The following is a 72,089-nucleotide window of genomic DNA, read 5'->3' as shown; positions in this document are numbered from 1 at the left end:
CTAGAATATGTTCCGTGTGCCGTCGAATAAAATTAATAGTCTTTATCGGCTGGGTGTAATAGCCTCCATGTATCCACCAATTGGTGTTCATGTATTATGCGTCTTAGTTTACGAAGGGCTGCTAGAGGATGTGCCGAAGTGGGAGGTGTCCTGGACTGGGTTCAGTGCGATGTTAAAATCTCCCCCTAAAATGAGAGTGCCCTCCATAAAATCCTCTAACGTTTCCAAGAAGTCAGTCAGTGCTGTAATTTGTCCAGTATTTGGAAGATATAGTGAGGCCAGGGTGTATATGTGCGAGGCGATCCTACCCTTTACCAACAGCAACCGTCCTGAGTCATCGCTGCGAGAATTCAAGAACTCCCAGGGAACGGAGCGAGATATAAGGATACTTGTTCCTCGGGACTTCGGGTCGGGGGAGAGGCTATGGTAAACTTCAGGGAACCACCGAGATGACAACTTGAACATCTTGTGTTTGCAAAGATGTGTTTCCTGCAAAAAATCAATTTGAACATGAGACCTTTTCAGCATATTTGTCAAAATGGATCTCTTACCAGGACTATGTAGTCCTTTCACATTTATTGTCCCGCATTTCACCTCAGTGTCTCCCGCCCTATGCATGGCGAACAGCAAGTAAGAGAATGTCCCCCTACTAGTGAAACACGGGTTGGGATAGGAGAGGATGGGGGGGGGGTGGTTGGTGGGTAGGGAATAGAAGAGCTCAGAAGAGAGAAGAATGTAAGTAGAACGCGAGATGAATGAGAAGAGTGAAGTAAAAGGTAAAAGATTAGACCAAAGAAGAAGCAGAGATGAGAAGAAAAGTATGAAAAGAATAAACCAGTTCAAGTAGCTGGTTTATTGACTAAATTGTATAGATTTTTACAGTCTCAACACCTGTTTGAGACTTGGCGCTCTCTAAACGGGAGAGCGTCCCTTGGGGTACGTAGAAAACCAGGGGTCAGAGCTCCCCAAACCCCCAGATATACATGAAAAAAAAAATATACAGTTAACTAGATCCAACACCTCACCCTTCCGCTGTAAGGCATCGGGGTGAGGGGCACTTATCTTAGAATATGTTAGCCAGAGAGATAGAACATCAGGATTAAAAACTTATAGAACATGTATCGCATATAGAACATGTATCGCATACTGCAATAAGGCATTAACTCCGTCGGCAGTAGGGCAGGTGTATCTGATTCGTATTAGAACACCCGCAGGATATCCTCGAGTTCCGAGGAGACATACAAGTCCCTCCCACCTCTCCCTCCACTCCTTTAGGGAGAGTAATACCATAATAAACATAAAAATGTCACTCCTCCGAGTATGACCATCAGTCCGGTGACCCTTGCGCAAGCTCCTCCGCAGGTGTGGGCCCCGTGGGCTCCCCCGTGATCTCTGGGTCATGCGGTTGCCTCCTTTCTTTCTCTGAGGCAGGCCGGGCGGTCTGTCTAATTGTAGCCAATTGGGGACCTCTACTGCATCCGTGCCCAGAAAACCGAAAAGTCCCTCCAACTCCTCCGGACGTTTCAGGAAGAATTGTTCTCCACCATATCTGACAATGAGATGAAAAGGATGGCCCCATCTGTACGTAGCTCCCTTCTCTTTGATCTTCTGCAGCACTGGCATAAGCTGGCGTCTCATGTAGAGGGTCCGGGAGGAGACATCCGGATAGAGCTTTATTTCTGACCCCTCGTGAGAGACAGTCCCATAGGCCCATGCATTTCTCAGAATGTCCTCCTTGTCAGTGTAGTAGTGTAGTCTGCATAAGACATCACGTGGAAAGGCAGCATCTATGGGTCCCTGGCGAAACACCCGGTGAACTCTGTCAATCACATATAGAGTGTCTGTTGTGCCTCCTGAGTAGAGATGAGCGAACCGGTCGCGGTTCGGCTCGAGGTCGGTTCGCCGAACGGGGGTCCCGTTCGAGTTCGGTTCGACGAACGTTCGACGAACCGAACTCGAACCAATAGGCTATAATGGGAGGCAATCACAAACACATAAAAATGCATTATAAATGTACACAAACAGTTAATAAACATTGCCATAACACTTACCGGTCCTCGCGATCCCTTCTGCACTCTGTCTCCTGCCGCTATTCCATCCGATGATCGCTGAATCCTCCCGGTGACGGCACTGCCAGCAGAGATGCAGGACCTATCGTGACGTCAAAATAGCCATGTGACCAGTCACGTGGCTATTATCTCATTGGCTACAGACTGGTCACATGACTATGACGCGTCATGTAGGACCTGCGAGTGCATCTCTCCGGTACACGGTGCACATATGTGTATCGCCGTGTACTGGCGACATGCTCTAGCACACGGTCGACTCCCCGTTCCGTTAGGGACCGGCTGACACAGCCGGTCATTAACGGAGATCACTGTTGCCATAGCAACGCAGTTAGCGGTGACGTCACCGCTAACCGCGGCTCCGAGAGGACCGTTGCTATGGTAACGCGTCTGTCAGCGTTACCGCTGTTACCGCTGACAGCCAGCACTGATCACTCACGGAGTGAAGGCTGCACGCTGCTTCCCGATTGTAGTGAGGACTGTAGTGAGGATGAGGTTCCCCAGCCCATCAAGTGATGGGCTGGTGCACCTCATCCTCACTACAATCGCCACTACTACTTCACTAGAAAGAAAGAAGACAGAAGAGCAGGATCGTGGAGGGCTGACAGGGGGTAATAAAGATGGAGTCTCTAATGTGTCTGTGTATTTATTTCTATTAAAGTATTTTTTCTCTGTGTGGTGTTTTTTTTAACCCTTTATTGGAGATTCTTAATGGCCGAGTCAAACGTGCCTGACATTAAGAATCTCTGGCTTAATACTGGCTAGTAAAACAAAGCCAGTATTAACTCATGATTACCCAACAAGCCACCCGGCTCCAGGGCTGTTGGAAGAGTTGGATACAGCGCCAGATAATGGCGCTTCTATGAGAGCGCCATTTTCTGGGACGGCTGCGGACTGAAATCCGCAGCAGAGGCGCCCAGAAACCTCGGGCTAACCTGTGCTGCGGATTCCAATCCCCAGCTGCCTAGTTGTACCCGGCTGGACACAAAAATGGGGCGAAGCCCACGTCATTTGTTTTTTAATTATTTCATGAAATAAGTGAAATAATTAAAAAAAAACGGGCTTCCCTATATTTTTGGTTCCCAGCCGGGTACAAATAGGCAACTGGGGGTTGGAGGCAGCCCGTGGCTGCCTGCTGTACCTGGCTAGCATACAAAAATATGGCGAAGCCCACGTCATTTTTTTGGTGGGCAAAAAAATTCTGCATACAGTCCTGGATGGAGTATGCTGAGCCTTGTAGTTCTGCAGCTGCTGTCTGCTCTTCTCCATACAGACAGACAGCAGCTGCAGAACTACAAGGCTCAGCATACTCCATCCAGGACTGTATGCAGAAGTTTTTTGCCCCCTGAAAAAATTATGTGGGCTTCGCCATATTTTTGTATGCTAGCCAGGTACAGCAGGCAGGTACGGCTGCCCCCAACCCCCAGTTGCCTATTTGTACCCGGCTGGGAACCAAAAATAAAGGGAAGCCCTTTTTTTTATTATTTCATGAATTTCATGAAATAATTAGAAAACAAATGACGTAGGCTTCGCCCCATTTTTGTGTCCAGCCAGGTACAACTAGGCAGCTGGGGATTGGAATCCGCAGCACAGGTTGGCCTGAGCTTTCTGGGCCCCACTGCTGCGAATTACAGTCTGCAGCCGCCTCAGAAAATGGCATTTTCATAGAAGCGCCATCTTCTGGCGCTGTATCCAACTCTTCCAGCACCTGCCTGCTATACCTGGCTAGCATACAAAAATATGGCGAAGCTCACGTCCTTTTTTTGTAGTTTTTTGGCAAAAAAAATAAAAAATGCTTCCCTGGATTTTCCATTTCCAGTGAAGGTAACACCAAGCAGTGGGGGTTAGCAGCCAGTAGCTGCTTGGATTACCCTTAGCTAGCAATACAAAAAATGCAGCGGGAGCCCATATATATTTTTTTTAATTATTTATTTAAATAACTAAAAATAAAATGGGCTTCCCTGTATTTTGATTGCTGGACATCACAGTGCTGTAAAAATAAATCTTTAAAAAAATGACGTAGCGCTCCGCGGTATTTTTGATTCTCAGCGCAGATAAAGCAGACAGCTATGGGTTGCCACCCCCATCTGCCTGCCGTTACCTTGGTTGGCAATCAAAATACAGGGAAGCCCATTAATTTTTTCTATTTAAAAAATAGTTAAAAAAAAAAAATGACGTTGGGTCCCCCCATTTTTGATAGCCAGCTAGGGTAAAGCAGACGGCTGTAGCCTGAAAACCACAGCTGGCAGCTTTACCGTGGTTGGGGATCCAATGTGGAGGTCCCCTCAGGCTCTTTTTTATAATTATTTTATAAATATTAATAATTACACAATAAAAGTAGGGTCCCCCCCAAATTGGATCACGAGCCAAGGTAAAGCGGACAGCTGTGGTCTGGTATTCTCAGGGTGGGAAGGTCCATAGTTATTGGGCCTTCACAGCCTAAAAATAGCAGGCCGCAGGCACCCCAGACGTGGCGCATCCACTTGATGCGCCAATCCTGGCGCTTCACCCCAGCTCATCCCGTGCCCTGGTGCAGTGGCAAACGGGGTAATAAATCGGGTTGATACTAGCTGTAAAGTAACCTGAGATCAAGCCCAGCAGTTTGTGATGTCATGGCGTCTATTAGATACTCAACATCATAAACTGTCAGTACTAACAAAAAAAAAAAAAAATCGACAAAAGAAATTTATTTGAAAAAACAGTCCCCAAAACATTTCCTCTTTCACCAATTTATTGTAAGAAAAAAAATAAAGGGGTCCCACGACGACTCTAGACCGTCTAGAATATGGGGGGGAGACACTCAGGGAACGTATCCCCCATTTTCTAGGAGTGCGGACCCTTCATGTGAGGAGTGTGGGTGCAATGAATCTGCACTCACTCTTCTCGGGTCCACAGCAGCAGGGTCCATGTCGTAATGGTTGCTACCAAAGCTGCAATGCCCTGCTCATGAGGTAAGGGCATGCCTAATCAGGAGAACTACTGTACAGGAAGCTCTGCTCACTGGTATATAGGTGCTCAGAGGTAATAATAGATAAAATTAGTGAGTAACCTCGGCACTCTAAATCTCCCAGACTAAGTCAGTAAGTCACAACGGATAGTAATGCAAAATCACTCTTTATTGGTCCGTATTAAGAAAAAAAATTTTTTCATAAGCATATATGTTTTTGTCCAAAACAAGTTACAAATGACGTTTCGGCCTGAGCCTTCGTCAGATTGGACTTATCTGCATGTAATCATGAAAAATGACAATAATCAGTATCACATAAGAGTGAGAGAACAATAACATAAACTCGAACAATATAGAGGTACAATTGGGATGCAGCAAAAAAATTGCAACACAGAAAGAAATGAAACACATGATACAAATGTCATAATACAGTACAAGGACAATATAGTAATGACAAATATGGGGTCAGAGTAGACTTAGACAGCTCTGGTACGAAAGAGATGTCAATCATAAAGTAACATGTGCAGTAGGTGTAGAGCTACAGTATGCATGGCAGAGCTAATGGGTAGACCGACCATAGAAAAAGAACGGAGAAAAAGTGGAGAAAAAGTGGAGAAAAAAAGTGGAGAAAAAGTGGAGAAAAAGTGGAGAAAAAGTGGAGAAAAAAATGTAGAAAAAGTGGAGAAAAAGTGGAGGAAAAGTGGAGGAAAAGTGGAGGAAAAGTGGAGAAAAAGTGGAGAAAAAAATGGAGAAAAAGTGGAGAAAAAGTGGAGAATAAGTGGAGAATAAGTGGAGAAAAAATGGAGAAAAAATGGAGAATAAGTGGAGAAAAAAATGGAGAAAAAGTGGACAAAAAGTGGAGAAAAAGTGGAGAATAAGTGAATAAGTGGAGAAAAAGTGGAGAAAAAAATGGAGAAAAAGTGGACAAAAAGTGGAGAAAAAGTGGAGAAAAAGTGAATGAGTGGAGAAAAAGTGGAGAAAAAGTGGAGAAAAAGTGGAGAAAAAAATGGAGAAAAAGTGGAGAAAAAGTGGAGAAAAAAATGGAGAAAAAGTGGAGAAAAAGTGGAGAAAAAGTGGAGAAAAAATGGAGAAACAAGTGGAGAAAAAGTGGAGAAAAAGTGGAGAAAAAAAATGGAGAAAAAGTGGAGAAAAAGTGGAGAATAAGTGGAGAAAAAATGGAGAAAAAGTGGAGAAAAAGTGGAGAAGTGGAGAAAAAGTGGAGCACCCTTTGGTGCCTTTCATGTGGCACTAAGGGGTGCTTAGCTTTGTATTTAGCCAAAAAAATGAAAAAAAAAATGACGTAGGGTTCCCCCTAGTTTTGCAGCCAGCTAGGGTAAAGCAGACGGCTGCAGCCTGCAGACCACAGCTGGCAACCTCACCTTGGCTGGTAATCCAAAACTGAGGGCACCCCACGCTGTTATTTTAAATTAAGTAAATAATTAAAAAAAAAAAAAACACATAGGGGTCCCCCAAAATTGGATCACCAGCCAAGGTAAAGCAGACAGCTGGGGCCTGATATTCTCAGACTAGGGAGGTCCATGGTTATTGGACTCTCCCCAGCCTAAAAATAGCAGGCCGCAGCCGCCCCAGAAGTGGCGCATCCATTAGATGCGCCAATCCTGGTGCTTCGCCCCAGCTCATCCCGCGCCCTGGTGCGGTGGCAAACGGGGTAATATATGGGGTTAATACCAGATGTGTAATGTCACCTGGCATCAAGCCCTGGGGTTGGTGAGGTCAGGCGTCTATCAGATACCCGACATCACCAACCCAGTCAGTAATAAAAAAAAATAGACGACAACCACATTTTTATTTGAAAAAACACTCCCCAAAACATTCCCTCTTTAACCAATTTATTAGAATGAAAAACAAATCCAGGTCTGGTGTAATCCAAGGGGTTGCCATGACGATCCACACTGTCCGAGTCAATGAAGAGCAGGATGTTCCCCATTGGCTGGGAGAGCAGTGCAGTGACCTGAGCTAACATCAATGGGTCAGCCCAGGTCACTGCAGGGCATGACAAGTGCTGCTGTCAGCGAGGTACATTACCTGCGCTGATCTCCAGCACACTGACAGCCCCTGTCACTGAGTTCAATGACCGGCGCCTTCACACCAAGTATCGCGAGAGGCCCGTGACGTCACCGCTAGTCAGTCTCGGGTCGGAAGCGAGAGAAGGTGATGTGACAAGCGGCGGCCATGGAGGACAGTGACAGTGCTGAGGTCAGGATGGCGGGACTTCATCACCGCAGGTAAGCCGAGCGGGACCATGTGTGTGTGTGTGTGTGTGTATGTATGTATGTGTACATGCCGCGGGCAGGAGGGGGCGGAGCGAGCTGAGCGGGGAAGTGTGGGCTTCCTGCACGTAACTAGGATAAACATCGGGTTACTAACCAAAGCGCTTTGGTTGGATACCCGATGTTTATCTTGGTTACCAGCTTCTGGCAGGCTGCCAGCGATGGCTCCTGCACACTGTAGCTGTAAAAAGCCCTGCTTTTTGCTGCTAGAACCGTTCTCGAACGTATCTAGAACTATCGAGCTTTTGCAAAAAGCTCGAGTTCTAGTTCGATCTCGAACAGCCCCCAAAATCACTCGAGCCTAGAACTGGAGAACCTCGAACCGCGCTCAACTCTACTCCTGAGACCTTGTTGAAAATTGCAATCATAGTCTTGGAGAGGGCTGCTGTTGGAATATTTTCTGGTATGCCTTTCAGGCGGACATTATTTCGCCTTCCTCTGTTCTCCTGATCATCTAAGAGAATGGTAATATTTTGCACTTGCATTTTGGATTTGGAGAGATCTTGCTCTAATGCAGTAACCCTTTCAAACAGGGTAGACACATCTTTTTCCACTACAGCAGTGCGAGTGTTAATCATATCAATGTCTCCTCTAACTATAGATAATGCCCTTTCATGTGCAGCCTCCATCCTTGCTACTAGAGAGTCCAGATCATTCCTGGTAGGGAGAGCTGATAATAACTGTAAAATGCGATCTGTCTCTGCTGAGGCCATGATGGGGTTAATGCTCCGCAGGGCCTGCTCCCCTGCCTGTCTCCCACATATCTCTGGGGTCTGTTCCCTCTGTGCTCCCTCCAAGGGTAAGTGATCTTCTAGGGGGAGCATATTACTGGGACCTCCAGAAAGGATTTCTCCTGCATCCGGGCGCCCACTCACCGCACCAGAGAGACACTTCATGTTTTCCTGCACCTGTGGAGACCGGGGTTCCCCGCCGCCATCTTCCTGCATCGCCCGCTCTGCTGTGTATGCTCCTGACTTGTCAGGGCTGGAGTGTATGTTCTGAGTCACGGGTCCCGCTGCAGCAGCGCCCGCTCCCTGTTGCTCCATATCTGCCGCTGGTGTCGCTGCCTTCCCCGCTGCCTTGTCAGGTCCTACACGTGTGGCTTCTGGTGAGGGCCGCGCGGCCGCCGGCGCCATTGCTGTAACAGGCCTGGAAGTCGGGGAAGGCCTCCCGCCTCTGAATAGGCGATCCACCGCTGCACTGCCGCTCTGGGATGCTGGGGGATCCCTCTTCATAGCTGCTGTCCTCCTCCAGTTCATTTAACCTCTGATGAGAAGGATCCAGTAGGTTAATTTAATCTGGGTCTGAGGAGCTCAAAGGAGATGTGTCCTCACACCACCATAGCTAAGCCACGCCCCAGCGATCAGATTATTGATGGGGATCAATAAATGGCGGGAAAAAATGCCACAATTTATTATTTTTCTTTATTAAAACCCATAAAAAATGTAATAAAAATGTATCACTGAGGCCGTGTTCACACGTAGCGTAAATGCTGCATTTTTTCTGCAGGTGTCCGCACCACGAGCGCAATATAACAATCTCCTCTGATTATTTCGTGTATGCGGTATTTTTTATGCATTGTCCCCTTATTTGATGCATGTTTGTTGCTGATGTGAATCCTGAAGCTTATAAAGAAAAAAAGACACTAAAACCGCACAGTTCAGAGGCGTCTTTACACACACTAGGGGTGGAGATTTCATGACGTCTCATCCACTTTGCTTGGACATTTAGTCCGTGTTCACATGTAGTGTAAATGCTGCATTTTTTTCTGCTGTTTTTTGCACATTTATTCTGCTGTGTTTAATTATCCAAACAAAGTGGATGTGATTCCATGAAAAGACGCCGCTGAACTCCGTGGTTTTGGTGCTTTTTTTTCTCTACAGGTTTCTATGTGGAGCTTAAAAAAATGCAGGAAAAAGCTTCTCTGTACAATAAAAACACTTAAAAACGCAGATTCATATCTGAACCAAAAACACATTAAATTATGGAGGAAAGGCAGAAAAATGCAGCAAAAATGGAAAAACCAGAAAAGATAGTTATCATTTAGTTCGTTGCAGACAGCGGCAGAAACAAAAAGAAACAGAATTTATGCAACGTGTGAACACGGCTTTATAGGCACAAATAAGCAACATGTCATATAGTGACACATATAAATATAAAAAAATTATGACTGCTATGACTATGAATGAACAGTCCGGGGCATCTGCTGAATGACGCTTACTCCCAAATGGGTGTGGGTAGGGGCGTGGTCAAAATTTGCCGCAGCGTGCTGTACGGGCCGCATACTTTGTCCCTCTTTACTTTCTTCAAACGTTGGGAGGTATGGGTGGCTAGGGTTTAATGCAGGGGTGGGGAACCTCCGGCCCGCGGGCCGCATGGGGCCCGCCATGACCTTTTGTGCGGCCCCCGGGCAGATTCCCGGGGGCGCAGTACTCCGGCCACCGCCGTGGTTTTACCGGCCGCCGGCCCTTTAAATCTCCACATGTGCTGCTTGAACGCACCAATGAGCTCTTTCGCTGGCAGGTGTCAGCGTGCTCAGAACTCGACTCTGTGGGTGGGTTTAGCGCTCTGCGTGCGCTTCCGTCCCACAGCATTGTGACGCCCCCCTCACCGCCCCTTCTCTGGTACAGTGTGCCCCATCAGTGAAGTGTGCCGCCCGCTCCCCTGCGCCTCCCGCTCACTGGTGCAGCGTGCCCCATCAGTGGAGTGTGCAGCTCTCAGTATGTGTACCGCCCGCTCCCCTGCGCCTCCCGCTCACCGGTGCAGCGTGCCCCATCAGTGGAGTGTGCAGCTCTCAGTATGTGTACCGCCCGCTCCCCTGCGCCTTCCGCTCTCCGGTGTAGCATCGTGCCCCATCAGTGGAGTGTGCAGCTCCCAGTGCTGTCTTCTTTCCAATGCTGTGTACCCCCTAGTGACGTCTGTGCCCCCCAGTCTCCTAGTGATGTCTGTGTGCCCCCACTCAGTGATGTCTGTGTGCCCCCACTTAGTGATGTCTGCGTGTCCCCCACTTAGTGATGTCTGTGTGCCCCCACTTAGTGATGTCTGTGTGCCCCCACTTAGTGATGTCTGTGTGCCCCCACTTAGTGATGTCTGTGTGCCCCCCCACTTAGTGATGTCTGTGTGCCCCCCCCACTTAGTGCTGTCTGTGTGCCCCCCACTTAGTGCTGTCTGTGTGCCCCCCCACTTAGTGATGTTCGTGCTCTCTGTGCTGCCCTAGTGATGTGTGTGCCACCCCAGTGCCGTCTGTGCACCACAGCAATGCTTACGCCTCCCTGTGACCTAGTTATGTCTGTTCCCCAGCCCCTCTTGTCATGGATATGCCCCCAGCATCTCCTGTCATGGATATGCCCCAGCATCTCCTGTTATGTGTATGCCCCAACCCCTCCTGTGATATATACATCACATTGGAGATGCTAGGAGGCATATACATCACACGCTGGGGTATATACATCACATTGGAGATGTTGGGGCTGTACATATCACAGGAGCGTCTGGGCGCATATACCTCACAGGAGCGGCTGGGCGCATATACCTCACAGGAGCGGCTGGGCGCATATACCTCACAGGAGGGGCTGGGGGCATATACCTCACAGGAGGGGCTGGGGGCATATACCTCACAGGAGCGTCTGGGCGCATATACCTCACAGGAGGGGCTGGGCGCATATACCTCACAGGAGCGTCTGGGCGCATATACCTCACAGGAGGGGCTGGGCGCATATACCTCACAGGAGCGTCTGGGCGCATATACCTCACAGGAGCGTCTGGGCGCATATACCTCACAGGAGGGGCTGGGCGCATATACCTCACAGGAGGGGCTGGGCGCATATACCTCACAGGAGGGGCTGGGCGCATATACCTCACAGGAGCGTCTGGGCGCATATACCTCACAGGAGGGGCTGGGCGCATATACCTCACAGGAGCGTCTGGGCGCATATACCTCACAGGAGCGTCTGGGCGCATATACCTCACAGGAGGGGCTGAAAGCATATACCTCACAGGAGGGGCTGGGCGCATATACCTCACAGGAGGGGCTGGGCGCATATACCTCACAGGAGGGGCTGAAAGCATATACCTCACAGGAGGGGCTGGGCGCATATACCTCACAGGAGCGTCTGGGCGCATATACCTCACAGGAGGGGCTGGGCGCATATACCTCACAGGAGGGGCTGGGCGCATATACCTCACAGGAGGGGCTGAAAGCATATACATCATAGAAGGGGGCTGGGGGCATATACATGTGTGATGTAGGTGTCTCCTGTGATGTATATACAGCAGTCCCAGCGTCTCCTATGTGATGTATATCCCAACAGCCCCTTCAGTCATGTATGTGTCTCCTGTGATTTATATACACCAGTCCCTGTGTCTGTTGTGTGATGTATGTAGTCTACCAATATTATTATCACAAAGAGTTGCCTGCGCTCCAGACCGTGACAAACCTGGAAAAGAGAGAAGCAACATAAGTATCACTGAATATCAGAGCCGCACAAATCAGAAGCAGCTCCGGCCATTACAGTAAGGCTATGTGCGCACGTTGCGTAAATACATGCAGTTACGCTGCGCTTTTTAGCGCAGCGTAACTGCATGCGTCCTGCGTCCCCTGCACAGTCTATGGAGATTGTGCAGGGGCCGTGCGCACGTGGCGTTTAAGAGCGCAGCGCTTCGGCTACTGCCCGAAGCGCTGCGTTCTAAGAAGTGACATGTCACTTCTTTCCTGCGCTTTGCCGGCTGCTCCTGCTCTGTCTATGGGAGGAGCTGCAGGCAGAGCGCATGGAATCGGCTTTCACTACGGACATTTCTGCAGCGATTTAAAGCGCACATGTGCTCTTCAGATCGCTGCAGAAATTTCTGCAGTGACTGTACGCAACGTGCGCACATAGCCTAAGGGTGAGTTAATAAACTGTTTGACCAAATATAGTTGGTTCATTTTCACATTGATAATTTTGTGCGGCCCCCGAAGGTTGGCAGAAATTTCCAAATGGCCCCCGGTAGAAAAAAGGTTCCCCACCCCTGGTTTAATGGATATGTGTGATGCTTAAGTGTGGGTTTCTGATGGTAGCAAGGAGGATGTACACTTTTGTGACTACCTAGTTTTGCCAGGGCGTCACATTGGTGGTCAAGCTCTTGTTACAATCCTGCAAGTTGGGAGGGGAATGCTAGGCCTTTAAGACAAGGGAGAGCAGGGAGCCCGTGCCCTAAGCGCTCTCCCGAGAGCCCTCCAGTGCATGCGCAGGAACTGGGAGCCGGAAGATGGAAGAGAAGTTGGGATGAGAGGGGAACCAGAGTGGTAAGAGCATTGGTGTGCAAGGGCGCTGTCGACATATCATGAAGCAGGTCCAGCTTGTATGGATAAGTGCAGCAGTGGGTACAGAAGATGCTGCTTGTACAGATGGGTGCAGCAGAGAGTACAAGTGATACAGCTGGTATGGATAGGTGCAGTTGTGGATACAGCAGATAATGGAACACATGAATATTAGCAATATGGCAATGCTGCAGCAGCACCACAAGGGACCTGACAGCTGGCAATGCATCTTTAAATAATATACCATAATAGGGGTGTGGCCTGGCTATGGAGGAGTGAGGACGCACATCTCTTCAGCTCCCAACCCGGGCCGGCAGAACCACTGAATTCCAGAGCACCATCGCACCCAGAAACACCTTCATGGGTGCAAGAAAGAAGAAGGGAGCACCCTCCAGCGCGACAGGCACCGTGGAGCCCCTGTCTCAAGACATCTCCCGCTTCATGTCGGGAGTGGGCCAGACGGAGCAGCGTGGAACGGGGCCTGCAATGGAGTCGCCGGCAGGCAGCGCTTCTGAAATAAAGGAACCGCCGACAGCCACACTTACCCCTGCAGATGGCAGTGGAGGAGAGCCGGAACCAAGAGAGGGCGAGCAGACACAGACCCACATACAGGTCAGAGGAGGAGGGGGTGGTTCAGGACCCGCACCACGAGGTCAAAATGGCGCCGCGGTGGGAGAGGAAGGAACACCAGAGCCCGCAGCACAGGCAGAGGTGGGGGGGAGACCCTCTGGAGCGATGTGCGGAGATAAGCAGCACCCGAGGTATGCTGTCAGCGGGGTTGCCAGGGAGAATGATTACCCCAGACACCTCTCCAGACAAGCAGGCAGGCGGGCCCAGGCAGGACTCACAGGACTATACAGGCACTGAAAGGCTGGGTCAGCAACCACCCCCCATAGTGGAGCAGATGGAGGATTTCCAGGCTGCTTGTCCCTCATATGCAGAGATAACCTTTGACTCTCACCAAAAAGCCATGTCTCAGAGGACGGGGACCCTGGAGCAGGGGAATGATGCCCAATTCCAGCACATGGGCTCTCCCTGGGGAGATGCTAACACCCCACAAGGAGTCCAGGATCAGATAATGCAGCAGGGAAATGAGGGCCTCCGGTCTCTGAGGAAGACAGCCCTGTCAGATCTTCGGGACTTAAGCAACAGAATCAAAAATATGCCATCAAGGGAGGAAATGGAGCATTATGTTGCCCGATTAGAAACTGCATATAAAGCCGAACTGGCGGCCCTGAGAGATGATGTACAGCACTTGAAGGAGAGAGTGACCACTGCAGAGGCAACCACGACATCTATGTCACAAGCGATGAACACCCACTCCTCCGACCTGTCAATCCAGTCTTACCAGCTGCACTACATGGCTGATCAAATGGACGATGTAGAAAACAGAGGACGGCGAAACAACATAAGGATACGTGGCCTTCCAGAATCCATAGAGCCGGGTGAGCTGGACAAAACAACACGCCATCTATTCAACTCACTCCTGCAGGTCCCCCTGGACACCAACCTTGAGCTAGATCGAGTTCATAGGGCCTTAGGACCTAAATCACTAGATCCAGCGTACCCCAGAGATGTGATCTGCAGAGTCCACCGCTACCAGTTAAAAGACGCCATAATGGCACGGGCCCGTGTAGCTGGAACCATCCGTCACCAAGAAAAACAACTTCAGATACTCCTAGACCTATCAAGATGGACTTTGCAAAAAAGGAAGGCATTGCGACCTCTCTAAGATGTTCTCAGGCGACACAACATGCCATACACGTGGGGCTTTCCTTTTCACCTGAGGGTCTGCCAAGAAGGGAGAGTTCACACCCTCAGCCACCCCAGAGGAATCAACGCCTTTACTAATGCCTTACGTTTGCCACCGGTTGAGGTCACGGACTGGCCCCAGCTGCCCTCAGGCCTTTTGGGAGAAGGACCCCCACAGCCTGCACTCCCTCGTCCTCAGAGAAGGCGGGACCCCAGAAGGAGGGGGGAGGATTGATGAGCTCGGAGACACGCACCGAGGAGCCTTCGCTACCAAAGTCACTATCAGCTTTCGTTACAGAGACACTCCCCCAGAAGTAAACAATGAGACTGTCAAGCCGGAGGCAGAGGATATAGGTGGAGTTGTTAAACACATGACCAAAGATGAGAAGAACATCACAGGGGGCAGTCAAGCCCGCCACCTGGAGGACAGTCTGTTGTCAATTGAAAAAGTCGAGGGGGAGGTGGGGGGGGGCAGGAAAAGTGGGGGGCACTCGCTTCCTAACGCAGGGCACTCGCTAACGCCGGTTAAATACTTCTTTTGATATTTTTCTGACATGTGTTTTGAGTTTCAGATTGTGGTTCTGTCGGTCTGGGGGGAGATCTCCTCGGTGGAAAGCCCACAACCCAAAAAGGGAGTATTACCTTGCTGGACGCGGTATAGTAGGAAAACTACTTTCCCCCTACTCTTTGATCTTAGGGGTTCCCCTCCTCTAGAAGGGACCCCACTATCTTTTATCTCAATACTTTGCTTTTCCTGATTCCTTAAGCACTTTCTGAGCTTTCCTCTCTTACTTCTCTAACAACCCCCCCGCCCCGAATTCTCTATCCCCTCTTTGTCTCCTCCTTATATTTTTTTTTTTTCCCTCTCCCTTTCCCTCCCCACTTATCCTTTTTGCCTCTACCTGTCCTGTCCTCCTTCACCCCTCCGCTTCCTTCCCCCACCCCGTAGTTGCTAGTTCTCGCTAAAAGACACATAAGCTCTATACATTCTAGACCCGACAAAGGCAGGTGAACATGACGTCTCTAAATTTTGGTTTCATTAACATCCGAGGCTTCAACACCCGGCAGAAGCGATCACAGGTACTTTATGGCATGCATAAACAAAAGATTCAGGTACTGATCCTGGAGGAAACACACTTTAAAACGGGGCATGTCCCTAAGATTAAAGATAGGTACTTCACTGAATGGTTCCATAGTTCCAACTCGGAATCGCGCTCCAGAGGGGTCTCCATAGCGATCCATAAAAACCTGCGTGGTTGACTCACTTATAGACCCCAATGGTAGGTTCATTTTGTTAAAAATCAGAATCAATTCCACCCTTTATACGATAGCGGGATGGTACTCGCCGAGTCAGAATCAAACAAAAGCATGCGGTTCTTTCCTGAAGACCTTATCCGGGTTCGCAGAGGGGGTGGTGGTGGTGGGTGGGGACTTTAATCTGACATTGAACCCGAGGGAGGACACCACATCGGGGAGGAGCGCTGTCCCAGAGGGGTCCCTACGGGAGTTGATAAAAGAAATACATAGGCTGTAATTGGTGGACATTTGGAGGATAATGAACCCCCAGGGAAAAGACTATACATTTTTCTCAAACCCCCACAACTCATTTCGTAGAATCGACTTTTTCCTGATAAGTCATCACGCTCTAAAGTGGCAACCCAGCCCCTCCATAGGCAACTTTTTGTGGTCAGACCACACACCAATTTTTCTGAAATTGTCTCCTCCGGATAGACCTGAGCAGACCTGGAGTTGGAGACTTAACGATACATTGCTTAGGGATCCCCTGTGTAGGGCGGACATTGGAGACTCAATTGACTCATTCCTCTCAGTACATGCTTCAGATGAAACACCATACCCCATTAAGTGGGAGGCCCTGAAGTGTGTCCTGAGGGGCATTTTTATAAAGCAGGGATCACGCATCAAAAAGGCTAAAGAGGCTAGGGGGACAGAGCTCATGGCCTAAATTCAAGCACTGGAAACTCAACACAAGAGCACACCATCCACAGAAGCACTGATAGAACTCACTAAATACAGAGACGAACTAAAATCCATTTTAAACCTTAGTTATCTTAGATTCAAAAATCAATTCAAAAAGACCCTATACAACCACTCGGATAAATGTAGCCGCCCATTGTCACGCCTCCTTCACCCCCGTACACAGACCCAATACATCCCCCGAATACAGCACGCAAACGGGACAGAGGAACACAACCCCATAGAAATCTTAGACATCATGAAAACATTATACTCCAACTTATACAATATCAAAGGAAAATTCTCGGACCTGGACCCCCAGGAATTTCAAAGACGAGTAGAAGATTATATAGCAGGCACAGCCCTCCCGGTATTAGGGGATGACGCGTCAGCACAGCTCGAGGAACACTTCACTGAGGCGGAGGTAAAGGAAGCCATTAATAATACTCCCAGCGGTAAGAGCCCTGGGCCGGATGGGTTTCCCCATTATTTTTTTAAAACTTTTAGAGACAAACTGACGCCCTTTATGACAAAGGTATTTCACTCAGTCACATATACCTGCGGGTTCGTCTCACAATCATTAGAGGCTCACATTGTTGTAATACCCAAACCAGAGAAAGATCCCACGATGGTCTCTAACTACCGCCCCATCTCGTTGATTAATGTAGACATCAAAATTTTCGCAAAACTACTAGCCAACAGACTGACACCATTACTCCCGGACATAATACACTCGGACCAAGTGGGATTTGTACAGGGACGTGAGGCGAGGGACAACGTGTGCAAAACCATATTGATAATTGCTAGGGCGGGGGCGTGCCCGGGAGGATTGGGCCTGTTATCAATAGATGCCGAGAAGGCTTTTGACCGCGTACACTGGGGTTTTATGGAGGCGGCCCTAAAACAGATTGGGCTGAGGGGAGGTTTTTTTAGCCAAACTAATGGCCCTTTACACCGGCCCTTCAGCACGGATTAAAGCAAATGGATCCCTCTCAGCCCCATTCCGGATCCACAATGGTACTAGACAGGTATGTCCGCTCTCCTCAATGATTTATGCCATTGTTATGGAATATTTGGCGGTGTCCATCAGAAGGAACCCCAGTGTGCGAGGTCTGAGCGTGGGTGGGAGACAATTCAAAACGGCCCTCTACGCAGATGACCTATTGTTATATATCTCAGAACCCCATATCACCTTCCCCTCACTTATTACGGAATTTGAATGTTACGGAGATCTTAGCAACTTTAAAATTAATTATAAAAAAAACGGAAGCTCTAAATATCTCACTGCCGGAGACCGAAGTCCAAAGATCCCAGAACAACTCCCCATTCAAGTGGCAGACACACTCACTAAAATACCTGGAAATTCAGATACCTTCCGACCTTAGTAAATTATATACATTAAACTACCAAACCCTATTGGACAAGACCCTTAGGGATCTATTCTTAACACATATAGCAAAAAACCTCTATCTTGGTTTGGAAGGATTAACACCTTTAAGATGGACATTCTTCCAAGATTCTTAGACGTGTTTCAGGCTGTCCCCATAAACCCTGCAACGAGCTTTTTCAAAACCATGAAATTTGCTCTTATAAAATTTATTTGGAAACAAGCAAAACCCAGAATAAAATACTTAACCCTTACCAGACACAAACAGGAAGAGGGGGCGGGATTACCAAATCTACGACTCTACCACCAAGCATCGGTGTTGGTCAGACTGTTTGACTGGCACTTCCAGACAGACACAAAACAGTGGGTGGAGCTGGAGCAAAACTGCACACAGACACCTCTGAAGAACCTTCCATGGGTGGGACAACGAGACAAGATACACATTGATTCTGATGGGGTATTGGTAATGGCAACATTGACGCTGTGGGACAGGCTGAGAGCAAACAGTGGACTGACTAAGCCCCTTAGCCCAATGACTCCCATATTTAACAACCCGGAGTTCCCTCCAGCGGTGGGGAGGGAGAGGTTCCTTCGGTGGCACCAAAACTCTGATCTCCGAGTGGCTCACTTATTGCAGGACACTCACATATCCACATGGGAACAGCTGGAGGCAAGGGATCCCCCCATGAAACTATCTTGGTTGCAGTATGGACAGTTGCGGTCCTTTTTGGGGAAATGGAGGTCGGAGGGACATTGCTCCCATCCGGTGCTACCTACACCCTTTGAAAGCTTATTCCTAAGGAATTCACCTCCCCCCCACCTGATTTCAGTGATTTATAAGCACCTTAATGGACAATCAAATCACCCGGACCCGGACTATGTCCAGGCTTGGGAAAAAGAATTGGGAACTACTTTCTCAAAGGGGGATAAACAAAAAGCTTTTCTTTTTACACATAAAATGTCGGTGGCAGGATTTGCTCAGGAAAAGAACTACAAGATTCTGGCTCGATGGTACCTTTGCCCAACCAAAATTCATAAACTATTCCCTACGGCATCAGACAGGTGCTGGCGATGTGGAACTGAAAAAGGGACAATGACCCACATTTGGTGGGAATGTGAAAAAATTAGGCCCTTCTGGGACGCGGTTTTTGGGACTTATTACGGGAACCCAGGTCAGACCTGCCCTCCAGGTGGCGATTCTCTCCATGTTGCCAGGCTCCATAGGGGCACAAAAAAGAGACCTCCTCAGGTTTTGCCTGATTGCAGCTAGATCAGTAATTCCCAGATACTGACGGAGGACGGACACGCCACCTGCCGAGGATTGGTTCAAGGAATTCTCACACATAGCTCTAATGGAAGAACTTTCTGCAATAGCCAATGATACTACAGATACCTACACCCGTACTTGGCAACCTTGGATTATGTTTAAAGAAGCCCAGGAATTCTCACGGATATTGACTCAGTAAAGGGCAGGGGCGCAGAGGCATCACCTCCACTCTTGACCTCACCACCTCTTCCCTTGCCTTGTCCCCCCCTCCACAATTTTCCCCTCTTATCACAGTTCCCCCTCCCCCCCCTTTTTTTTTCTTTTTCTTTCTCTCCCTTCTCTTCCCTCTCTCCTTCTTCTTAGATTTCTCTTCCAATTCCTCTCTTACCCTTCTCTTCTATCTCTTGGTGCTCTCCCCTCTCACACTAGTACACATTATTCCCACACTGCCCACTTTATCCACTTCCTCTGTAATCCAACCCCCTCGGGGACTTTATTATTGGGTCCCTTGGGCGCAAAATATATCCTACACTCCTATAAATGATACATATAGGTCCATATTTTTGGTCCCAGTCAAGGGGCAGATTTATGGATAACGGGGGGCTAGACCCAGGATCCTCCCCAGACCGAAAAACAGGAAATCAGCACAGATATGGTTGTATGTTTTATGTAAGTCAATTCATCTGAAACACATCCGGAACTGAAGGGACTCAGGAATAGAAGTACAGTGGAATTGACCAAATAGAAAACAATGTTACTGTAGAGTTTATGATAAGACCTTGATTAGCATTTTAGTCATCATATGTAATGGAGTATATATTCTCGTTGGACCCGGAGCAGGACCATACTTGCATTTTTCTTCCTAGTCTTTCTTATTAGCCACTTAGGCTTTCTTACTTTCTTACAAAATGTTGGTTATTTTATGAAAACCTCAATAAAAACAGATTAATCATAATATACCATAATAATAATTTCCACAATTGGATGTGTTTAAAAAAATGTTCCTGGACTGAGACTTTTACATCCTCCCTGGCCCAGGAGATGTAGTATGATCAGATCGTGTCCCTGTAAGGTCAGACACGGCCATTACACAGCACATAGCAGGACACATATATAAGATTATCTAAGCATAGGAAAATAAATTTTTAAACACATCCAATTTTGAAAATTATTATTATTCCAACATCTATTGATTAAAATCAACTTTAAAATAAACTTTGTTCATGGAAAAAACCCTTTAAAGTTCATCATTGTTGGCAGGGTTTGGGTTTTCCAGATGTTTTTGGCCGACTCACCAATTGTGTCTTTTTAAAAAGTTACAAACTTCATGCGCAAGTTTATTCCAGTGACCTCTGCAGTTATTGTATATACATCTGTAATTTTTTATTTTAGTGGAACATGAAAATAAAGAGCATTTTTTATTTTATACAGAATTCAAAATGATGTAAGTGGGAGGACATGGCCTGGACATGGGAGCCTGAGGGCGTGCTTCACAGGAACTCCTCGGTCCGCGGTGATTATTACTGTTAAAAATATATCCCTTAAATATATTTTTCTTCAAATACGTGATAAGCGCATGAAAGAAAAATAGAAAAAGAATAGAATTTAATAGAAAAATAAATAGATGTATTTTATATCTAATAAAATGGTTGCCAAATTCAGTTACAGAAAGGAAAAAAATAGTATTCTTTGTTAGCTTACGTAAAGAGTTTGATAATAGTCCATACTGAATCAATAGAAATCTTCATCCATCTTACCTTGATTCCTGAATGGTTAGGCAAGCCTTAAGCCTGCTTTACACCTTATAATTAAGCATACGATATCGTATGCGATCGTAACCGCCCCTATCGTATGTGCGGCACGTTCAATTTGTTGAACGTGCCGCACAAACGATTAACCCCCGTCACATGTACTTACTCGTCCATACGACCTCGATGTGGGTGGCGTATGTCCACTTCCTAGAGTGGGAGGGACGTTCGGTGTCACAGTGACGTCACGCGGCAGCCGGCCAATAGAAGCGGAGGGGCGGAGATGAGCTTGATGTAAACATCCCGCCCACCTCCTTCCTTCCGCATTGCTGGTCGGGAGCCGTGGGACGTAGGTAAGATCTGTTCATCGTTCCCGGGGTGTCACACACTGCGATGTGTGCTACCCCGGGTACGATGAACAATCTGACGTTCAATTCTAGAGAAATGAACGATGTGCGTGCGATGAACGTTTTACCGTTCAATCGCAATCGCACGTACCTGTCACACACTGCAATGTACCTTACGATGCCGGATGTGCGGCACTTACGACGTGACCCCCGCCGACACATTGTAAGATACATTGCAGCGTGTAAAGCGGGCATTAGATACTGTAGACCTGACAGGCATGTGTTACTTCGTCTTGGGTGAATGGGCTGGATGGATCGATCAGTTGGCGACATGTGCAAGAGTGAAGCGCCCCCTCCCTCTGTGTCATGTTATATATGGCAGCTGTCCAAACCATATAGGGAAATTCTGCTGGACGCATGTTACATTTTGTAATCCTCTTACAGTATCTGGAAAGTTCCAGATAGATAGTATGGTATTTATATCACACTATGTCAGCATTTATCTATATTCAATACAGATAACAGTTCTTAGGAATAAGATTAAGGTATCAATAAGCTATGCCCTCCAATATAGTCAGAACTGTGAACATATATAATATGTCCTATTATAAAGTGTTTGATAACTAGATGTATTAATTTTAATGTTTTTACAATTACCTCTACTGCTGGTGGTATAACCTGGTGATGCCTGGGAAAAGGAGTGAAATTACTGTGTCTACGTCGGTCTCCTTATCCGATACCCAAAGACCACTTAGAAGCATGCAGCACTTCCTTACTATAGCAGCGCAAGCCTCTCCCCGATCAGACACTGTAATGATGTTGTTGGCATCTCAGAATGTGGCTGCAACTATTCCCTCAGACCCTGCACCACACATGGAGGAAGAAGAGAGTGATGGACTCTCTTTCTTTCGCTTCCGGCGATGTATCAGGAGATGACCCACCAGTGGAAACAGCAGGATCAGATTCTCTCCTATCTGTGGTCTATTTGATCATCCTCAGACAGGCTGTCTCATCTGCCCAGCCTGTTCCAGCACAGCCGGTTCTTTTCCCAGCTCTGGACCCCGATTTTCTGCTCTTCCTTGGGTTTGATGGTGATCCTAAGTAATTCCATGGATTCATCAACCAGTGCACTCTGCACTTTGAACTTCTGACACATTAGTTTCCGCCAAACTGGGTCAAGGTGGAATTCATTTTGCCCACTTGGGTGTAGAGGCCCTTGCGTGGCTCATCCTGTTATAGGAGAGACGGCATCTCATAACCTTGCACCTGCAAACGTTCCTGGAGGTGTTCTGCAAGGTTTTTGATGACCCAGGCCATGTCACGTATGCTGCATCCTCTCTCGTCGGGCTAATCTGACAGTAGGACAATATGTCATCCGGCTCCACACTCAGTCATCGGATAACTACAGGATATAAGTGATAGAGACACAAGGCTATACTACATACTTATCGTAGTCATGCGCCTACATCCCCATGTAAATCCCTCCTGACCCCACACACAAACTTCACCTCACCCAGCACAGCAGAGTCCTGCACACACTGAGGAGCTGATCATGTGACCCCTGACTCCTCCCCTCCATGTGACATCTTCACAGGTCCTGTAAGCACAGAACAGGCATATAGCTAGGGTAGATGCTAGAATGTATGTGCTCCTTCCAGGTGTGAGGTAAATTGTCACGTGATAGGGGCGTGTTCAAACTGCAACCAGACTTTTCCAGAGAGAATAAACATTATTTTTTTCCACGTGGGAATGGAGTTGTTTATAACAGAAGTGGGGGTCTGGGGGTAAGAAGACCCACACATGATGGGGCTACGGAGGGGAAAAACATTCTTATAGTTGACGGGAGGAAACATGGTTACGCCCACCAACCAAACCAGTCACGCCCCTAACCTGGAAGGAGTGCATACATTCTAGGCTCAACCATATATCCAGTGTGCGGCTCTGCAGGAAGAGGTATGTGGAGATTCCCCATTACATTAACCCCCTCAGTGCTGAGCCCATTATAAAGCGTGAAGCCGGTAACAGCTCCGGAGATTTCTTACATGGGATCTTTCTGATGTTACATCGTCCTCTTGTCCCCATTCAGGTCCCTACAATACCGGATCCTCTCAGATTTTCTATAGAAGAGAATTCTCCTGATTGACCCATCAAGGATGGATAAGGACAAGGACAAGATGGCGGAGAGGATATTACACCTCACCCTAGAGATCCTCTTCCGGCTTACTGGAGAGGTGAGAGATTCTGATGATGTCACATTACACCATTCTTATCTATGGGAATAACAGATGGACAGAACTGGAGAGGTGAGGACTCTGGAAATGTCTGTAGTGAGGTTTATTAATGTGTCTCTCTATAACCAGGATTACACAGTAGTGAAGAAGACCTCTAGTGAGCGCTGTCAGGCCCCTGTGTCTGAGGGATGGGGAAGACCCCTGAGCCCAATCACGGGGCATCCACCTCACCCCCTGATACATGAGGACATCAATGACCAGAAGATCCTAGAACTCACCTACAAGATGATTGAGCTGCTGACTGGAGAGGTGACACTGCTGGGAATGCTGGGACATTATACAGTAACGCTATGAAGGGATCGGGTGATGACGGTATCATTGTATGTGTCAGGTTCCTATAAGGTGTCAGGATGTCACCGTCTATTTCTCCATGGAGGAGTGGGAGTATTTAGAAGGACACAAAGATCTGTACAAGGACGTCATGATGGAGGTTCCCCAGCCCCTCACATCACCAGGTAATAGACAGGACTAAATACACACGGCCTATAATTATTTGTATGGAAAGAATAAATTCAGTCCCTGTATGTGTTTCCTCCAGTTCTATCCAGTGGGAGGACAACACCAGAGAGATGTCCCCGTCCTCTTCTTCCACAGGACTGTAAACATGAAAGTCCAGATGCTCCTCAGGATGATCAGGTAGATGGAGAGAAGGTGTCATGAAATCTTCCTATGATGTGTAGACGGCTGTGAAGGTTTTGTGTGCAGTCTTGTTATCCACCAGTATTATACACTGAATGGCCAATTTATTAGAATCATCTGTCTTTTCCTGATTAGGGTAGAGAGGAGGAAAGTCTACAAAGGCTAACTCTGGATATGAAAAGTCATCATGGAATCAGGACCAGATGACTATAAAAGGAATTTGAAAACAACTCAAATTAGAGTAGATGTCACCTATAAATACCTGTGTCTAAAGGGTGCTTTACACGCTGCGACATCGCTAGCGATCTCGTTAGCGATGTAACACGCCAGATCGCACATATGATTTGCTGAGATCGCACATGTGACCGGCGCTTTAAAAAAAAAAAAATTACCTATGAGCGATCTCGGCAAATCTTATCTGGCGTGTCACATCACTAACGAGAGCGTGTAAAGCACCCTTAGGCTGGAAACACACTTATGTGTGTAAAATCGGTCCGAGTTGCATGATAAAAAGTCGGACAATTTCAGTTCACTTCATGATCAGTGTGCAATGCAACTGCACTGCGATCCTGGGATTTTTCTCATGATTGCAGTGCGTGTGCAATGCGTGTTTGATGCGTATGGGATCCGTTTTTACTATGTCATCTGCTATTCAGCTCTGCTACATGGCCGCTGACAGCAGACACAGACAGAGCCATGTAGCAGAGCTGAATGGCCGCTGACAGCAGACACAGACAGAGCCACACGATCAGAATGAAGTCGGATGAACTTCACCCGACTTCATTGTCATCCTGCGGCTCTGTCTATGTGGCATGGCCCCTGATTTTCGGTCACCGGTGAAGGTCTCGCCGGTGACTGCAAATCCCCTGAGTGACCGCAGTGAGCCGCGCTATCAGCGGTGTCGTCACTGAGGTTACCCGCGGCCACAGCAGAAGTCCTCCGCTGAGATCTGTGGCCGCGGGTAACCTGAGTGACGTCATCGCTGATAGCACGAATCACTTCAGTTGCTGTGGGGAGCTAACAGAGAGCGGTCGTGGTCTGTGACTGGTCTCCTGTCAGCTTCCGATGTAGCAGAGCTGACAGCGTCGAGGGACCTCTGTGGATTATGTCGGACATGGAAGGGTATTTGGGGACTTGAATAAAGTGGTGAAAGAGGGTTGTTTTTTTTTGTTATTTATTTCAAATAAAGGATTTTTTGGTGTATGTCTTCATTTTGTTAAACTTACAGGTTAATCATGGAAGGTATCTCGGGGAGAGGCCTGCCATGATTAATCTAGGACTTAGTGGCAGGTATGGGCTGCTACCATTAACTCCTTATTACCTCAATTGCCACCGCACCAGGGCAATTCTGGATAGCCGGGTACAGTCCCGGGACTGTCGTAGCTAATGGATGCGCTATTCCGGGCGGCTGCTGGCTGATATTGTTAGGGTGGGGGGCTCCCCATAACGTGAGGATCCCCATCCTGACAATACTAGCCTTCAGCCGCGTGGCTTTACCCTGGCTGGTATTAAAATTGGGGGGAACGCACGCCGTTTTTTTTTAATTATTTATTTATTTTACTGCATGATATAGACCCGCCCACCGGCAGCTGTGATTGGTTGCAGTGAGAGCTGTCACTCATCGTGGGGACGTGTCTGACTGCAACCAATCATAGGTGCCGGTGGGCGGGTAAAGCAGGGAATACAAGATTGAATAATGAGCGGCCGGCTTTTTCAAAAGTAGAGAAGCTGCCGGAGCAGTGTGAACGCCGTGCAGCGCCGCGCTGGTGATCGGGGATCGGTGAGTATGAGAGACGGGGGGGAAAGGAATAGACCGACATGGACAGAGAGAGAGAGAGACCGACAGAGAGAGAGACCGACCTACCGACAGACCGACCGACAGAGAGAGAATAGAGACCGAGAAGGAGAGACCGACTGACAGAGATTGAGATTGACCGACGTTGTGAGACCTCACTCATTTCCAGTGTTTTGTGAAACATGCGATAAATGTATTTAGAAAAACGAATGTCACTAGGATGGTGTGAGTGCCGGTCCGTGTGACATCCGTTTATTTACCCGCTCCCATAGAGTTGCAATGGAGAGACTCACGCGAGAAACTCTCCAAAACGCAGCATGCTGCGATTTTTTTTTTCTCAGTCCGATTTGGACTGCGAAAAAAATAGCAGATGGGAGCTGCCTCATTGATTAACATGTGTCCGAATGCAATGCGAGAATTTCTCGCATTGCACTACTGCGAGAAAATCGCAAGTGAGAAGCCGGCCTTAAGTGTATTTACACTGGCAAATCACGACCATTAAACAACTGCCTACTTGCTATATGAAGCCGATCTGCAGTCATATAAAATTTACAAATAGGCCAATCACACTTGTGTGTGCACAAAACAGTTGTTAACATGATCAATATCTGCGCATAGAATAGTATTTTTTTCAAAACAATGATATTTAAGTAAGCTTAAAAACCATTTCACTCATCAAATGAACATTTTCTTGCGCATCTGGCGATTAACAGTCTATACAAATGGAATGATATTTTGTAGTCTATTATGGCCAGTGTAAATGCACATTAAAAAATAATTAAATTTTTGAGAACTTTTTATATATGTTTTAGGATTTTTTTTTTTATTTCTGAGCAGATCAGTTGGCGACCCAGTTCAGAAAGCCCCACCAATCATTCAACTCCTCCTCTAAAGGCTGCTTTACACACAACGATATCGCTAGCGATCTCGTTAGCGATGTGACACGCCCAGATCATTGCTATGATTTGCCGAGATGCTCATAGGTCGTTTTGTGGCGGTCACACGTACCCATCTCACAAACGACGCAACATCGTTCAGCGATATATTGTTTGACCAAGGTGGTCGTGTGGACACCGTCACACAGCAATTCTCCCAACGATTCTGGCAACGATAGAGGCGTATAATTGTGTCCGCTTTATCAACCATGCCTGCCAAAGCAGAATGCAGTTGGTACCACCAATCAGAGCGGAGGAGGCGTGGAGCATTGCTCGTAACGACACGCCTGCATCGCTGATGACGGACGCAGTATCGATGTTGTTCGTCGTTGGCAGGGTGTCAAACGTAGCAATATGTCTGCTGCGTTCCAAATGACGAACAATATTTTGAAAATGAACGACGTGTCAATGATCAACGATTTTCGCTACTTTTAAGATCGTTCGGATTCGCTCGTAGGTGTCACACGCAACGACGTCGCTAACGACGAAGGAAGTGCGTCACGAAAACCGTGACCCTGACGACATATCGTCAGATAAATCGTAGCGTGTAACGGGGCCTTTAGAAGAGCACCTCTGTGGAAGACACACAAAGCTTATGCAGTAGAAAGTCATAGGTTCCTATTTCCTCAGTCCTGATCTGTGCACTTCTAAAAGGCTTTAGGGAAATTAATGGGGTCTCAGGATCCAGACACGCAACGATCTGCTTATGTTTAAAAGACTTAAAAACATATTAGATATCACCCTAAAATAAAGTTCTTCTTGAAATGTTTAATAGTGCTACCTCCTGCATCTAATCAGTACTGTAGTTACTGTACACTGATGAGCAAAAGGGTAGCAATGTTTTAAACTTTTGACTTTCAGGCTTTATATCTCACCATCCAGTATAGCTTTGAACGTGAGACTACCATAATTTTATAGACATCTCATACATACATTTGACTTGCAACTATTTTGCATACAATTAGATTCTTGTCATGTCTCTGCATTGTTACTATTTTGCTCCTGGTGGTGGAAAAATCTTCTTATTGTATACTTCTTATTACAACCTGTTCTCACATTCCCTAATATCTCAGGGTGTTATTAGGTTGATTCCTAAGCAAAAGGTTACTTTATTCAACTTGAGAAGCAGCCATGAAGAAGAATTCCCCAGAAAAGAGAAATAGCATCATCCAGCTCATCGATAGCGGTCTCTCGGCGAAGAAAATTGCCAAACCGCATAATATGAGGCCATGACAGTTGGAAGAATATGAAATGAAGTCTGTCCATCCATTCAAAAGCCAAGAGGCGGATGTAGAGGCAAAATATGAGAGTCAGCAAGTTGGCTCATAACAAGGTCTATAATTTCTGACGCAACAAACCCAGCAGTGTAGGCGGCTCGTATGCTTCCTAAGGGTATGTGCGCACGTTGCTTTTTACCTGCTTTTTTGCTGCTTTTTCTTCTGCGCTGTTTAATGCCAAAATGGATGTGTTCTTCTATTCAAGCAAAGTCTATGGGAATTTGGGTTTCTTGTTCACACTATGTTGTTCAAAATGCTGCCTTTTTGTGGCAGAACTTTGGTCAAAAACTCAGCTTTGCAGTGCAAAACCCAAATGGCAAAAACAATTGACATGTTGCTTCTTTGAAAAGCTGAGTTTTTGACCAAAGTTCTGCCTCAAAAAGGCAGCATTTTGAACAACATAGTGTGAACAAGAAACCCAAATTCCCATAGACTTTGCTTGAATAGAAGAACACATCCATTTTGGCATTAAACAGCGCAGAAGAAAAAGCAGCAAAAAAGCAGGTAAAAAGCAGGTAAAAAGCAACGTGCGCACATACCCTAATAGTGAAAGACATCCATATAAGCATCGTGCGACACACATTACACACATCTGGGATTGTGTCCCGAAAGATGGTGAAGAAGCTTCAAATTCAATATTGCCATAAAAAGTGTCAGCTTGAGTTTGCAAAAAAGTACAAAAAGTGAACCGTAGAGGATTAGAAGCAGGTAATTTAGAACAATGAGATGAAAGTCAATAGATTAGGCTGTGAATGCAAATGAGTTTGGAAGAAACCAGGTAAAAAGGGGCTAACGGATCAAGAAACTGAAGGAACTGTCAAGTTCTGTGGAGGAAGCCTGATAATGTGGAGTTGTTTCGCAGTGTACCACCGGCTTCTCTGCAAAGACGCCGACTTACCGCCCCGGCCGGGACATGTGCTCCCCCGCACTCTCCCAGCCATGCACGTGTGCTGCTGTCTTCTTCCCCGTCCGAGGCCTGTATGTGCAGCCCAGGTTTCCCATGAACGTGCTTAAGGCGCTTGCCGGCTTTCCTCTGAAAGGGCTGGCATGCCATTTCTCGGAAATGCCTCTCAGCCTATGACTGAGAGACACTGTGTATTTGAGGCACCTTCCCATTAGGTGAGGTGCCTGCGCAATGCATTGAGTTAGTTAATATACTTCTTTGCTAGCTAGTTGTGAGGTCATGTTACCCCTTTGTCTGTCACCTGTACCTGCCTTCCCATACCTGTCTGTCCCTTCCATACCCACCTTTCTTGTCCTGCCCGCCTGTTCAGTCTAGTTCAGTCACCCGCCTATACTCGTCTATACCTGAGGCCATCACCTGTCCTTGGGTCAGTTGCCACAGTCTCGGTCACTACCCTAGGAGTGGTACCTGGCGTCTGCCTCACAGTGGTCGCTTAGTTAAGCCCCTCCCACTAAATGGTAAGCCTGGGTCCCCGCTGTGATCCAGTGGGTCCACTTCTTCCACACGCTGCCTTTACATCAGCCACGAGTGTTACACACAACCAAAAGATGACTAGGATCGATGGTGGTCTCATAGCTGAACTGTATGTGATTATTCTTCAAGATGAGTTACTTAGTACACTCGTACTATGGGTATGTAAAGGACAACGTAGGGTTCCAGCAATGCAACAAACCGAAGCACATGTCTAAATTGGTGAAGAAATTGTTAAATGACAATGAAGTAGAGGTGCTGGATTGGCCTTCACAGTCCCCAGACCTCAACCCAACCGAACACTTGTGAGTAGAGTTGATGAAAAAGATGTATACATATCCAAGTGAGTCGACCAGTATGCACCATCATTGCATTGGAGAGATTTCGGTCGACACATGCTTGAATCTGATCAAAACCATCTCCAGAAGGATTCAGGCAGTGTTGAATGTCAAAGATGGGTATACATAATACTAAAAAAATAATGCAAAATTAAAAATTGATTTTTAGGAGCAAAAAAGTAACAATAGAGTAAAATTACAACACTCCGCATATCTAGAAGAGTTTCTCTTTTTCTCTTTGTCTTATGGCCAGTGTGAACTTAAGCTCACAAGCTCCATGTATACCATCTCATAGTCCTGCTCACTTTTTTGTTTTTACTCCGCATAACTAAACATGAACTGATGATATTTTTTCTTGCGGTATAACTAATGAATCTGGTGAAGTATTTATATACTGATAATGCATCGTGAAATGCATTCAAATATTTATTGTTATGGTAATCTATGAACTAATGGTGGTTCTGGTGTTGTATTCATAACTGATGATGGTTCTGGCACTGTATTCATGAGGGATTGTGCATTTGGTGGTGTATTTATGTACTGATGATAGTTCTGGCTCTGTATTCATGTTATGATCGTGGTTTTGGTGATGAATGCACTACTGTCATCCTTGAAACTTTCCTTCCTGCTTCACCTCAATTACCTATCTCAACATCCATAATTGTATCGCTTCAATGGATCTCCTCTTGTTGAAGGTCCGTAATATACAACCAGGGGTTCTTTGACAAGGTTTCTCTTAAGACACCTGCTGGAAGGGCTAAAAAACGCAGGACAAAAACGCATAAATAATTGACAGACTGCAGTTTTTTGTCAACCCAAACTGCAGGCAAAAAAAAACAAAACAAAACTATGTGCGCACAGCATTTCTGAATTTTCATAGACTTTGCTGGGGGAAGGAAATACGTGCAATTTTTGGCAACAAACTGCACCAAAAAACAATATGCAGCAAAAAACACAGCATGCTCATACAGCCTTTTACCTTGACCTGATTACCTTGATTATAACATAGAATATTTTTTTTTATTTTTTTTAAACATCTTTTTTATTCAAATTTTTAAACATAAAAAAATTAAAGAGTCAATTCCATGGTCAAATAGTAAACATTAGCATACACGAAATTGATTTGTTCGTCAATACAACTGTAACTGTAAACCTTGCAAAGGAAGAAAAAATAAAAGGTAGTATCACAAAAGAATAAGAATGTGAGTGTGAACCCCTCCACAATTATGTTCTTGCTATGGTGTCGACTACCATCTCCATATGGTACATGCTAAGTGTCTAATGATGGTCCCAAAACCCCCAACGTCCCTCCCAGATCTTCCAGACAATACCATTCTGTATGGCGGAAAGGGCTAATTATTTTCAGGATTTCCTGAGGACTATAATGAAAACCAATGAATTTTTTTCCACAGCGGAAAAACTTTTCCTGCTGACTTTTCTTTACTCCTTTCTGCTTCTATCAGTTCCAGTCCCAATAGATGTTTCATCTGAGATATTATTGCTCCTATCGATGGAGTGTTTGGTTTAAGCCACTCACTAAACAAAGCCCGAAGAGCCACCACTAAAAATGTGTGGATGTTTCTAGGAATCTTTACTTTGTCTACCATACTCTGAGATTCAGATTCAGGGGGCGTAATTGGTGGAAGAGCAGAGCCTGTGGTGTTTGTGGAAGTTTCGTTCCCCAACATGCTTGACTCTGGTCCCTTATTCGCTTCCAATATGTTGTTACTTCTGTGCACTCCCACACCCCATGCCATAAATTCGTAAAGGGCACCCCACACTTAGGACATGCTGTAATCCGGCCAGGGCAGCTATGGGAAGGCGGGATGTTAAAGACATACAGCGCTGTGTGCATGAGTTTGAAATAAGTCTCCCTCCATCTCTCACACAAGATGGATTTTCTCACCCATTCCCACCCTTGTAATATTGTCTTCGCTATCTCCTCATCTCCTGTCCACCTCTCCCATGTTCTGCACATATTGCTCTGTTTTAATTTAACAAATTTGTGCCTCATGGTGCTGTACAATGAGGTTATACTCGCCATTTGGGTGCGCGGGCCTATACTGTCATCTAAGGCATGAGAGACAGATTCCCTCTCCATCTTTCTTAGTCTGGACTGACAAAAAGAATGAAGCTGCAGGACCTGTACGAAATGTTTCCCGTGTATCTTGAATTTGTCCCTAATTTCTTGTGGAGACATCCACCGTTTTTCCTCCCGGGACATAATGGACCCCGCTGTCTGCAACTGATCACAGCTCTGATCAATGACCCTCTTAATTTCAGCTCCCTGGGGGAACTCGGGGTGACCAAATATTGGCATATGTTTGGAAACCAGAAAGGGAAGCTGATAGGCCTTCTTCACTATCTTCCAACATACTATGGTGTCCCTAAGGAGTACTTTGCATACTACAATATCGCAGCTGCGATGTCGGTGGGGTCAAATCAAAAGTGACGCACATCCGGCGTCGCTGTCAATATCGGAGTGTGTAAATCGTTTTTGATATGATTAACGAGCGCAAAAGCGTTGAAATCGTATCATCGGTGTAGCGTCGATCATTTCCATAATTTCGGAAGGACCGATGTTACGATGTTCTTCCTCGTTCCTGCGGCAGCACACATCGCTGTGTGTGAAGCCGCAGGAGCGAGGAACTTCTCCTACCTGCGTCCTGCGGCTCACGCTGGCTATGCGGAAGGAAGGAGGTGGGCGGGATGTTTATGTCCCGCTCATCTCCACCCCTCCGCGTCTATTGGCCGCCTGCCGTGTGACGTCGCTGTGACGCCGCACGACCCGCCCCCTTAGTAAGGAGGCGGTTTGCCAGCCAGAGCGACGTCGCAGGGCAGGTAAGTCCGTGTGAAGCTGCCGTAGCAATAATGTTTGCTACGGCAGCTATAACACAATATCGTATGTGCGACGGGGGCGGGGACTATCGCGCTCGGCATCGCAAGCATCGGCTTGCGATGTCGTAGTGTGCAAAGTACCCCTTTAGTAAAAAGGAGGATCTCACTATCTGTGGCAGTTTAGCTTGTCTAGTGTGGATAAGAGCGGTCAGATCCCAAGGGGCGGCTAACTGTCGTTCTAGATGGGTGTTTGAGTAGCAACTAGTGTCGTGTATCTAGTCCACTACATGTGTAAATAAAGAGGCGATATTATAAGCACGTATATTTGGAAAATTAACCCCGCCTTCACTTCTCAGTAGCATCAGTTTATCTAGTGCAATTCTGGGTCTTTTACCTGTCCAAATAAAATGTGTAAAGGCCTTCTTCAGTCTTTTATGTCTAAATGTTTTAAAATAAAGGGCAGGGTTTGCAAGGGGTATAGGAGCCTGGCAAAGCTAACCATTTTAACCAGGTGACCTCTACCCAAAAGAGATATTGGTAAGTGATGCCACTGCTGCAGTTCCCCCAATATTTTACCTATAAGGGGGGTGTAGTTAAGTGAATAGAGTTGATCTGGTCTCCTCCCTATCTTTATCCCCAAATACGTTATATATGACTTTGAGACATGTAGGTCCAGACCTAGCTTGACCCATTGCTCCTGAGTTATTGTGTATCCTAATTCTAGAAGTTCACTTTTGTTGATGTTAATCCTGTACCCCGAATATTCGCTGAATTTCTGAATAAAGTCAAAGATCCTCCTCAGCTGCTCTAGTGGTCTTGACAAAAAAAGTATGATGTCATCCGCAAATAAAGCAATCTTAACTTTATCTTTGCCTACTCTGATTCCGTCAAATATATCTGACTCCTCCATAAATCTAGCAAAGGGTTCCATGGCCAGGTTGACCAGAAATGGTGACATTGGACATCCCTGTCTGGTCCCCTTGTGCAAGTGAAAATAATCAGAGAGGAATCCTGGTGTGTGTACTCTAGCTGTAGGGCTATTGTAGACCCCATCCAAAAATGTTCTAAATTTGCCTTTTAAATTGAACGAGTCCAACGTCGCCCCCAGCCACTCCCAACTAACGTTATCAAATGCTTTCTCTGCATCAAGAGTTAGGAGGGCTGGTCTGTCTCCTAAATGCTGCTGTCGTCCTACCTCGTTTAGCACTGTCAAGACTTTTCTTATGTTTTTAACTGCAGCTCTTCCCTTAACAAATCCCACCTGAGCTGGCTTCACCAGTTGGGGAAGCACCATTGCTAAGCGGCCAGCCATTATTTTGGATATAATCTTTTGGTCTAAGTCAATAAGTGAAATAGGTCTATAGGAACCAGCCTCCAAGGGGTTTTTGCCATGCTCTGTAATTACTTTGATATACGTCTCCTTGGATCTACCTGGAATATCTCCTGCTGTCAAAATGTTGTTTAAGTAAGTAGTCAATACCGGGGAAACCTGTTCCTTGAGTGCTTTGTAAAATTCCCCACTATACCCATCAGGACCGGGTGCCTTTCCTTTTTGAAGATGACTTATAGTTTGCTTCACCTCTTCTTCCGTTATGTCTGCATTAATTACATCTGCTGCTCCTGCGTGAGTTTAGGGAGAGATAAGCTTTTGAGGAAGGCTCTACCCTCTGTCGTATTTGTGTGTGAAAGTTTGTATAGATCTTTATAAACATTTTGTAGAGTGGAATTTATTTTTTTGGGATCAGAGGTTACCTTTCCTTGTCCATCTTTTATTCTGACTTTGGGTGATACTTGTAAACGTCCCTTTGCCAATTTCGCCAGAAGCTTACCCGCTTTGTTGCCGTATCTAAGTAATTCGACCTCTTGCCTAGATCTATACACCTGCTCCCTCCTGTCTATCCACGTCTCAAACTCTTGTTTGGTCAGTTTCCAATGTTCTCTATTTTGAGTTGAGGGGTTCTGCAGGAACTCTGTATAGGCATGTCTTAGTTTTGCACTCAATTCAGAATACCCCTCCTTCACTTTTTTCTTAAGGGAAGAGACGTACATTAAAATTCTGCCTCTCAGGACCGTCTTTGCCGTGTTCCAAAACAGAGCAGTTTCATCTACGTGTTCTCTGTTGTCAGATACAAACTCATCCCACCAGCAGCGCAATTTGTCATTGAATCCCTTGTCCTTTGTCAGGAAGGCTGGAAACCTCCATATAAAGTCTGTCCCCCTGACCATACCCACTGGGGCATGATCTGATATAACCAAATCAAAAATTTCGACCGACTTCAACCTGTTTAATAGACTCTCAGAGGTCAGGAGGTAGTCAATTCTCGACCAGGACTGGTGGACATGGGAAAAGTGAGTAAATTCTCTAGCATCAGGATGCAGCCAGCGCCAGACATCCCTCAGCCCAGTCTGGTTAAGTAGAGAGGTGAGTGCGTTCTCCTCTCTCTGGGGGGTCCTACCCTGACTCCTTCTATCTTCCTCTATCCTATGTACCGTATTAAAGTCACCTCCAGTAATTACCAAGGGAGAATTATCCAGGACAATTTTCTCCCTATATCTTCAAAAAAGGATTTGTTTGAACCGTTAGGGCCATAAATGTTATATATAGAATAGGTTTCTCCTCCATGGTCTATAGTGACCAGTACCCATCTCCCCTGGTCGTCACACTCCTGAGACAATAATTTAAAAACGAAGTTGCGGTGGAACAAAATCACTACCCCTGCATATCTACCCTGTGCTGCCAATCCCACTACTGTCCCCACCCAGAATCTATTAACCTTCGTCCGGCTGAGTAGGTACAATTGTAACTATTCCGTTTTAAAATTGCAATAAATTTTTTTTTCCAAAAGCTGTAGAGGGCTGAAATTTCGTGACATCTCTGCAGTTTTGGTCCAGAATATATTGGCCAAATTTCAATAAAATATCTCCACCCCCTTCCGAGATAAGGAGTCGCTGTTAACGTTGTAAAATTATGCAGCCTGACGAAAGTTAAGCCTGAAAAAATCCTCTTCCCTTAAGTGAGTCTCCTGAAGTAGGACAATGTATGGGGAGCATCATTTAAGGTGCCTCAGTATCGTAGACCCTTTACATTCCAGGAAATGACAATCATAGGAGTCCCTGTTAGTTTTGGTTACTACCTGTTATCAGATACTTGATACTTGTGGAAGGGTTAAACAGCATGCGGAGTCTGTCTGTGACTCCTGAAAGAAGAAAGTTGTTAAAAAAAAGAACAAGAAATACACAACAAGGAAAAATATCCTAGGGCAACAATAACTCTAAATTTGAAATGCACTGTGGTATGTTCCGAACTGCGCACACCACCAAAAGTGCTATGGACTTCACTTTTTTCTGAGATTGGGAAAGTGGTTGATTACACAAGCATATTAGAGAAACTCAACCTGCACCACAGGAAATGTAGGGAATATCAATCAGGACGACATCCGTATCCCCCAACTATCCCCTCACAATTTGTCTAAACAGACCACTCCACCTCCTCCCCCACCAAACCACAGGACATATCCCCAGATGGGGATAGAGATGATGTGAACAAGCGTCCTCTGGCATGGCAGGCCCCACATGACATGACTTAACCCATTCCTGGCCCCTCCCCCACCAACCCCCACTTCCTCTCCTCCCAAAAAAAGTTCATTCATTCATTATCTTGGTATCATCTCACAAACAGCTCGGATAAGAGTCCAGACAGTTTTAAGGGAAAGCGGGTAAGGGTATATACTACATCACCATTCACAAGTTATCACTGGGTTGCTTCAACTATTACGACCTGTTGACCTCTGGGATTTCGGTGACATTGTTCGGTTGTCCCCCTCTCGATCTCCTCTTCTCTCTGCAGTTTTTGCCGTTTTCAGTATATTTTCAATGTCTCTTTTGGCGTCCCTTGCCGAGTTGTAGACAATGTTGACACCATCTTTTTGGAAAATCCTCAGTAATGCTGGGTACTGAAGTGTGAAGCTCTTCCTAGCTTGATGCAGAGACACACATATTTTGATGAAAGCTCTTCTTCGCTTGGCCACATCTGCAAAATAATCCTCGAACAGAAGAAGTTTCATTCCTCTTGTGATCAATGGTTGGGTTCTCTTTCTGTAGGCCCTTATTATGTCAAACTTGTCGTTGTAGTCCAAAAATTTCATGATACCTTGGCGTGGTCTTGTCTGATCACCAGATTTTTGGGCATGGGAGCACAGGTCTGGGCCCACCCTGTGAACCGTTTCGACTCTACAGTCCTTATTAATTCCCAGAGCCGCTGGGAGATCTCTTTCACATAAGCGTTGAAGTTCGGCTACGGGAACCGCTTCAGATAGCCCCACCATTCTCAGGTTGCTCCTTCTGGACCTATTCTCGAGATCTTCAACCTTGTCCATGAGGCGTTTTGTTTCTGCGACCGTTTCCTCTAACTGAGGACAGTTGCTTTTTTTGTGTACTACGTAGGAGGTACCGCTCTATAAATCATAGGTCTGTAAGTTGCAAAAGCACCGTCCGTTTAACGAGGGGAGACAATAAATTGTAGTGTGAGGGTCTTAGTATATGAGTGGCTTACTGTCAGCTCCTTCAGAAGCCAGCAATTTACAAGATGCAGTTCTATATGATGGCCACTAGAGGGAGGCAGTATCCTGCAGATGGCTCTGTGTGAGATGCACTATATTGTTTCACCCACTAGATGTTTCACTTTTTGCTTCCCGGGGATTCAGCAGTCGGGCAGTTTTCAAAGAGAAAAAAGAAAAATGGAGTTTTCCCGCCCAGAAATCTCTCTCCGGCCTGTGTCAGTGCTCAGCATGCAGCTTTCTTTGCCCTCCCGACCTCCAGCAGTCCTTTCTCTTCAGCACAGGTGAGGGCACTACTTAGCACAGTCTATGGGGGCAGAGGGACACCAGTGGGGACCTCAACCAGCAGTTCAGTGATCTGTGCTACCCAAGGGGGGGGGGGAGCGTGGGCTACCCCAACCTACCCCTGATACAGTCTCTGTCCCTGGCCTCAGCTCTTAATGGCAGGCTCCAGCCCAGCACTGCTGTGTTCTGTCTTCCTCACTGTAATCTGGCCAGAGCGAGGGATATCAGCGGCAGTCTCCACAGCAGGGAGTCCTGGGTCAGGGGATCCTCTAGTCTCTACCCCAGTGCGTCTACCAGACCCTCAGTCTGTCTCTCACCCAGCTTTTTCTCAGGGAGTCTCTTACAGAGATAGCTATCCCCCAGCAGCTGTGTCTTTGGGGTGTTGGATGGGCACAGATCCGTCCCTGATTCTTAGTATGATCTCTTGCAGGTGCAGTAGCTTCTCACCACACGTCCTACATCCTCAGCGCCGGAACAGGAAGTCAGAATAGCACTTTTAACGCTGCATATCCCTAAAAGTTATCAGCTTAGTCCCTTGAACCAAATGGCTGGGTTCAGGAAAGAGAATGCTTCTCCCCACCATTAGTCTTGGTTTGTATTGTGTTCCTTTAACCATTTAGTTCATATTTTGCTATTTTCTGTATATAAGCCCTAACTTTGAGATTCCCCATAAGGTCGATATAGTGACAACAGGGTAGGACTCATCTGACATAGCCCTTCTCTTGATGTGAGATTGTCTGGTCCTATAGTGTGTTGGTTAGTTATTACAATTAGCTGAGACCTTCAACAGCTAGTGTTGTGACGACTTACAGTAATAATAGAAAAGAGGCACTCCCAGATTAAAGTGAAAAACTTGATAAATTTATTAAACATTCAGTCTTAGTGTATCAGACGTTTCGGCCCAGAACATGGCTTTTGTCAATGACCAACAAATGAGTTATGACTTCAAACCATAGAAATTCCTTGAGTAGGGAACATGTTCAAAGCGCTCAAAGCGCTATTAGGTATGCGTTGTAAGATAAGGCTCTATTGAAAGCGGTGTATACTGCTGTGCAGGGCCGGACTGGCCATAGGGCAATTCTGGCAAATGCCAGAAGGGCTGGTCCCTGTAGTGGGCTGGTCCCTGTAGTGGTCCGCTCACTCTACAGTCACCGCCACTTTCCTCAGCAGTCTGCATGCCAGGCAACATTAATTTGCCTTGCGTGCAGTAGCATCACTGAAAGCAGCAGGAGGTGAGTAAGAAAGGGACTAGGGCACATAATGGGGGAATATTTGTGAAAGGGACACAGCTTTGCGAGAGGTGGGGGGAGGGGGAGTACTTTATCCAAAGGGGCAGTGTGTGAGAGGGGGGGTATTTTACATAACGGCAGTGTGTCTGTGTATATATGGGGGGGTATAATATTTTGGAAAGGGGCAGTGTGTGTATATATGGGGGTATAATATTTTGAAGAGGGCCAGTGTGTGTGTGTGTGTGTGGGGGGGTATAATATTTTGGAAAGGGGGACAGTGTGTGTGTGTGTGTGTGTGTGTGTGTGTGTGTGTCTGGGGGGGTATAATATTTTAAAGAGGGGCAGTGTGTGTGTAGGGGGGTGTAAAATTTTGGAGAGGGGCAGTGTGTGTGCGGGGTATAATATTTTGGAGAGGGGCAGTGTGTGTGTGGGGGTATAATATGTAAAGGAGTGTCAGTGTGTGTGTACGGGGTATAATATTTTGGAGAGGGGCAGTGTGTGTGTGTGTGTGTGTGTGTGTGTGGGGTAAAATATTTGGAGAGGGGCAGTGTGTGTGTGTGTTTGTATAATATTTTGGAGAGGGGCAGTGTGTGTGTGTAGGGGGTTATAATATTTGGAGAGGGGCAGTGTGTGTGTGTGTATGGGGGGTATAATATTTGGAGTGGGGCAGTGTGTGTGAGGGTATAATATTTTGGAGAGGGGCAGTGTGTGTGTGTAGGGGGGGTTATAATATTTGGAGAGGGGCAGTGTGTGTTTGTGTGTATGGAGGGTATAATATTTTGGAGGGGGGCAGTGTGTGTGAGGGTATAATATTTTGGAGAGGGGCATTGTGTGTGTTTGTGGGGGGTATAATATTTTGTAGAGGGCCAGTATGTGTGTGTGGGGGGGTATAATATTTCAGAGAGGGGCAGTGTGTGTGTGTGTGTGTGTGTGTGTGTGTGTGTGTGTGTGTGTGTGTGGAGATATTTTGTGAAGGAAACACAGCAAGTCTTTATTTAGTAGCGCAGCATGGGCGATATTTATATTTTTGGGGCAGTATACTGATGCTTTTATTTTTAAAGGCACTGTGTCAGAAAGTGCTGCTGAAGAACAAAGAAGGAGGTCTTCAGAGATGAGCTGCAACTCATTCATGTTCTATTGGTGGCTCTGGTGGTGCATTCATGTGCTGATGGTGGCTCTGGTGCTGCAGTCATGTGCTAATGGTGATTCTAGCACTGCATTCATGTGCTGATGGTGGCTCTGGTGCTGCATTCATGTGCTGCTGATGGTTCTGGTGCGGCATACATGTACTGATGGTGGTTCTGAACATGACAATCCAAAACACGTTTCATGGCTATGTAAAAAAAAGGTTAAAAATAATCAAAACTTTGTTTTGAGATTGAGGAGAATTTGGCAAGATTATGCTCAGTTTCTGCTCCAAAAACAGTGTAAATTAACATGTTTACACACTTTTTAAGCAGAATGTCTCTAAATCCTCCTCAAATATTTGGTTCTAGTGATGTATTCATGTGAGTAGCTCTTACATGACCCTGACTGCTCACATCCTCTTGATGTCTGATGCGTCCTTTTTGTTATAAAAAATAAACTGCTGTTGCGCCTGGAGTCTATAAGTGTCTGCATCTCTGACATCACATCAGCAGCGCTGTAGCCAATCAGTTAGCTGCTGAGCTCCTTGATTGGTTGCAGCGCTGTAATTGTGATGTGACATCAGCGCTTCAGACAATAGCAGACCTGGGGAGAGTGAATAAAACAAATAAACAATGCAGGGAATGGGTTTCCAAAAACTTGAAAACATAAGGGTATGTGCACACAAGGTGTTTTAAACTCAAGCAACACCGGCAAGTTTTTTAAGTAGATGTTGAAAATCGTGGCATTTTTTTTCCTAACCCATCTTCAGTGTAGTTTTACAGTCATTTCCTTGGTATTTTTTCTATGGTCTTGACCATCTTTGGCTTTTTTAGTGTTTTCCTATTGTTTTTGTCACATTTTTTTTTACTGTGCTTTTAAGAAAAACTGATGGTAAAACGCAATAAAAGACATCCAGGCATTTTCCGAACCTTTCCATTGATCTGCATTGTAAAGTACAGAGCGTCTGCTGAGTGGAAAACACCAGAACAATGAACTAGTCACTTCTTTTAACCACTTGGTGGTTTTAGAAACCTGAAGTGGTTAAAAGATGCTCAAAAGCCTGAACCTGTGCACAGTAATAGATGCAGATGGTCACTCATTGTGAGTAATTTTCATAGTAGTTTCCATGGTGGGATCTGCCCCCAAAAATGTCATTGCACATTCCCTAAGTGACATTCACCCAAAATTAGCATCAGTAACAACTACAGCTTCCCTGATCACCTATCTGTAGCATAGGTCAGCAATATTAGCTGACGGGGATCTGATTTTGTATCCCTGCCCATCAGCTATATGATGAGGCCTTAGCATTATATGTAGAGCTCAGCCTCCTCTTCTTTAACTATGGGACCCATTTCTATAGGGAAAATAGCGGCTTCACCAGGTCCGGCAACTTAAGAGTAAGAAATAGGACTGAGCTGTAATACTTGATGCAGCCGTGACTACATGTTATATGGTCGTGTTACACAACCTACAAGTGCACGAAGATATTACATATTCAACACGTGAAAAGTGGGCCTGTGTACCTCCAAATGCCAGGGCTGAATTTTAGTCCCAGTCCGGCCCTGCCGCTGTGTATTTGTAAAGCCCTATTAGGTATGCGCTGTAAGATAATCATCATAGTATCATAGTTTTTTAAGGTTGAAGGGAGACTCTAAAGCCTGCTTTACACACTTCAATAGATCTTTCAATCCGCCGTCGGGGTCAAGTTGTAAGTGACGCACATCCGGCATCGTTCGTGATGTATTTGCGTGTGAAACCTACATGCGATCGATATTGAACGAAAATACGGTGATCGCATACACGTCGTTTATTCCTCATACATTGGACGTTTAGTAGTACGAAACTAGTGAATTGTAACGTGTGACATCCATCATACGATTGTGATGTCTGAGGTTATGTGCGCAGGTGTGCGCTCTGCACCGCAGCTTAAAAAAGGTCTGCTTCAGAGCGCTTCACAATGTCTGTCATGCACTAATCTCTGTCAGTCAGTCACTATCTCTGTCCCTCTCTCTCTGTCCATGTCAGTCTATCCCCCTCTCTCATATACTCACCGATCCCCGATCCCCGGCGCTGCACGGCATTCACACTGCTCCGGCGGCTTTTACTGTTTTGAAAAAGCCGGCCGCCCATTAAACAATCTCGTATTCCCTGCGGGTAACCTCAGTGACAGCTCAGCTGATCGCGCTACTCACCTCAGTTGCTGACTGGAGCTGACCGGAGCGGCGGTGAGTAGCGCGATCAGCTGAGCTGTCACTGAGGTTACCCGCGGCCACCGCTGCATCCACCGGTGGATCCAGTGACAGCGGGTAACCTCACTGACAGATCAGCTGATCGCACGGCTGTCTTCATTAGCTGCGTGGAGGTGACCGGAGCGGCTGTGTCTGCTGCAGCTCCGGTCACCTCCATGCAGCAGCGCTGGATGCGACGCTGGACCATCCTGGATTACGCCGGACAAGGAGGGCTTTTTGGGGCTGATTAAAGTGGTGAACCAGGGAATGTGTGTGTGTTTTTTATTTCCAATAAAGGATTTTTTCGGGTGTGTGTGTTTATTTACTGTAATCTACAGATTAATCATGGAAGGTGTCTCATAGACGCCTGACATGATTAATCTAGGACTTATTGGCAGCTATGGGCTGCCAATAACTCCTTATTACCCCGATTTGCCAACGCACCAGGGTAAATCGGGAAGAGCCGGGTACAGTCCCAGAACTGTCGCATATAATGTATGCGGCAATTCTGGGCGGCTGTTGGCTGATATTGTTAGGCTGGGGGGCTCCCCATAACGTGGAGCTCCCCATCCTGAGAATACCAGCCTTCAGCCGTATGGCTTTATCTGGCTGGTATTAAAATTGGGGGGGACCGCACGCCATTTTTTTTAATTATTTAATTATTTATTTCACTACACAGTATAGACACGCCCACCGGCTGCTGTGATTGGGTGCAGTGTGACACCTGTCACTCAGCGTGGGGGGCGTGTCTCACTGTAACCAATCATAGGCGCCGGCGGGCGGGGTAAGCAGGGAATACGAGATTGTTTAATGGGCGGCCGGCTTTTTCAAAACAGTAAAAGCCGCCGGAGCAGTGTGAACGCCGTGCAGTGCCGGGGATCGGGGATTGGTGAGTATATGAGAGAGGGCTGCTCAATTCAGTTACTCAGGAGTTTAGCGGTCACCGGTGAGTCCTTCACTGGTGACCGCTAATCAGGACGCGACACAGACAGAGCCGCCACATGACAATGAAGTCGGGTGAAGTTCACCCGAGTTCATTCTGACAGTGCGGCTCTGTCTGAGTCTGCTGTCATCGGCCATTCAGCTCTACTACATGGCTGTCTGTGTCTGCTGTTAGCGGCCATGTAGCAGAGCTGAATGGCAGATGACATAGTAAAAACGCATCCCTACACATTACACACGCTTGTCAAGTCAATAAATAAAAAAAAAAAGGGTACCCGATGCATACGTCACAGAACACATGATCTAAAGGATCGCACACAAAATTGATCAATTTAACATAGGCTACTAACGCACGTGTGACAGCAAATGAACGACCTACGTGCAATCTCATTAGATCGCATATGCGACCTGGGCGTGTCACATCGCATACGAGATCGCATACCTAATTGTAAGGTGTAAAGCTGGCTTAAGTCCATCTAGTTCAACCCGTAGCCTAACATGTTGATCCAGAGGAAGGCAAAAAAAAAACCAAAAACCCCAATGTGGCAAACAAGCTCCAATGGGGAAAAAAATTCCTTCCTTCGTCCACATCCGGCAATCAGACTAGTTCCCTGGATCAATACCCTGTCATAAAATCTAATATACATAACTGGTAATATTAAATTTTTCAAGAAAGGCATCCAGGCTCTGCTTAAATGTTAGTAGTGAATCACTCATTACAACATCATGCGGCAGAGAGTTCCATAGTCTCACTGCTCGTACAGTAAAGAATCCTCGTCTGTGATTATGATTAAACCTTCTTTCCTCAAGACGTAGCGGATGCCCCCGTGTTCCAGTCGCAGGCCTAGGTGTAAAACGATCTTTGGAAAGGTCTCTGTACTGTCCCCTCATATATTTATACATTGTGATTAGATCCCCCCTAAGCCTTCGTTTTTCAAAACTAAATAACCCCAAGTTTAATAACCTGTCTTGGTATTGCAGCCCACCCATTCCTCTAATAATCTTGGTCGCTCTTCTCTGCACCCTCTCCAGTTCAGCTATGTCCTTCTTATATATCGGTGACCAGAATTGTACACAGTATTCTAAGTGCGGTCGCACTAGTGACTTGTACAGAGGTAGAACTATATTTTTTTCATGAACACTTATACCTCTTTTAATACATCCCATTATTTTATTAGCCCTGGCAGCAGTTGCCTGACACTGTCCACTAAAGTGAAGTTTACCATCCACCCATACACCCAAGTCTTTTTCTGTGTCTGTTTTACCCAGTGTTCTACAATTAAGTACATAATCATAAATGTTATTTCCTCTACCCAAGTGCATGACCTTACATTTATCTACATTAAACTTCAAATGCCACTTCTCAGCCCAATCCTCCAATTTACATAAATCTCCCTGTAATATAAAATTATCCTCCTCTGTATTGATTACCCTGCAGAGTTTAGTATCATCTGCAAATATTGAAATTCTACTCCGCATGCCCCCAACAAGGTCATTAATAAATATGTTGAAAAGAAGCGGGCCCAATACTGACCCCTGTGGTACCCCACTATGAACTGAGACCCAGTCCGAGTATGTACCATTAATAACCACCCTTTGTTTCCTATCACTGAGCTAGTTTTTAACCCAGTTACACATATTTTCCCCTATCCCCATTATTCTCATTTTATGTACCAACCTTTTGTGTGGCACCGTATCAAAAGCTTTTGAAAAGTCCATATACACAACATCCACTGCATTTCCCTGATCCAGGCTTGAACTTACCTCTTCATAGAAGCTGATCAAATTAGTTTGACAGGATCGATCCCTCATAAACCCATGTTGATACTCTGTCATAAGGTTATTTTTCTTGAGATACTCCAGTATAGCATCTCTCAAGAAACCCTCAAGGATTTTACCAACCGTAGAGGTTAAACTTACGAACCTATAATTTCCTGGCTCAGTTTTTGTCCCCTTTTTGAATATTGGCACTACATTTGCTATGCGCCAGTCCTGCGGTACCGACCCTGTTATTAAGGAATCTGTGAAGATTAAAAATAATGGTCTATCTATCACAGAACTCAATTCCTGTAGTACTCTGGGGTGTATGCCATCCAGGCCCGGAGATTTGTCAACCTTAGTGATTTCGAGGCGGCAGCGTACTTCCTGCTGGGTTAAGCAGGTACTATTCAAGGGTGAATTTATGGTATCACTGGTCATGTCATCTGATCTGCCATGGCATTTTCTGGTATAAAAACCGTAGAAAAAAAGTCATTCAGCAGGTTGGCTTTACCCTCATCCCCCTCCACCATTTCACCAAGACTATTTTTAAGGGGGCCAACACTATCGCTTTTCAGTTTTTTACTGTTTATGTAGTTAAAGAATATTTTAGGATTATTTTTACTTTCTCTCGCAATGAGTCTCTCTGTCTCAAACTTAGCTAACTTAATTTGCTTTTTACATATTTTATTTAATTTTCTATAATTATATAATGCCTCATCACTACCTACCCTCTTTAATTCTTTTAAGGCTTTCTGTTTTTCTTTTATTGCTTCCCTTACAGCTCTATTTAGCCATAGGGGTTGCCTCCTATTTCTAGCATGTTTGTTCCCATAGGGTATATTTTCTGCACAAGCCCTATTCAGGATGCTCTTAAATATCTCCCATTTGCTTTGTGTACTTTTATTACTTAGTACATCATCCCAGTTTATTGCACTAAGATCATCTCTCAACCGTTTTAAATTTGCTTTCCTGAAGTTTAGTGTCCTTGTAGCCCCTCTACTATACATCTTACTAAAGAATACATGAAAACTTATTATTTTGTGATCACTATTCCCCAAGTAACCCCCAACTTGTATATTTGATATGCGGTCTGGCCTATTGGTTAGTACAAGGTCTAGTAGTGCTCCCCCTCTTGTGGGGTCCTGTACCATTTGTGAAAGGTAATTATCTTTCATTGTTATCAAAAATCTATTTCCTTTGCTGGAACTGCAAGTTTCTGTTCCCCAATTTATATCAGGATAGTTAAAGTCCCCCATAATAATTACTTCCTCGAGACTCGCTGCTTTATCAATTTGCTTTTAGAGGAGATTCTCTACCTCTTCCATAATATTCGGCGCCTTATAACACACCCCTATCAGTATTTTATTATTCATTCTCCCCCCCTTATCTCCACCCATAGGGACTCTACATTCTCAGTACCCTCACATATGTTGTCACGCAGGATGGGTTTTAAGGATGATTTTACATAGACACACACCTCCCCCTCGCTTATTTGTACGGTCATTCCTGAATAGGCTATAACCCTGTAAATTAACAGCCCAGTCATAGCTCTCATCCAGCCATGTCTCTGATATCCCCACTATATCATAATTTTCTTCCAACAATATTAATTCTAATTCCTCCACCTTATTTGTGAGGCTTCGGGCATTAGTGTACATGCACGTTATGTATGGTCACTATCTGCACTACATTCCCCTTCTATAAAGTGAATACCCTCACCCCCCATTCCTAGTTTAAACACTCCTCCAACCTTCTAGCCATCTTCTGCCCCAGCACAGCTGCACCCTCCCCATTAAGATGCAGCCCATCCCTCTCCACTCAGGATGTACTTTCACAAACCCCTTTCTAATAGGTTTCCTTTACACAAATCCAAATCATCTACAAACGGGCAATATATTTCTACATTTTCTTCTTTTTCTCCTGAGTTATGTAATTTAAGTTTACGGATCGTTCCCTCTGCTGTTTCAGAGCCCAACACTGCAGGGTTTTACAGTACTTTTCTCCTGAGGCTATTGACTGCAAATACTTAGGCCCATATCTAATAATCAGATATTCTTTTGCCGGTACTATTTCCTGCCTATTTATATCTACCAACACCTCATATATATATATATATATATATATATCAATAATATATATATATGCACATACATACATGATATATATATATGTATATATATATATATATATATATATATATATATATATCATGTATGTATGTGCATATATATATTATTATATATACATACCGTGTGTGTGTGTGTGTATATATATATATGTGTGTGTGTGTGTGTGTGTGTGTGTATGTATATGTATATGTATATGTGTGTGTATGTGTGTATATATATATATATATATATATATAATAATGTGTGTGTGTGTGTGTGTGTGTAACCTTTATCAGTTGGATCTGTCTAAAGAAAAGTATAGGTTTCTTGTCGGAGTTAGGAAACTGTTTCAGCAACTGATCACTTGGGCTCCAAAGCTTGTACTTGTCATGCCTCAGGCTTGGGACTCGATCCTGTAACCTTGTGCTATGCGATCAGTCCTTCCCTGCTGAGCCACAGCCTGGTCAGTCCTTGTCTACATGCAGATGGTCTTTTGCCTTAGTTTTTTTTCCTTTTGGTTTACAGTTATCCATTTTCTCACTTGCTTATTTACTCTGTACTATCACATCCTGGGTGGGGTTATTTATTCTCTCCTGCTACTTTTCTTCTCCGCTGGCTATATTTCTATGTGGATTACTGCTAAGGAATTCCAGTCATGCAGTTAAGAGATTAAGGCAGAGACTCGTGTTTTCTTATTTTCCTTTCCTACACCAATCTTTTATGTTCTGTGAGGTTGGTTGTTAGAAGTTTACCCTAGCTTGCAATTATTATTTCTCTTTGTCCACTTGTGCACATGTTTTATATTTCCACACCTTAGCTCCTTGTCTATCACTGCACGATTAATGTTAGCAACCTCCTCTCTGTTTCCTCAGGAAGTACTAGAAACAACTTGACAGCCTTTCAGGCAGGCAGGTCCGAGTTGTGGGTTTCTAGTTGTATGGCTGGGGATATGCCAGTCTGTGCAATAACCATTAGGGTCTTGTGCAGCTAGGGATACCAGCCTGTACAGGAACCAGTAATGTGCAGGTACGGCTGCAGTGAGTCTATATTACAGTGATACCTCAGTTTTTGTCGATAATCCGTCCGAAAACAATTGATGAAATCTGAAACCGACGAAAACTGAGCCAATTATTTCCATAGGAATCAATGTAAATCCAATTAATTTGTTTTAGACACTCTAAAATACATACAAAAACACATTTTATAGAGAAGAAGATAGTGTTTAATACTAAAATCAATAAGAAATGAATAGAAAATGAATCTTAAATTAATATACAACACTAATGTAAAAAATAAATTCATTTTATCTTAAATTTTGAAACTGATGAGCGAGGTGACACTCACACAATGTCACACGGAGAAAGAGAATGTGTGGATCACCCTTTGTTGTCGCAAAATTAGCAGCGTAGTCACATTGGTAGTTGGTATGCAGACAAAAACAAACGAAAACAGAAGAAACCAATGAAAACTGAGGCAAATTGTTAGTGGAAAAAATCAACGAAAACCGAAACCAACGATAACCGAGATCAACGAAAACTTTACCAGTGTTTGAATACTGATGTGCATAAGAGTACTAGTCACCCTTTTAAGGAAATCGCTTGTGTCTGATGTGTAGCAGTTGTACCCTCCCATCTCCCCTCAATCATTGTTGGTTGTTGGGGATGCTCTTCATGAGTCTCACTTACTGAATTACCCTTATCCTCATCTTCTCTCCATGTCGACAAGTGTGTGGTGGAAGATTTTCTCCTTCAGGTATTACATGCATTTTGGTCACCACAAGCCTTATAGTAGCTTTGAGTGTTGGTCTTAGGTGTGGGTGACTGACTATCTCTCCATCCTGCATTTTGTATGACCACCTTCCCAGTCTATTATCGGGAGGGGATAGTGATGGTTCTGTTTGATTAAGTCTGTCCAGTCCATTGTCAAAACAGTCGTGCAAGAACATATCCCCTCTAGTGGTTTCTCTACCCCTCCCATTCTAATCACTTCCTCAGTCACATTTTTTTTACTGCTCAAGTTTACACCTTTTTCTTGTTACCACGCTGCTCTCTCATGATCAGCTACTGCTGAGATACATTCAGAACCCCATCTCGGGAATTTTCAGCCTGTTCAACATAATTTAACAAACTCTTATGCCAGTTTTGCTTTCACATTCTCTGACCACTATCTTTGCTGTCTTTTTGGGTTTTCTGTCTCCATCTACTAAGGCAAATTTCCATATTGCTCTCCAAGCCACCTTAGCTAAATACCTTTGAAAAATATATCACTTTTCTCTTGCGTAGGTAGCCACCAAGCCACTTTCAAACCCTAGACTCATGTGTATGTAGGCACTAATGCACTTTCAAACCCTACATAATATGAATCCCAGTAAAAAGACTACAAAATACCCCTTCTGTTCAGATGATCCTTCTCGACACTCAAACAAGACACAGAAACACTCTTAATCCTCCAAATATAAAGACCACTATATTTCGCACTTTCACACTAATCCTATCATGAGTAAAAAGTTAAAAATGGCATAAGTATCTCTTTAGTTTGTGGAGCAGACAATTTAATGTAAAATAAGTCACTGGAATGGCAAAGGACCAAACTCGCAGTGAAAGTGAAGCAAAAATGTAAGAATAAGCTTCTTAGATTATGCTGCAGTTTTTTTAGATTCACTTTCCCTCAAGAGCCCATTCTCACTTGAGATCCAGGTGGTACAATGCGCTTCTGGTTCCTGTTTGGGTGCTACATTTCTGTGAGTGAAATCAACACTTCCCTATGCCTTTTGAACTCTAAATATTAGGATGTGTTTTACAAGCCCTCAGGAAATCAATGCAGCCCAGCCTTAGCATAGTGTACATACACAAAGAAAACCTCCCGCCAAAAGATGTAGGCAATAGGAACTTAAGGGCGTGAACAAAAATGTGAAACTTCTCTGACCAGTAGTGCTATTTGATCGAACCAAGAGTTATGCGAATAGTTGAATACACAGAGACAATATGGAGTAGGTTCTCTTAGGGTATGTACCCACGATCAGGACTCACTGTGTTCTGGACGCAGCGAGTCCTGATCTACGGGGCTGCACGTCTCCTCCGCAGGACCCACGATCAAGGTTCAGTGCGCTGCGGTCTCCTCGTTGTGTTCTCCCTACGGAGGATGCATGCAAATCCGAAGCAAACAACTGACATGCTGCGGTCTGGAAAGACGCACCGCAGGTCAGTGTTTTGCTGCGGAAAAAAACAAGCATAGTGGGCACGGGATTTCAAGAAATCCCGTCCACTATACTTGTACTGTACAACGCTGCATTTTGGACACAGCTGAAGCATGCTGCGTCCAAAATGCAGCAAACACTGATCGTGGGCACGCACCCTTAAAGTCGCCATGTTCATTTACTATTGTTTCTGTTTTAAAATCATTTCATACAAGTTCTCCATCTGTCTGTGACTTTAATAATATTTGTTTCAGGGTAAAGATCTGACCCATATTAATACTCCAGAAACATATGCGTGGGGTGATGAGCGGTGTAAAGTGGAGATTCCTACAGATAACTGCACAGGTGAGTAGTAAATACTAAATGCAGAGAAGTCACAGATTCTTCTCAGTCACTGGATGGTACAATTAATTATGTGTTGAATTTATGTGTTTGAGTTTTTTTTATCTGGATTTTACACTTAATGATTTAATAGTTTAAAAAAAAGAAAATATCTTTTCACACTACTTTTATGGTTGTATCTTCTGTATTTACAAACCTAACAGTGAACACTCAGTAGCTATCGCTAAAACACTATTTTAAATCAGATTATTTTTATTAAACATTTTTTACATAAAAATTTATGATAAACACATTATACACGACAACGAAACAAACATAAACAGAATAAAGCTTGTACAGCATGGAACTTAAAACATTCAGGCACTAGGTTGTATGAGTAATGAGCAATGAACATAGTCATGAAACCTTTTCATAAAGTAGGAAATCTGAGGGAGCCAGGCTGTCTCTAAATTTAGATGTTGCTATATTGATGGTGGAAATGTGTTTTTGTATTCTACGTCTTAGTTCTTGCGATGTTTGTCCAACGTATCCTTTTTGGTACTGGCACATAAACGCATAGATTACGTTACTGGTCTTGCAGTTAATCTAAGAGACCAACTTGTGTTCAGAAGAATCCAAGAGTTTACAGAAACTGTGGCTGGTAAGTTCCATATATTGGAATTGCCAAATGGGTAGGAACCCAGAAGAACCTGATCCCTATTGGGCCTAAACGTAGGTCTAGAAAAATGGCTCCTCGTAAGGATATCACCAAGATTGGGTGCTATACATGCAGTAAGCAGAGGCCTACCACCAACAATAGAATTGGTCTGTGTCTCCAGGGTAAGGATATCCCAAAGTGTGCTTAGAATATTCCTTACCTAGCCCCACTGGTTGTTCAAGTTGGTGATAAATCTCGTATGCTGATCCCGAGACCGGATGCGAGATGCAAGCAGCGATAACTGTGTCTCCCGTTTGGCTTGCCGGTAAGCCATAGCTATCACTATACACGGGTAACCCCTGTTAATGAGACGTTCAGTTAGACCTTTCAATTGTCTTCTATGGTCCTCCTCCCGTAAACATATTCTCCTAACACGGAGAAATTGTCCAGTTGGAACGCCTTTCCAAGTATGTAACCGGTGAAAGCTTTGATATTGGAGGAAACTGTTAGTGGCTGTCAGCTTCCGATAGAGGTCCATGTGCAGCCCACTCTCCTGTAGTGTAACTTGTAAATCTAGAAAGACCGCCGAACTGGCCGATATAGCAAGTGTAAGTCGAATAGTCAAATGATTGTTGTTCAGAGTGGTAAGGAAGGTGAGGCAGTCCTGCTGAGTGCCCGACAAGATGACGAAAATTTCGTCTGAATAGTAACGCCAATAGACAACATGCTCAATCTAGAGTTGTTGTAAAGAATAAACGATAGTGGATTCCTCCACCCCAAAAACAAATTGGCATAGGCCGGCGCATTACGTGTGCCGATGGCCACGCCTGATATTTGCTTATAAAATGAACTGTCAAAAAGAAAATAGTTATGGTGGAGAATGAAATATTATTCATGCCCTCAATTATTTCTGGTTTCCGAAAGATAACCTGAAGCGTGAGTTTCCTGCAAAAAAGGAACAAATCTTTAATAAGTAGGAATTTGTCCAGAGCATGAGTGGGCAAAAAGGTTAATCCCTTCTGTAGGACCCGTGTCTCACATGGAGTAAGTACATGGTCAGAGAAATTAATAATTTGCAGGATGTCATTAGATCCATGTACCTGGGTTTCCTGTGCTGAGATGATCTCTACGGGTGCTTGCATCTGCGAGTCCCCCTGTAGGCAAAGTTTTTGTCTGGAATCTTCTGAACTCTTGTTTGCAAGTTTCTTCCATGTCTTGCCTGTGTGTTGTCCATGTCGCTGCTGGCGCTGGATAAAAAAATCTTCACTCGACTCAGTGTCAGTGCGTGTAACATCAGTCCACCCTGACTCAGGTGGTTCCGGGCATGCGGATTGTTGATTGCCACAATGTTTCCATTTCATGGTGGTTCCATTCCATGCTGATTTGTTCTCAAAGTTACCGCGGTCTCTATATTAAATTTCTTTCTTTTCTTCTGGATAACATCAATTTAAAATTTGTCAACGATATCTCTCAATTTAGAGCTGAAAGCGGGGACCTGCTGGGCATCCTCGTGTAAGGCTAGTTTGCCTTCAAGATCCCTAATATATGTCTGTGTGCTGTCTAGGAGGTCACGATCATGGTCCACAACATATTAATAATGATGTTGGGTCAACGCAGGAGACCCTGCTCCCAGGTGTCTCTGAAGGCAGTGGCGGGCTCCCATGCTGGGAAAATCAATATTCTAAGCCCCGTGGCACAATGCCTTCATTCAAGTATTCCTCCAGACCACGTATTTTCCACCAGACCCCCGTTTAATGTGCAGAGATTATTTGATGGGTAAGAGAAGAATAATTATCAGAAGCTGGAGTGGCTGAATCTACTTTAATAAAAACACTGGAAGATTGAGCCCGCCAAGAGGCTCCCTAGTCTCCCAATCCATATTAAAATCTGGTGATGCTAAGGATAAATAAAATAAAAGAAAAGGTTGATCAAAATTATACAGACGGATATAAAGAAGCACAAATACCAGTAGTACACATCTATCTATGTGAGCACAGAACACATGAAAAAATGATAATCTAACAGTGCATGAATGTGTGCACTGAAAACAACACAACAAAATACCTAAAAAGTGTGCAAACTCCAAGGAAAGGACCCCTACGAGAAACAAGGCCCAGCAAAAAAGGATAATCAATAGGAAAAATAGCTGTGAGGGTTTCTGATAAAAAACAAGTTCAACTTTATTAACCCCTTCACTCGTGGGCGATTTTTTTTTTCCTGGGGGTCTTTTTTCGCTCCCCTTCTGAGAGACGTAACTTTTTTTTATCTTTTAGTCAATCTTGCCATATAAGGGCTTATTTTTTGCGGGACGCGTTGTACTTTTGAATGAAACCATTAGTTTTACCATGTAGTGTACTGGAAAACAGAAAAAAAATTCAAAGTGTGAAAATATTTGCAAAAAAGTACGACTGCCTGATTGTTTTTGGGTTATTTTATACACAGTGTTCACTGTATGGTAAAATTGATGAATAGTTGTGATGCCTCAGGTTGGTACGAGTTCGTTGACACCAAACATGTATACGTTCTTTTTATCTGAGGGGTTAAAAAAAAAAATTCACAAGCTTGTCCAAAAAAAGGCGCACTTTCTACGCCATTTTCCATGATCCGTAGTGTTCTCATTTTTTGGGATCTATGGCTCAGTTACTGCTTATTTTTTGCGTCTAGAGCTGATGTTTTTAACGGTACCATTTTTGCGCCGATGCTACATTTTGATCGCCTGTTACTACAGCTTGCGCAAAATACGCAGCGACAAAAAAAGCGTAATTTTGGCATTTGGAATTTTTTTGCTGCTAAGCTGTTTACTGATCAGGTTAATTGATTTTATATTTTGATAAATTGGGCATTTCTTAATGTGGCGATTACCAAATGTATGTATATTTTTTTTATTTTTTTTAACCCTTTCAAGGGGGTGATTTAAACTTTTTAGGTTTTTTTATCAGTCTGATCGCTTTTCTATTTCTCCAGATCACCGCTACACAGCGGAGATCTGCAAACAAGCAGCTCTCCTATTACAAACAACAGTCTGCCGGTTGTAAGAGGAACTGACTCATGATAGGTACAGGAGTCATCATATGACCTTGTGCTACCATGGCAACCATCGGCCCACGGGATCACGTCACGTAACTTCCAATGGTGCCAGGTAAGCGCTTACCGCAGAGCGCTGTTTCATCTCGCTGTCACATTTTGACAGCGAGATGCAAGCGGTAAACAGGTGCGAGTGGGTAGCAAATCCACTCGTACTTGATAGCCGCACATGTCAGCTGTTCAAATCAGCTGACGTGCAGTGATCCCTGCCGACTACCCACAGCAGGCGGCAAGGATTAACCTCACATGATCCTTGATGTACCCAGTACGTCATATGTCATGAAGAGGTTAACTACAGAAACTTAATCACATGGGTTGTTCACTGATTGTTTTTTGTGCTCAAAGATGTTCATAACCTTTAAGCTAATTGGTCAATAAGAGAACCAGGGACTGGCAACCATGGCTTGTAGAAAATCAATTTTGCTAATTTATTTTCAGATCCCCTACTGCTCCCATATGTATGACAAAAGCCAATGTTTCTATAGGCTACTGTCATGTAAAAAAAGAGTATAAAGGACGACTTCTCCTTTCTTGCATTTTCTGCTTAGTTCCATAAAAAAGTACAAAACCCTACATTTGCTCCAAATCCATGCCTCATATAAATCCTCCACTCTGCCCTGCTCTGTGCTAGACTGCATGTATCTCACAAGGAAGGTATGAGACAGATACCTACTAATAGCATTGACTTACAGGCCCCTTTTATGAGTCTCCACTGATCATATAACTCAGGGGCGAAAAGCTTCCAGCCCACAGGATATTTATGGCCTGTGATGACCTTTTCCGGCACCCTGACTGCCTTTAATTCCTTTTTGCATGCGCACGCAGAATTCAGTACTAAACGCCAAGGCGCATGTAACGAAGGATTATATATTGATGCTGGCTAGTGCTGCAGCCCAGTGTCTCCTATGTGATGTATATGCTCTACCCCCAGTGTCTTCTGTGTATAATCCAGCCTCAGTGTCCCCTAAGCAATGTATAGCTGTATATATTACATTCACAGTGTCTCCTATATGTTGTATAAGATGCAGTCTCAGTGTCACCCATATGAAGTATATTCAACATTCTTGGTTTACCCTATGTGATGTATATAAACAGCCTCTGTGACTCCTATGTGAGATTTATATATATATATATATATATATATATATATATATAATATATATAATATATATATATAATATATATATATATTACACACACACACACACACACACACACACACACACAGCACAGACCAAAAGTTTGGACACACCTTCGCATTCAAGCAGTTTTCTTTATCTTCATGACTCTGAAAATTGGAAATACTTAAAAAATTGTGAAACAACTGAAAATATGTCTTATATTCTAGGTTCTTCAAAGTAGCCACCTTTTGCTTTGATTACTGCTTTGCACACTCTTGGCATTCTTTTGATGAGCTTCAAGAGGTAGTCCCCGGAAATGTTTTTCTTGCCTTATAAATGGGGTTGGGACCATCAGTTGTGTTGTGCAGTAGTCTGATGGATACACAGCTGATAATCCTACTGAATAGACTGTTAAAATTTGTATTATGGCAAGAAAAAAGCAGCTAAGTAAAAAAAAACGAGTGGGCATCCTTACTTGAAGAACTGAAGGTTAGCGAGTCCGAAAAATTTGGAAAACTTTGAAAGCGTCCCCAAGTGCAATGGCAAAAACCATCAAACGCTACAACGAAACTGGCTCACATGAGGACTGCCCCAGTAAAGGAAGACCAAGAGTCACCTCTGCTGCAGAGGATAAGTTTATGCGAGTCACCAGCCTCAGAAATCGCAGGTTAACAGCAGCTCAGATTAGAGACCAGATCAATGCCACACAGAGTTCTAGCAGCAGACACATCTCTAGAACAACTGTTAAGAGGAGACTTTGTGCAGCAGGCCTTCATGGTAAAATAGCTTTTAGGAAACCACTGCTAAGGACAGGCAACAAGTAGAAGAGACTTGTTTGGGCTAAAGAACACAAGGAATAGACATTAGACCAGTGGAAATCTGTGCTTTGGTCTGATGACTCCAAATTTGAAATCTTTGGATTCAACCACCGTGTCTTTGTGTGACGCAGAAAAGGTGAACGGATGGACTCTACATGCCTGGTTCCCACCGTGAAGCATGGAGGGGGAGGTGTGATGGTGTGGGGGTGCTTTGCTGGTGACACTGTTGGGGATTTATTCAAAATTAAAGGCATACTGAACCAGCATGGCTAGCACAGCATCTTGCAGCGGCATGCTATTCCATTCGGTTTGCGTTTAGTTGAACCATCATTTATTTTTCAACAGGACAATGACCCCAAACACACCTCCAGGCTGTGTAAGGGCTATTTGACTAAGAAGGAGAGTGATGGGGTGCTACGCTAGATGACCTGGCCTCCACAGTCACCAGACCTGAACCCAATCGAGATGGTTTGGAGTGGGCTGGACTGCAGAGTGAAGGCAATTGGTACAACAAGTGCTAAGCATCTCTAGGAACTCCTTCAAGACTGTTGGAAGACCATTTCCAGTGACTACCTCTTGAAGCTCATCACGAGAATGCCAAGAGTGTGCAAAGCAGTAATCAAAGCAAAAGGTGGCTACTTTGAAGAACCTAGAATATAAGACATATTTTCAGTTTTTTCACACTTGTTTAAGTATTTCATTCCACATGTGTTAATTCATAGTTTTGATGCCTTCAATGTGAATCTACAATTTTCAGAGTCATGAAAGTAAAGAAAACTCTTTGAATGAGAAGGTGTGTCCTAACTTTTGGTCTGTACTGTATGTACAGTTAGGTCCAGAAATATTTGGACAGTGACACAAGTTTTGTTATTTTAGCTGTTTACAAAAACATGTTCAGAAATACAATTATATATATAATATGGGCTGAAAGTGCACACTCCCAGCTGCAATATGAGAGTTTTCACATCCAAATCGGAGAAAGGGTTTAGGAATCATAGCTCTGTAATGCATAGCCTCCTCTTTTTCAAGGGACCAAAAGTAATTGGACAAGGGACTCTAAGGGCTGCAATTAACTCTGAAGGCGTCTCCCTCATTAACCTGTAATCCATGAAGTAGTTAAAAGGTCTGGGGTTGATTACAGGTGTGTGGTTTTGCATTTGGAAGCTGTTGCTGTGATCAGACAACATGCGGCCTAAGGAACTCTCAATTGAGGTGAAGCAGAACATCCTGAGGCTGAAAAAAAAGAAAAAATCCATCAGAGAGATAGCAGACATGCTTGGAGTAGCAAAATCAACAGTCGGGTACATTCTGAGAAAAAAGGAATTGACTGGTGAGCTTGGGAACTCAAAAAGGCCTGGGCGTCCACGGATGACAACAGTGGTGGATCATCGCCGCATACTTTCTTTGGTGAAGAAGAACCCGTTCACAACATCAACTGAAGTCCAGAACACTCTCAGTGAAGTAGGTGTATCTGTCTCTAAGTCAACAGTAAAGAGAAGACTCCATGAAAGTAAATACAAAGGGTTTACATCTAGATGCAAAGCATTCATCAATTCCAAAAATAGACAGGCCAGAGTTAAATTTGCTGAAAAACACTTCATGAAGCCAGCTCAGTTCTGGAAAAGTATTCTATGGACAGATGAGACCAAGATCAACCTGTACCAGAATGATGGGAAGAAAAAAGTTTGGAGACGAAAGGGAACGGCACATGATCCAAGGCACACCACATCCTCTGTAAAACATGGTGGAGGCAACGTGATGGCATGGGCATGCATGGCTTTCAATGGCACTGGGTCACTTGTGTTTATTGATGACATAACAGCAGACAAGAGTAGCCGGATGAATTCTGAAGTGTACAGGGATATACTTTCAGCCCAGATTCAGCCAAATGCCGCAAAGTTGATCGGACGGCGCTTCATAGTACAGATGGACAATGACCACAAGCATACAGCCAAAGCTACCCAGGAGTTCATGAGTGCAAAAAAGTGAAACATTCTGCAATGGCCTAGTCAATCACCAGATCTTAACCCAATTGAGCATGCATTTCACTTGCTCAAATCCAGACTTAAGACGGAAAGACCCACAAACAAGCAAGACCTGAAGGCTGCGGCTGTAAAGGCCTGGCAAAGCATTAAGAAGGAGGAAACCCAGCGTTTCGTGATGTCCATGGGTTCCAGACTTAAGGCAGTGATTGCCTCCAAAGGATTCGCAACAAAATATTGAAAATAAAAATATTTTGTTTGGGTTTGGTTTATTTGTCCAATTACTTTTGACCTCCTAAAATGTGGAGTGTTTGTAAAGAAATGTGTACAATTCCTACAATTTCTATCAGATATTTTTGTTCAAACCTTCAAATTAAACATTACAATCTGCACTTGAATTCTGTTGTAGAGGTTTCAAATTCAGTCCAATGTGGTGGCATGCAGAGCCCAACTCGCGAAAATTGTGTCACTGTCCAAATATTTCTGGACCTAACTGTATGTGTGTGTGTGTGTGTGTGTTTGTGTGTGTGTGTATATATATATATATATATATATATATATAATAATATCAATCTTGCAGTCTCCCACGTAATGTATACATCAGTTTTGGTTTTTCCTATGTGATGTAACCAGCAGTGTCAGTGTCTCCTATATGATATATACTGATGTTCTATAAATGTAACACGAGCTATTATGAATTTGCTACTGTGAGGAGACATGCAGTGTTATATACTTCTGTGTTCGGTACAACCTTCTGCTGAGTTGCTTTCAAAACTTATAAAGTTGACTCCACTCCAGATTGACACAAGTTAATACCACCTTATATCACATGCCTCACCAAAAAGAAGTAGCTGCAGCCATCCTACTAGGGGTGAGTTAACTGTTTGATAGTTTTGTACAGCCCCTAAATCTCCAAATGGCCCTTTGCAGGAAAAAAAGGTTCCTCACCCCTTATATAACTGGTAACAATTGGTGACAGACGAATTGAAACATGAACCTATGGCGAAGACGACTTCAGCATAGAAGTGAAAAATTTAAACTGCACAACCTGATGGTCTAACATCTTAATCTAATCATCCCTCCTTTGTGCTCTACTTTTAGTCAATTGATAATTGATTTGTATTACAATTTGTATGAAAATGTATAAAATATATATTATTGATATGATTTCAATGCAGTGTTATTGAAAAGTAATACAATCACTTTTATTCTTGGCAGATGACTGTACCAGGAGCTCAGACGGATATCTGATATTTTCAGATTTTGCAGCAGATGATCATGGTATTACCCTAGACACATATGAAGAACATGCCAATATCCCATATATACCTCAAGACCTCAGAAAAAATCTTTCATCTGATCATTTTCAACAGGTCCTTTCTTCTGCTTCGTCAATGACTGATATACAACGCAAAAGTAATACAACTGTTGAATATGAACTAGCTGTTAAAGAGGAGAAACAATTTTCATGCTCAGAATGTGGGAAATGTTTTAATAAGAAATCACTTGTAAATCAGAACACCCACACAGGAGAGAAACTATACTCATCTTCAGAATGTGGGAAATGTATTATACAGCAATCAAAGCTTGTTGTACATCAGACATCTCACATAAAGGAGATCACATTTTCATGTCCAGAATGTGGAAAATGTTTTGGTAAGAAATCACATCTTGTTCCACATCGGAGAATTCACTCAGGGGAGAAGCCATTTTCATGTTCAGAATGTGGGAAACGTTTTAATGAGAAATCCAAACTTAATGTACATCAGAGAATTCACACAGGGGAGAAGCCATTTTCTTGTTCAGAGTGTGGGAAACGTTTTAACGAGAAATCCAAACTTATTATACATCACAGAAATCACACACAGGAGAAACCATATTCGTGTTCAGAATGTGGGAAAAGATTTAATGGGAAATCAGATTTTGTTAGACATCAGAAAATTCACACAGGAGAAAAGCCATTTTTATGTTCAGAATGTGGGAAATGTTTTCTAAAGAAATCAAGTCTTGTGGTACACCAGAGAATTCACACACAGGAGAAACCATATCCATGTTCTGAATGTGGGAAATGTTTTTGTCAGAAATCACATCTTGTTTATCATCACAGAATTCACACACGGGAGTGTAAAAAATAAATGCCCTGCATATATTTTTCTTTAAATACATGATACGTCGCATGAGAAATAGACTTCAAAAAACGTAAAAATAAATAGATGTATTTTATATTGAGTAAAAATTATTGACAAAAATAGAACAGTTATTAGTTCAATTACAGAAATGAAAAATAGTATTCTTCGTTAGCTTACGTGAGGAGTTCAATAATAGTCCATTTCTTTACTAAATCAGGAGAGATAAGTTTCTTCATTATCTATACTTTATCCTGGACGGATATACATATAGACAAGACTATGTCAGCATCTATCTATATTCAATACAGACTCAAAATATTAATTTCTATAAGTACTGTTTTCAATAAGTTCTGCATTATAAATTATTTGATAAATGTGAACTTTTTACAATTCCCCCTTGTGGAGGAAAAATTTAAATGAAACCCTCCAAATACATTAATACATCATTAAGATAACAGATCTTTTTTCCTTCTTTGGAAATAGTGGATCAATGTCAATGATAATTATGTAAATAATAATCAATTTTGCATTATTCATGTTGTATATTCAACAATATAATAATGTGGATTCATGTTATGGTAGGCCATGACTGATAATCATAGAAAACACATAATTATACTTTCCTAAATCTAAAAAGATGCAAAACAGATCCGGTCATTATCTGATGTCATCTGGGATGGTGTCTTCTTATATCTGATGTCATCTAGTATGTTGTCTCCTTATCAACCGATGTTTGTTAATTATTACAGGCATAAACACAGTCCTTTGAAATAGATCCTTTGATAAAAGATGAATGGTTATCGATTTGATACAGTCCTTTATTGCATTTATCATTGTTAGATCCATAAACTTTATTCTTTATTGCAAAGTCCATATATTTAATCAAAGTCCATAATCAAATGTCGATAAAGACGCAAAGTTCATAATTGTAGAAGAATAGCATAGGCTTTTGGTATCTGTGCAGTATGAAATTTACATTAGTCACCTTGGATCCTGTGCGCTGCCTGTTGTCATCCCTGGAACAGGTGTTGAGACGTTTTTGGTCAGCATGACAGGGGTTAACGTTAACACTTTCTTGCTCTCTTTGGTAACTGTGGTTAAGGCTATGTGCGCACGTTGCGTTCTCTGCAGTGCAGAAGACAACGCACCCTCTGGCAGACTCGACACTGCGTTTGTAAAAAAAAAAAATGCATCCACAACGCATGCATTTTGGATTCTTTTTCCATGCGTTTTACATGCGTTTTGGATGCATTTTTGACAGTGCGTTCCACAGCAATTCAGCTCTGCTACATGCTGGCTGACAGCAGACACAACACCCGACTTCATTGTCATACCGCGGCTCTGTCTGTGTGTCGGGGCCTTATTAGCGGTCACCCGTGAAGGACTCACCGGTGACATCTAATCCCCTGAGTGACTGAAGTGAGCAGCGCGATAAGCGCTGCCGTCACTCAGGTTAATTTCACACTTGCGTTGAACGGCATCCGTCACAATGCGTTTTGTAAAGCATGTGACGGATGCCTTGCAAAATAGTGTGATAATAAAGGCCACGGATTCCAGTGAAATAATGCGTTGCGTTAAGTTTTCTTTAGCCGAGAGAGAGAGCCCTCATCTTCACCACACATATCCCGACACTACCGCGTACATCACCGCACACATCGACATTACCGCCTACTTCACCGCACACATCCCGACATTACCGCCTACATCACCGCACACATCCCGACATTACCGCCTACATCACCGCACACATCCCGACATTACCGCCTACATTACAGCCCTCATCTTTACCGCACACATCACCGCACACATCCCGACATTACCGCCTACATCACTGCACACACCCCGACATTACCGCCTACATCACCGCACACATCCCGACATTACCGCCTACATTACCGCACAAATCCCGACATTACCGCCTACATCACCGCACACATCCCATTACCGCTTACATCACCGTACACATCCCGACACTACCGCCTACATCACCGCACACATCCCGACATTACCGCCTACATCATCGCACACATCCCGACATTACCGCCTACATCACCGCACATATTCCGACACTACAGCCCACATCATCACCGCACACATCCCGACACTACGGCCCTCATCTTCACCGCACACATCCCGACATTACCGCCTACATCACCGCATACATCCCGGCATTACCGCCTACATCATCACACACATCCCGACATTACTGCCTACATCACCGCACACATCCCGACACTACTGCCTACATCCCCGCACACATCCCGACATTACCGCCTACATCACCGCACACATCCCGACATTACCGCCTACATCACCGCACACATCCCGACATTACCGCCTACATCACCGCACACATCCCGACATTACCGCCCACATCATCCTCGCACACATCCCGACACTACAGCCCTCATCTTCACCGCAGACATCCCGACTTTACAGCCCTCATCATCCACGCACACATCCTGACACTGCAGCCCTCATCATCCCCGCACACACCCCGACTTTACAGCCCTCATCATTCCCGCACACATCCCGACACTACAGCCCTCATCTTCACCGCACACATCACGACACTAGAGCCCTCATCATCACCGCACACATCCCGACACTACAGCCCTCAACATCCCCGAACACATCCCGACACTACAGCCCTCAACATCGCCGCACAGACACACCGGCATTACCTCAGTGACGTCCCCGCTGACAGCGCAATTAATTTCAGTTGCCGCGTGGAGCTCACAGGAGTGGCAGTGTTCTAATACCGCACCTGTCAGCTTCATGTAGCAGAGCTGGATGCGTCGCGGGACCTCTGTGGATTACGCCAGACCTGGAGGGATATTTGGGAATTTTAATAAAGTGGTGAAAGAGGGTGTTTTTTTTGTCTTTTATTCCATATAAAGGATTTGTTCGGGTGTGTGTGTTTTACTTTCACTTACAGGTTAATCATGGAATGTGTCTCATAGATGTCTGCCATGATTAACTTCAGTTGCTGTGGGGAGCTCACAGAGAGCGGTCGTGGTCTGTGACTTCTCTCCTGTCAGCTTCCGATGTAGCAGAGCTGACAGCGTCGAGGGACCTCTGTGGATTATGTCGGACATGGAAGGGTATTTGGGGACTTGAATAAAGTGGTGAAAGAGGGTTGGGTTTTTTTGTTATTTATTTCAAATAAATGATTTTTTTGGTGTATGTCTTCATTTTGTTAAACTTACAGGTTAATCATGGAAGGTATCTCGGGGAGAGGCCTGCCATGATTAATCTAGGACTTAGTGGCAGCTATGGGCTGCTGCCATTAACTCCTTACTAACTCAATTTCCACTGCAACAGGGCAATTCGGGATGAGCCAGGTAGAGTCACGGGACTGTGGCATCTAAAGGATGTGGCAATTCCGGGCGGCTGCTGGCTGATATTGTTAGGCTGGGGGGCTCCCCATAACGTGGGCTCCCCATCCTGAGAATACCAGCCTTCAGCCGTGTGGCTTTACCCTGGCTGGTATCAAAATTGGGGGGGACCGCACGTCGTTTTTTTTTTAAAATTATTTATTTATTTTACTGCACGATATAGACCCGCCCACTTGTGGCTGTGATTGGTTGCAGTGAGACAGCTGTCACTCAGCGTGGGGGCGTGTCTGACTGCAACCAATCGTAGGCGCCGGTGGGCAGGGAAAGCAGGGAATACCAGATTGAATAATGAGCGGCTGGCATTTTCAAAAAAGGAAAAGCCGCCGGAGCAGTGTGACAGCCGTGCAGCGCCGCGCAGGTGATCGGGGATCAGTGAGAATGAGAGAGGGAGAGAGACGGAGAGACTGACCGACGGACAGAGAGAGAAAGAGACAGTTAGAGCGACCAACAGACAGAGGGAGATTCACCGACATCCACAGACAGAGATTGACCGACATTGACAGAGAGAGACTGAAAAGACCTGCGTTTTGCTTGTCAAAAAAGCATGCGGAATGCAACAAAAATGCAGTCCAAGTGCATGTTGGTTGCGTTCTGACCCACATCATTGATTTCAATGGGTACAGAACGCAGCTACAACGCACAAAAGAAGTGACATGCTGGGTTTTTTTCCGCAGCGATTTTGGGCATCCAAAACGCTGCATTTAGAAACACAGCGTGTGCATAGATTTTTCGGCTTTCTCATAGACTTTGCTGGGGAAGCTGAACGCATGCAATTTGGCACTGAAAACGCTGCAGTTCAAAACGCAGCATTTCCGCGGAAAAAACGCAACGTGCGCACATAGCCTTAGTCTAAATGTACAGAACATGTTTCAGGTTTGCAGCTCCCTGACAATACCGCATCTTGAAGGTTTGGAAATGATAACAAAACTGAGACTTTATAATAATATTGTCCATCCTGGCGTCATAAAATCATTTATTATTGTAAATGTATTAATATAATTGATACTTAGAATGATGAAATGATACTGAATAATGGTACATACGATAATATTTTCATGTAATAACTTTTTTTTTACGTCATTGGTGTAATTACTTTTCCAACCCATAGGTGCCAATGTGTTTGAATGTAACCAAAATATAATACTAAATATAAAAGGCAACAATGTGGCTTATTTAGTTAGATTGTTTGTAAAATGCAAAACCAAAGGAGTAATAATGACAGTCAATAAAACAACCTTTAAGAAAAGACTTAATGATTCCATTAAAACACTATTATTAATTTTAAATGATTATAATTGATTCAAAATATATTTACTGTAGAAAGGTAGAACTTGATGCACCTTGATCTTTTCCAATTTTATTACTCTAATTTAATTTATTTGATCTGTCTATTATGTATTAAATAATCTTCTATATAAGAAAATGTGTAACCATAATCAATATTTCATCCTTATTGCGTTAACATACTAATGTAAGAATAATGTATTACTAGAAAGCAAATGAATGAATATATCGATGAATGAAGTGGGGGTTTTTTCTTCCCAAAAAAATTTAAACTTTTCCTTTTCATGTGATTAACTTGCACATAATGATATTTAATAAAGTAATATTCTTATATTAGATATTACTTAACTAAATATTGAAGTGTTTTCTCAATTGAGATATTAAATATTAGAAGGAAAAATTAAATTCTAGAATAAAAATTTTGATTAAAAATTCAAATATTGAATAAAAAATAATCAAAATAAAAATAGGAATAAAAATGAAAATCGGAATAAAAATAAAGGATAAAAGTTGGTATAAAGGACTTCCGGGAGGCGGAGCTTTGGAATGGCCGCTTTTTAAGAGCGCTCCCTGTTACAGCCTGAGAAAAGCCCAAATAGGAATCAGCAGAGGGCTTACCGAAAACCAGGTAGTGGGGATAAGGTCAGGACAAGGGCAGTGTAGCCTTAAGGCCCAGTCACACTAAACAACTTACCAGCGATCCCATCAACGATACAACCTGATAGGGATCGCTGGTAAGTTGCTAGGAGGTCGCTGGTGAGATGTCCAGCGATCCCACCATCAACCTGACCTAGCAGGGATCGCTGGAGCGTCGCTACACGTGGAAGCATGCTGCGCTTGGTAACTAAGGTAAATATCGGGTAACCAACCCGATATTTACCTGGGTTACCAGCGCACACCGCTTAGCGCCGGCTCCCTACACTCCTAGCCACAGTACACATCGGGTTAATTACCCGATGTGTACTCTGCTACGTGTGCAGGCAGCAGGGAGCCGGCTTCTGCGGACGCTGGTAACCACGGTAAACAGCGGGTAACCAAGAAGCCCTTACTTTGGTTACCCGATATCTACCTTCGTTACCAGCGTCTGCGGCTCTCACACTGCCAGTGCCGGCTCCCTGTTCCCTGCACACATAGCCAGACTACACATGGGGTTAATTACCCAATGTGTACTCCGGCTACGTGTACAGAGAGCAGGGAGCCGGCACTGTCAGCTGAGAGCGGCGGATGCTGGTAACGAAGGTAAATATCGGGTAACCAAGGTAAGGGCTTCTTGGTTACCCGCTGTTTACCGTGGTTACCAGCGTCCGCAGAAGCCGGCTCCTGCTGCCTGCACATTTAGTTGTTGCTCTGTCGCTGTCACACACAGCGATGTGTGCTTCACAGCGGGAGAGCAACAACTAAAAAATGGCCCAGGACATTCAGCAACAACCAATGACCTCACAGCAGGGGCCAGGTTGTTGCTGGATGTCACACTAAGCAACATCGCTAGCAAGTTGTGCATCAGCAGCGATGTTGTTAGCGATGTTGCTTAGTGTGACGGTACCTTTAGCCCGGCTCTCCTGTGTCCCCGGGGGTCCTAGAAGCACGTCACGCCGAGCAGCACAAGGCTGAGCATACAGGACAGTGCATGCTGTGTTTACCTGTCACACAGAGCTCCGTGGGCAGGCCGACCGTCAGAGATACTGTGAGTGAGGGGCGAGGGGGGAGCTGAGAGCCTCGGGAGACATTCCGCTGTGAGAGCAGGTCAGGAGATAAAGGAAGACAGAGGGCTGAGGAGGGGGGAGCTACATCCCTGCAGTTCTCATCTCACTTAAATGGCTGCTGCACAAGACCTGTAATCTGCAAGAGTAAACAGAGGCAGATAAGCCTGAAGTACATCACAGCTCAACTTGATTAACCCCTACTTCACCAGCACTGACAGTATGAAAGAGGGTGAAAAGCAAACAAAAGTGGGATCAGTCATCTGGCCTGCCTCCTGCCCTTCTGGCTGGTCTTTTTCAAGTAACATCTATACACTCTCATACACAGCGTGGAAATAATTGTGAAACAGCCAAGTTTACCACACAGATGTAATTAAGTTTATGTTATTGTGACGTCCCCACAGTCTCTAAAGAAGCTCCATATTTACAGTACTTACTATGGATAAATTTGTGGGTAAGGGCAATGCCACACAATCAAGTAAAGGAATTAGACCGCAAAGACAAAACCAAAATGCACCCCCATCTCCAGGTGCTTCCCCTGAGGCAACTACAGATGCACCCCAGGCCACTGCTCAGGCCATCATGGATCTCTTGATGCTGGTGATTGATGAGTGGCTCACAGCCTTCCAGTCTTCATTAGACGTTATAGTCACCCAAGTTAATGCCCAGGGTTCAAGGCTTACAGATGTGGAGCAGAGGGTCTCTGACATGGAGAACTCTCTAAAGGAAATTTCATAGATGCTGGAGAGCAGGAATAAGGACATTGCTGTATTGCTGGACAAGGTAGATGATCTTGAGAACAGGTCTAGGCACACTAATTTAAGGTTGGTGGGCCTCCCTGAATCGGTTCGGCAAGCTGATCTACTGAAACTCACTTCAGAATGGCTACCACGAGCTTTGAAATTGGATCTAAAGTCGGGGCCAATTGCTATCGAAAGGGCTCACAGAGTGGGCCCACCTCGAAATGATGGAGAGGTCAGACCCAGACAAGTAATTTTTAAGGTCCTGGACTTCCAAGACAAGATCAAATTGCTGACAGCATTGAGGAAAAATTGCTCACTTACATACAATAACTAACTCTAAACGGCTTTTGTCCCAAGATTACTCAGCAGCCTTGACAACAAGACGCAAAGCCTTCAATCCAGTATGCAAACTATTGGTGGAAAAAAATATTTGCTTCAGTCTACTGTATCCTGCTGTTCTATGCGTCACTACAGGGGGAAAGAATTGGACTTTTGAAGATCCTAAGTTGGCTTTAAATTATCTTCTTCAGGAAAATGGAGCTTCGCCAGCAGTCAACATAGACACTTAAATTGGAGACGTCACTGTGCTACAGTTCTGATGTTCATTCTGTTTTTCTTTTTTTTTTTTCAGTGTCAGGACTGCCAGAGAGGCAGGTGACATTGTCATTAGGTTAAGGTTTTTGTTTAGATGGGAAGGGGTTAGAGGGCTCTGCGTGCGTACCTTTAGTTTAGCTGTCATATGGGTTGTCGCGTTTACTCGCTGGGATGGACGTGGGAACCCAAATAGGTTGTTTATAATTTTACAAATAATTCCTCCTTCTGGAATATGATAAATGACTAACACAAGAGAAAAAAAGTTTTAAATTATCTACATCGTTTAAATTGCCATATTGTCTTCTTACAGGAAACACACTGAATGAAGGGCAATCACCCATTTCTTCACAGCAGAAAATATGCCGTATGCGCAGAAGCGTAATTTACAAGAAAACAAAGAGGGGTAGCTATATTGATCAATAAGCATATAAAGGTACCGTACACTAAGCAACATCGCTAGCAACATCGCTGCTGAGGCACAACTTGCTAGCGATGTTGCTTAGTGTGACATCCAGCAACAACCTGGCCCCTGCTGTGAGGTCGTTGGTTGTTGCTGAATGTCCTAGGCCATTTTTTAATTGTTGCTCTCCCGCTGTGAAGCACACATCGCTGTGTGTGACAGCGAGAGAGTAACAACTGAATGTGCAGGCAGCAGGAGCCGGCTTCTGCGGACGCTGGTAACCACGGTAAACAGTGGGTAACCAAGAAGCCTTTACCTTGGTTACCCGATATTTACCTTCGTTACCAGCGTCCGCCGCTCTCAGCTGTCAGTGCCGGCTCCCTGCTCTCTGCACACGTAGCCGGAGTACACATCGGGTAATTAACCAAATTACAAACTTCAATTACCAAAAGAGGCAGGGGGCATAAATCTTCCAGATCTGGGGAGATATAATCTAGCAGCAAATTTGAGATACCTGGTGGACTGGGCACAAGGAATATCTCACTTTGCCAATGTACAACTGGAACAACATCTATGTTCACAAGTCTCGTTAACAGCATTGCTGCATTTAGGGAACGAGGAATTACTGAGTGAGGTTAGGGATCATCCAACACTATGGCATACTATACAAACATGGAGGAAGGTGAGGAAACTCGTAAAATTAACACTTCAAGTTCCCCATTTCAACCCTTTATTGGAAATCCAGGATTCCTCCAGGGTCGCCCTCCGAGGATTTATGAAACATTGTCAATGCAGGGTGGTGCTTATGCTGCAGATCTATTGGAGCCTGATTGGTCGTTCCTTGCTAGCGAGAAGGCGGCACACCGCTTTCCAGCCTTTGTAGGTCAGCCTTTTCTTTTTCTTCAGGCGCGTAGTTTGGCACAAAAATATCTCGTTGACAAGCCAAAGGGAGATCTTGGAGGAAATGTGGATAGCTTTCTTAGGAGGGCAAGAAAGCAGGCGTCCTCGACTAGGCAGGTTTATTCAATGTTTCGTACAGTTTGGACATGGGAGGGGAAAACAACGGATCCAGCAAAATGGAAGGTAGACATGCCAGAGTTCTAGGTAAAGGATTTCTTACAAGCCACACTGTTGTAATGTAAATTTCTCTCATCCAGTAGCTATACAGATATGGCCATGATGATTCTACATAGAGCATACATTACTCCAAAAATTCAATCAAAAATGGACACAACTGCCCTATACTCTTGTTCTAAATGTGGCATAAGAGACGCTGACATGTTTTACCACTTATGGGACTATGTTCAGATACAGGGAGTATGGAAAAGCATTCACTCAGTCTTACAAAATACATACAATATTCAGTTTGCTCTGACACAACAGTGGGCGATTTTTAACATGTTGGAGGAGGTTCAACAAAGTCTTCCGAGAGGTACCAGGGCAATGTTAACTATTTGGGCCTCTGCCACTAGGAAAAGAATCCTACATCTCTGGGTAAATCCTGAAGCACCCTCTCTAGCGTTTATCCAAACAAAACTAATGTTCATATTCAAAATGGATTGGCTGAATGCTCTGTCGAATAAGGAGAAGTTGACTAAGCGTTCCTTTGAAACATGGTCTTTATTTATACCTAACTTGTCTGCAGTGCTTAAGGATAGACTTAAATCTCAGTTTGGACAGACCTCTTGGTACCTTCTTGAACTGCTCAATGGACACATACCAATTGCATAAGTTAGCTATTTTAAGTTGCTTCTGGTCGCGTGCAGGAGGGGGGGGGGGGCGACTGTTTTGATTATAATGTCATCAATGGAATGCTCTTTGTATGAGAGCAGATTGTAAAAGTAATTCTGTTTAAAATTCATTAAAAAGTTGTTAAAAAAAAAAAAAGTTGGAATAAAAATAAAGCTTCTTATGTTTATGTAATTTATGTCCTTAATAAGCACATAACTTTAATATTACCAATATTCTATATGATTTCCATACCTGGCATATCATCAAATCATAAAAATAATTAAGTCATGTAATTTTTTCAGCTAATACTCTTCTTTAGTATATACATTTATTTTTCCCAATAATTATTCTTTGAACTTGATTAATATTGATTAATAAAATATTGTGAAGACATGTATATTAATCAAACATAAATATGTAATTAAGACCAAAAACTTGCTTTTTAATATCATAAAATATAATGTTATGAAAAAAATCATATATCAAGATTACATTTAAAATGATTTTGTAAATCTTCAGGATAAAATTCTACATTTCTTTTTTTTTTTTTTTTTTAAACCAAATTTTTATTTATTTTCTTGAAATGCTAAAATAGGGTACAGAATGAAGAAAATAAGGGTCAACAAATCAAAATAGCAAATAACATAGTCTCTACAATTTATCAACCAAATATTTGTCACTGTCCTCAAATTTGCTCCTTCCCCTTCTTCGTCAGTTTATATTTCCATTATTCAGTCTCCGCTACCCCCCTTCTGCCTTCCTTCATAACTTGTTACAAACATTACTTATAAACACTATCCCTCCCATCCGCCCCCCCCTCCCCTCTCCATGCGACACGACCCAGACTCTAGCCAGCTATACTTTCAGCTCGCACAGGGACCCTGACAGATCTTCCTTCATGTACCATGCCGTAGACATAAATGTGGACATTATTTGTATTATTTCTTCTCTAGAACATATAACGCTTATGAACTTTCTCCATTTACTAAAAAATTTTGCTGTCATCCTTTCTTTACATCTCTCCACCACCTTCTCCAACATGAGCGTTTTTTTCAATTGATTAACAAGTTCTTCTTTTGTTGGTATTTCCTTCACCAGCCACTTCTGAAGAATAGCCCTTTTACTTATCATTGCTATATCATGGAAAAGATTCGGTAACTTGTCTCCCCCTTTCTCTCCCTCCTCCCGATGCTGATAGTGAAATAACCAGACCATTGGCTCTAACTCCACATTTCTATTCCAAATTTTCCTCACTACCCCCTGGACTTGTTTCCAAAATCTTTCAATCCTCTCGCATTGCCATATCCCATGATTTAGATCTGTTTTTTCCGTACCACAATTTGGACAACTCATCATCTTATCTGGATGTCTTGCATTCAATATATTAAATCCATAAATAGCTCTATGTATGATCCTGAATTGGGTATCTCTTAAGTTCTCATTCACAATCTTCTTCCTCATCACCATCCAACCATTCAAAATCTTCTCCTCCCCCTCTTGATCTCCCAACTGCCTTGCCCACCCTTCCAACATTCTTCCTGATATGTTAGGGACTAACACTTCTCTCATACTTCCATAAAGACTTGATATATTTGTGGCATGGATGTCCCTTAATATGATCGCATCCAACTGATTTGCCTCATATTCGTTAGTTATGTTGTGTAATTTCTTCATTATCCCTTGTTTCACCTGTTCAAACTGGAGAGTTTGGAATAAGCGCAAGTCATACTTTGCTTTCAATTCCTCGCACGTCATCCATCTCCGTTCTGTATCATGCATCAGGCTTTTTAGAGTTCTAATCCCTTTTTCCCTCCACTCTTTAAAGAGATCGTTTTCCCTTCCCTGTGGAAAGTCAGGACAAGCCCATATATTAAGGAATTCGGAGATGTTCCAGGCTAACCCGAACTTTTTCCTAACCGGCTTCCAAGTCATCACTGTGTCTCTACAAATCAGTGATTTCAATTTTCCCGATCATAGGGGAATAATTTAATGAATATATGGTCTTTGTATCCCTCCCAACCTGTACTCCCAAGTATTTAATTGTATTTCTAGCTATTGGAATGTCAC

General features: G+C 44.3%; 1 protein-coding gene across 1 annotated transcript; it reads left to right on the top strand.

Annotated features, from left to right (window-relative positions):
- Positions 1 to 22,871: 22,871 nt before the first annotated feature.
- LOC142311942 (uncharacterized) lies at positions 22,872 to 61,769 on the top strand. The gene is made up of 6 exons (XM_075350812.1): positions 22,872 to 23,031; positions 23,165 to 23,309; positions 23,439 to 23,824; positions 23,908 to 24,005; positions 50,314 to 50,404; positions 59,262 to 61,769. Exons 3-6 carry the CDS (start codon positions 23,692 to 23,694, stop codon positions 60,176 to 60,178), a joined length of 1,239 nt encoding a protein of 412 aa, XP_075206927.1. The 5' UTR covers positions 22,872 to 23,031; positions 23,165 to 23,309; positions 23,439 to 23,691; the 3' UTR covers positions 60,179 to 61,769.
- Positions 61,770 to 72,089: the final 10,320 nt, after the last annotated feature.

Source organism: Anomaloglossus baeobatrachus, chromosome 5 (assembly GCF_048569485.1).
Source record: "Anomaloglossus baeobatrachus isolate aAnoBae1 chromosome 5, aAnoBae1.hap1, whole genome shotgun sequence".
Taxonomy (NCBI): Eukaryota; Metazoa; Chordata; class Amphibia; order Anura; family Aromobatidae; genus Anomaloglossus; species Anomaloglossus baeobatrachus.
This window is presented reverse-complemented; position numbering and strand designations above follow the sequence as displayed.

Bases quoted from the DNA above. Each gene is read 5' to 3' on its own strand.
- LOC142311942 (XM_075350812.1), top strand. From the start codon at position 23,692: ATGTGTCAGGTTCCTATAAGGTGTCAGGATGTCACCGTCTATTTCTCC. The intron at 23,825-23,907 runs GTAATAGACAGG...TGTTTCCTCCAG, and splicing joins CCAGCCCCTCACATCACCAG to TTCTATCCAGTGGGAGGACA. The intron at 50,405-59,261 runs GTGAGTAGTAAA...TATTCTTGGCAG, and splicing joins TCCTACAGATAACTGCACAG to ATGACTGTACCAGGAGCTCA.